The sequence below is a fragment of the Lycium ferocissimum genome, chromosome 6 (genome assembly GCF_029784015.1).
Source record: "Lycium ferocissimum isolate CSIRO_LF1 chromosome 6, AGI_CSIRO_Lferr_CH_V1, whole genome shotgun sequence".
Lineage (NCBI taxonomy): Eukaryota > Viridiplantae > Streptophyta > Magnoliopsida > Solanales > Solanaceae > Lycium > Lycium ferocissimum.
In genome coordinates, this window is record NC_081347.1 from 14,307,374 (window position 1) to 14,358,351 (window position 50,978).

General features: G+C 33.5%; 2 protein-coding genes, 1 long non-coding RNA gene and 1 pseudogene across 9 annotated transcripts; 2 read left to right on the forward strand and 2 right to left on the reverse strand.

Moving 5' to 3' along the window:
• The first annotated feature begins 18,012 nt into the window (after window positions 1-18,012).
• LOC132059386 (TSL-kinase interacting protein 1) lies at window positions 18,013-22,538 on the forward strand. Of its 6 annotated transcripts, none has more exons than XM_059451985.1 (8): window positions 18,013-19,129; window positions 19,223-19,360; window positions 19,529-19,740; window positions 19,830-20,071; window positions 20,150-20,396; window positions 21,020-21,787; window positions 22,000-22,122; window positions 22,219-22,538. In XM_059451985.1, the coding sequence occupies exons 1-8, from the start codon at window positions 19,123-19,125 to the stop codon at window positions 22,309-22,311; spliced, it is 1,830 nt and encodes a 609-aa protein (XP_059307968.1). In that variant the 5' UTR covers window positions 18,013-19,122; the 3' UTR covers window positions 22,312-22,538. The 6 variants fall into 6 exon arrangements, with proteins under 6 accessions (XP_059307968.1, XP_059307970.1, XP_059307971.1 ...); XM_059451987.1 differs by having other exon boundaries at window positions 18,015-19,129; window positions 19,226-19,360; XM_059451988.1 differs by having other exon boundaries at window positions 18,015-19,046; window positions 19,226-19,360.
• Window positions 22,539-24,608: 2,070 nt separating this feature from the next.
• LOC132059388 (uncharacterized) lies at window positions 24,609-30,795 on the reverse strand. 2 transcript variants are annotated; one of them, XR_009415552.1, is made up of 2 exons: window positions 25,951-30,795; window positions 24,609-25,151 (listed from the first exon to the last, which is right to left on the reverse strand). It is a non-coding gene; the product is annotated as an uncharacterized LOC132059388 (long non-coding RNA). The 2 variants fall into 2 exon arrangements; XR_009415553.1 differs by having other exon boundaries at window positions 25,931-30,795.
• Window positions 30,796-30,996: 201 nt separating this feature from the next.
• LOC132059387 (disease resistance protein RPP13-like) lies at window positions 30,997-33,899 on the forward strand (annotated as a pseudogene).
• A 14,677-nt stretch (window positions 33,900-48,576) lies between these two features.
• LOC132061141 (secreted RxLR effector protein 161-like) lies at window positions 48,577-49,047 on the reverse strand. The gene has a single exon (XM_059454006.1). It carries the CDS (start codon window positions 49,045-49,047, stop codon window positions 48,577-48,579), a length of 471 nt encoding a protein of 156 aa, XP_059309989.1.
• Between the last annotated feature and the right edge of the window lie 1,931 nt (window positions 49,048-50,978).

Here is a 50,978-nt window from a genome sequence, read left to right on the forward strand (position 1 = left end):
AAATGGAAGTAAAACACCCCACAACTAGACTAGAGATCACATTTTATCACACCCATAAACTAAAATCCACAAACAAATGCAAGATTTTTTGTTTTCACAAAAACCCATTCCACAAATTTCAACAATGATCCAAGAAAATGAAAGAAAAAGGTAAATTCTACAGGTACACTACTTAGATATCCCATTTTTTTTTCACACCCAGAAATTAAAATTCACAAACAAATGCAGTAGATATTTTGTTTCCACAAAAAAAAAAAAACGCACAGTTCACAGATTCAAGAAAATGTAAGAAAATCAACAATTCCATAGCTAGACTACGTAAAGTTAAACTTTTTTTTATCACACCAAGAAACTAAAAATCCACAAACAAACTCATAGAATTTCGATTTTTAAAAATACCACAACAATAGTACATGTTAAGAGAGAGGGGAAACTTAAATTTCATGGAGCAAACCTGTAGATGCAAAGAGCAAGAAGACTAATTTGCTGAAGAAAAAGATGAATTTTGCTAGAGAAACTTCAACTGAGAATAAATTAGTCTCATTGCTAGAGAAAACCCATATTGTTAAAAGCTTCAACTGAGAAGAAATATTTCATGATATGTTTCCAGTAATATGTTTATTCACATACCGTATAATTTTTTGTCATTATTTTTTATTAAAAAATGGGGGTTTTGGCGGGTCCAATAGAATAAGTGGAGGGAAAATATTGGGGGAAACTAAACTGTCCCAATAGCTAAATTTTCTTATATGACTATTGCAATAGAATCATCTATTGCAACGGTTCCAATACTCGTTATTAAATGTACGTCTATAGCATCGGTTATCAGACTAACGCGACGGTTTAATTTTATAAATGTGTTGTTAGGTCAAAGTGTCTTTGCAACGGTTAAAACCGATGCAACATATACTCTATTGCAACGGTTGAGTAACTGTTGCTAAAAAACCGTTACTATAGGCCTATTTTCTAGTAGTGTACAAAAAAAAAAAAAAAAAGGAACTCCCTTGATAAGTTCTTGTTCTGAACTAGAACCCCCTTTTGGAGAAGTCATTAGAATCCCCTTTTGGAGAAGTCATTTTGGTTAAGAATAAAGAAGCTTTTTCTCTTTCTGTAGTTTGTTATATGACTTTATTCTCACAAAAGAAAAAAACCCATTAAATAGATTGATTTCATAATACTTACAAAAGGTAATATTGCAAATGCATATTTTGAAATTTTTCCACATGTTAAGAAAATGGTAAGAAATTGATTTTTGTTGCTCAATTGCATGAGATTAATTGAAGGCTATGACCTAAGAAGAAAAGATCTAAGCCTTTTTTATATATATAACAAAAATCATGTTATTGGTGTGGGATTTGGCCGACCCCTACTTGTATACGTCACACCCCTTTTTCACTCCTGCGAAGCACACAGGTTTTATTGTTAAAGGATTCCATTTGAAGTGACGATTTTGAATAACGATTAATTATTTTACAGAGTCACCACTTGAAATCGATTTTTGGTGTTCCAAGTCACCTTGTGAATTCCTAATCAAAAGGAAATGACTCTTTTATTATTGGTCCGTTATAACAAAAGGTCAGGCAAGGAATTATGTTGACCAGGGAGAAGGTATTAGCCATTCCTCGAGTCTCGTGGTTCTAGCACGGTCGCTTTATCAACTTGTGTTCGGCTTAAATTGATCTTGGACAAATTGTAATTGTTAGTTATGCGTGCGATTCTCTTAATATGTTATCTTTTATTAGTCTTAACTAAGACACAAGGTTGCTACCTTTGCTTCAACATACACCTATCAAGATGCGTAAACGCGATCTTGACTTGCGTATCACACCTAAAGATATTGAACCTACTGCCGTTGGTGAAACAATTATGATTATTTTATTAAGGTGTTTGGGTCAAGAGGTATGGGCACGACCTTACCGTTCTATTTACATGTCCTTATCCAAGACACGTGGTTGCGACATCAGTAATGACGATATTATGTGTGCCCTCATTAAAGCTTATTATTTGAAGCAAATCATTTTCTAATAATCCGAGACAATTATTGTGTCACTTTTTCACTCTTTTGACAATGGATTTTGAGATGAATTCGTACCCCATCTTGTTCCCTTGCAATGCTTTTTCTGCTCTTTTCTTTTAATTATGCAAAGAGACTTGAAATATTTCCATCTCATCTTGCTCATCTCACACCAAAAATTACTCCCTCTGTCCCATTTTATGTGATATTTTTCACTTCCTGAGATTCAAACTGCACGAACTTTGACCAACAATTTTAGATGTATTTTTTCAATTGATATGACAAAAGTTGCAACTTACAGTACTTATCATGTAGTTTTTAAATATATAAATTTTAATCTTAGGATATTGAGTTAATCTGATCCATACTAGCTTCAAAATTTAATCAAATTGACTCTCGAAAAGCGAAAAGTATTACATAAATAGAAATTAAGGGACTAATTAATTGGGTCTTACTCATTTGTCAGGCCCAAAATGTACTATTATATCCCCGAAGAGTCCAATTAAAAATAAGGAATTTTTACTCATTGTAACTTTTTTTAAGACCTAATTATTAATATTAACTACCCTTTTATTTAATTATATTTAGTAGCTAAATTAACTTTTCTAAATTACAAATGGTATCTATATCAAAAATACATACCCAAACACATATATCTTTCTTTTTTCCCAATCACTACCCATTTCAGATTTTTCATTTCTCAAAACCCTAAAAAACTTTCTCCCCTTCTCTCAACCACCACCACCATGGCCGCGCCGCCCCTCTTCTCTTCTCCCTCTCCCTCTGTGCTCATCTCTCTCTCTCTCCGCCGCCCCTCTCTTTCTTCTCCCTCTCCCTCTCCCTCTGTGCTCACCCCTCTCTCTCTCTCTTTTCACTCTATCCGATGAGGCGATGGCACAGATTTGGCCATGTGTATTGTTGGTGGTGGCAGTGATGACACTGATTTTGAGATGGCAGCGGAGAAGATGACGTGGAGATGGAGAGATTAGGGTTTTGTTGGCGGTGGAAAGGTTAGGGTTTTTTGGTGCGGTGGTGTCTCGCATTTGGGTTTTTGGTGGCGGTGGTGTCTCGTATTAGGATTTTGGTGGTGGTGGAGAGATTAGGCTTTTGTGCATGGTAGTGTCTCGTATCCGGCCGTGTGTATTTGTTAAAAGCCAAATACAAATACATTCAAAAAGTCTACATCTCACAAATACACTATTTTTGAATGTATTTGTCTTTGTATTTTTGAGTGTATTTCTTAGTGTATTTTGTTAATTTTTGTCTTTGTATCTGAATGTATTCGTTGAAATCCATTCAAATACACGAAAATTTGAATATATTTGGCTTCATATGTAGTTGGAATGTACACAATGTATTTGAAATACATCAAAAAAAAAAAGCCATTGAAATACATAAAAAAAAAATCAGTAAAATACATTAAAAAAAAATCACTGAAATACATAAAAAAAAGACACGAAAATACATTATAGAAAAAAAAAATCACTGAGATACATCAAAAAAAAAATCACTGAAATACATCAAAGCAAAAAAAAAAAATCACTAAAATACATCAAAAAAAATATATTAATACCTAATTTAATAGCTCCACCGTTAAAGGCTAAAATCAAGGATCCTGTTTTTTTTATCGTGTTCTCATGTATTTGTTGGCAACAAATACACGCGAAAACATACACTATTTTGCTAAAATGTAGCTACAAATGGTAATATTTAAAAGGGTAGCTACAAATGGTAGGAAGCTATAATAAGGTAGTCATTTGAGTAAGTTTGCCTAAAAATAATAATGCGAATTGCCCTTTTTTTGGGGTGGTCTTTACCTTTTTCCCCTCAAATTGGTGGTCTTTAATTTTTTGTCCTTCGCCTAAAACTCATGGGTTCCGGGTTCGAACCCGCGCTCAGTCAAAATTTTTTAAAAAAATCGCAAGGCAAAGTTTGAGTTTCGCTCACTAAAAGTCTACCGGAGGGGGCAGACTTTGCCTTGAGGCATATATTTTATTTTATTTTTACTTTTCAAGGCAAACGTTCAGTTATGCCTTATGGGGCATACTTTTAGTTATGCCTTAACTAAAAGTGTGCCCCATAAGACATAACTAAAAGTGTGCCCCATAAGGCGGAACTTTTCCTTAAGGCATAACTAAAAGTTTATCTTATGAGGCAAAGACTATGCCTTAAGGAAAAGCTCTACCTTATGGGTCATACTTTTGGTTATGCCTTAACTAAAAGTCTGCCCAATAAGGCATAACTAAACTATGCCTTAAGGAAAATTTTTGTCTTATGGGACAGACTTTTAGTTATGCCGGATCTAAGCCTGTCAATTGGGTCGGGTCGGCCCGGCACCGGCCCACCTAACCAGGCCCATAACCGGCCCAGCCCCCTAATCCCGTAAGAGGGTGGTGGGCTGGGCTAGTGGAAAAAATTAAGGGGCTGGGCCGGACATGCAATTTAGCCTGGTAGCCTAGCCCACCAATAGCCCGGGTTCTGGCCCACCGGGGGCCCGGCCCGGCCCGGCCCACTTCGAATTAATTTTTTTTTTTTTTTTTTTTTTAAATTTAAGTGGTATATTTGTGTATATCTTGTATATGTTAATGGTATATTTGTATATCTTGAATATGTTGTTGGAATGAAGACTCCCAACGGTTATTTAAGTGCTAAAAATTATAAAAAGTTGAGAATGTGATATAAGACTACATAAGTAATTTAAAATAAAACTTCAAACTTAAATTGATAACATTGCAAATTCAAAACATACAAACTTGAACGGTTAACTTATTACAAATGAAAAGTTCAAAACGCTAGCATCGATGGAAAAATTTAAAGGAGAGATAAACTTCAAAGTTCAATTTTGTGCCTTTTGTCCAAGTGCCTACGTAACGACCCGGTACCCCCAAAAACCGGTTCGGACTTATGGAGATATATTTGACCACAATGTTGACATTTAACATGTTCCTCGTCTACTCGCTCAAAATACAACCACAACGGACTTGAAATTGATCTTCGGACTGGAGCTAGGAGGAGGTGGAGGATTATCATTATCCATTAAATTTAAATTTTGAAATTTGAACTTGGAAGTTGGAAGAGAGAGAGAGAGAGAGAGAGAGAGAGAGATTTAGATGAGTAGGAAATTTGGGAAAAGAGGAGAGTAGGGAATTGTGAGACAATATGGAGAAGAACGAATGGTATTTACAGATTGAAAATAGGGCCAAAGTATAATTTAAGAAACTTGATGGTTAAAATAAAGTTGACAACAACTAAATTTTAAAGTATCAAACTTAATAAATTTTAGTATTAGAATTTTTTTTTAAAATAATTAAAATCCGGCCCAGCCCACTATGTACCCCTACCCGGGTAGGGGGTTGGGCCGAACACCCCTTTCCCTCCTCCAACCCGGCCTCCAACCCGGCCCGGCCCCATGCGACCCGCATTTGTATGGCCCGGCCCGGCCCACTTGACAAGCTTAACCGGATCCGGCATAACTTTAGTTTTTCCTTAAGGAGGGTATGCCGGATCCGGCATACACGCCCCCCAGCCCTGCCTTGCGAAATTATGTTTTTATTTTATGCCTGAGCGGGGGTTCGAACCCAGAACCTCAGGTATTCGCCCACCTTTCCAAGCGAAGGGTAAAACTTAAAGACCACAAATATGAGGGGAAAATTTAAAGACCACAAATATGAAGGGCAAAATTTAAAGACCACCCCAAAAGAAGGACAATCCGCGCAACAAAATGAATAATAATTCAACCCATCGTTTGTTTCAACCCTATTCGCATTGAACAATAAACAATCTGATCACTGTAACTTCATGTTTTTGACCAATACCAAATATACCAAAACAGATGCAAAGTTTAAATAAGCACAAGTGTAAATATGACATGAGCTCAATGGAACCCTTGAGCATTCTGATTAACAATTTAGCTTAGAGTGAAAAATGGGCTTTTGATATTCTAATACACCCAACTTAACCAAATCAACGTGCTCACATGCACCAAACAGACATGGCCAAATTAGTTCTTGAATAAAATACAACTTGTTATAAATATTATTTATTTATTATTGTGGATGTATATCTTTAAAGAAAAGTTAAGGTTTATGACTTTGGGACCAAGTTAGTTTTCTCTTATAAATAGTGATGTTCCCTTTATTATATTTACATCCCTTAAGGAGAAATAAAGATATCTCCTCTCTTCTCTCTTTTCTATGCAATATTCTTCTTGTAGCTTTACTATTTTATAACACATTATCAGCACGAGATTCTAACTGAGTTAAAATCTCCAAACATGAAACTTGACACCATGTGTAGAACCTCTTCGCTGCTTAAATTGCTCAGGTTTGATTATTTCAAATTAAATACGACATCAAGGTAAGTGACTTATTCTATTAAGTTGAACTACGTGGACTATTATACACGTAAGCATAGTAACTCACAGTGAACATAATTTGGCAATACATAATTCATGACTATATGACTTACCATGTGATATATTTATAATTCTATTGCAAACGTTGTTCTTTAATTAAGTAATGATGAGATTTGTAGCCATGATAAGACATATTATGTGGCTGGCACACATGCAGGTGTTGGTTTCCTTTGGCAATTTTTGTATATTTTTTTGGTAATTTTTTTGGTAATGTTTCTTTTCAATTCCCAAGTTTAAGATGATACTAACAATTCTTGTTCTTCCTTATGATATGGCCTTTGAGTAGCAGGAAAGGCCGGAAAGACGACAAATAAAAGGAAAATATGGTTGATAGCCGAAAACAAAACAATTCTGTGATGAATTTTGATCAACCTCAGGTCGAGTATAATTGAGTTTGCGGGCAGACTCTCATCAATGGTAATATTTTTATATGGTTGTGATTATAATTAAAGATGTGCTTTCGTGAAGTAGCAATATCTTAAAGGTTCACAAATACAGATCCATTTCCAGAAGTGAATGTGATGATATTTAGTAAAGATTATAAATACAGACATGTTCTTGGTTGTGACAATATCACGCCTCACCCCAAGAAGAGGTAGAATAATTGAGAAGAAATATTCTAAATACTCTATACTTTACTCCCGAAGTAGTAAACATTGAAATTTACTCCTGAAGTAGTAAACTCAGAAATCTGCTCCCGAAGTAGCAAATTTTGAACTTTACTATTGTTTATCTCAAGATACCAGCAGTGTTTAACTAAAATTTCTTTTATGATACCACCAATATTTAAGCAATGCTTGGTAGTACAAAATTAATCAAGGTTCCAGAAGAGCTACTATATCTAGAAGATCATGACACCAATAGTGTCCAAATAATATTTGATTATGGAGAGTAAATTAAAGGCTCTTGAAGAGCTTATATACTATTATGCTAGTCGTTCGAGATTGTATTAGATGAAGTTGTTATGATCAAGATACAAATTGTAGTAAACCTGAAGTTTACTAAAGTAAATAACTATCATATTGTAGCTATAAATGATAGGATGATCAAATATCTTCAAAATCATGGTGGGTAAGAAATATCTATGTGAAAGGTTACACGCCTTTATTTTCTAAATTGTACTACAATATATGCATGATGAAATCACATGTCACGGTAACCAGAAGTTTATCGATGCGAAAGAGAATTCATGACATAGTAAATCAGAAGTTTACTAAAATATATAGCACATGGCATGGTAAACCTGAAGTTTACTAGTGTAGATAATTTTATCAATTGACATGAGCAATTCGTCCATCCCGATTCAAATATGATGTGCAGATTAAGTATTCGACATATATTGAAGATCTTGAAGACTCTTCAAGAATTTATTTGTGTTGCTTGTTCTCATGATAAGTTGATTATACTATCTAATGTTGGGATTGAATTTCCTAAATTCTGAAAATATATAAAAGGTGAATATGGGTCCGTTCACCTGTTATGTGATGTCTTGAATAGATGCATCAATAAGACGGTCTCATGTGCGTTTATTGTCAACCCGCGATTGATATATGCAGTTACTTGCTCAAAATAATTGAGTTGAGAGCACAATTTTCAGATTATGTAATCAAGATAATTCATCTTGTTAATGTTGGTTTATATCCAAGCTGGTTTGGCGTTGAATGTCTCCAATAAATAGCTAAACCATTGCTTATGAGAACAAAGCTTCATGTGTTGATCTGAAATATGATATATTGCATACAACGACACTTGCATGCTTCAGACCAATACATTATGATAAATTCTCCCCTCACAATTGGTTCAGGGTTAGCAACCAGATATTTCCATCTAACAGTTTTTTATGTGTGGTATATGATTAATTAATCTATCATGATGCACAAAAAAGATGGGATATATGTTAGTTTTTCTAACATAAGAGGGAGAGAATAAGCAGCTAATAAATATGCTATGATCCTCATTCAAAAGGTAATGTAAGTTAATGCTCGAAGCATTTGCTGACCCAAACCTAGTTTCATATTTCAGCTGCAAAATGTTCGTATTAACATTAATGTCCCTGAAGGACAAAGTATACAACATGCATGAAGCATGATAGATCAATTAGTTCCAAATGAAATAATCCTTGAAAAGGGAGAGGAGCAAATAATCAAAATGGTCATAATAAGGAGGCAATGTGCTCTTGAAGAGCATACGACATAACAACTCATGAGAGGTTTTGGTATCTAAAATAATGAAAGTGATGAGATCTCAATAAGTTATGTCACATTTCGAACTGATACAAATGATATATCGTCAACGATATCTTTGGTTCAACATGGCGCAATATTGTAAAAGATTGTGTGGATCTGAATTCTATGTCTATAAAGCATGCTAACATAGACATTATTACCAAGTAGAATGACGCTTTTGGTAAGCTTCAAGCTTATTGGACCTGCAGTCCAGACAATCAGAAATTGTCACGCATTTAAATATTAATGGATATTGTCACTTGACAAAATTTATATGAAAATCTTGAAGAATTTTAAATGCCCGAAGCATATACAGGTTCTAAAAATCTGTTCATAATTCTTATATGGATTAAATCAAGCAAGGTGAATGTGATTTTATCATAATGAGTATTCATTGACTAAAGGTACACATGACTCTACTATCCTTATGTCTTTATGAGAGTAAATTGATTATTTGAATATTATTCGAACTCTTGAAGAGTTTCCACAAGCAATAGATTATCTGCTGAAAGAAGTTGAAATGAGAAACTTGCAGAACTCTTTGGTCCTGAAGCGCCATAGCTTTATGCAATTGATGCATTTATATATTTTGCTATGATCATGACTATGAGGGATTACAGTCATATGATGTTGTTCTACATGACAGTCAAATCATATAAAGATAAGGCCAAAGTCATAGACAGCCCCTAAACTTGTCCACAAATTCCTCATGGCCACCTAAACCTAAGCTTGTTCCAATTTGACACCTAAACCAGTACACATTTGAACCACTTGAACACTTTTTTGACAATCAGAGAAAAATATAAAGTGTGTGTAGTCCACTCGCGGATGATGTGGCAAAACGACGAATTAAATGAGGACACGTGGAAATTCGACTAAAAAAATCATTCTAACAATGGAATTGCGAATAAAAAATAAAATACCTATTTTTCTACACCCACACCCATCTACCCAGGCATCCCCCATTCTTTTCTTCCATTCCGTTTGATCCATTCGGTGGAAACGGTGGAGTTTTACCAGAAACAATGGGCTAGCCTCAAACTCATATATAACAAATTTATTCATCCTGCTCACTTCACACAATTCGAACTCAAAAATCCCCATTCATAGCCGCAAAGGAAATTAGAAATCCAACCATGGTACAATTAGGAACAACGAAAATCTCTTTGGATGTTTTTTTTCTTCTTGTGTTGTGGGTTATTTAGGGTTTGGGTTCTTTGACAATTTCAAAGAAAATAACTTTAGAGTCGTACTAATATTGTCGGGAAAAATAGAGTTTCGCCGGAAATTTTTTTAACCCAATTTGATTTTTATTTTTCTGATGAACTTCTCTTCTGCGGCCTTAATGGAAATCTTTGCCAGTCAACTCTTTCGATTTTTTCTATTTTGGCTGGCTAACTTTGTTTACTGGGTGCTCCATCTGCCTTAATCTATTCTGAATAAAAGGGTGAATCTAAGAGCTATGGAACGCTTCCCGTTTACAACAACAAAATATAAATGCATAGCAGTTCATTAGTTAACGTTTTTCGGCTAAGGTAAGGGGTGTGAGTGGGACGGTGGACAAGGGATTTGGCCAGTGAAGATGTGCACAGCAGTTCCGACTAAGAGTTGGGGAAGATAAGGGAATTTTTCCTTCTTTTTTTTTTTTTAATTCAGATTTTGGCTTTTTTTTTAATTGTTGACATGTCATTTTTTGATTGGCCCTGTAAATATATAAATGCCCTTTCACGTGCCTTTTAGATGTGTATTACACTTACCCTGCCATGTCATCAAAAAGTGTGTAAGTGGTTCAAATGTGTACTGTTTCCGGTGTCAAATTGGAACAAGCTTAGGTTTAGTTGGCCATGAGGAATCTGTGGACAAGTTTGGAGGGCTATCTATGACTTTGGCCTAAAGATAACATCTATTTATAAGGCAAGTCAGGAATGCACTTGGAGTGATTTATTTCAACAATATTATATGCCGATGCAACTCTATCCAAAGACTGGAGATTTAGCAACGTACATAGCCCATGAACAAAGCATACTTCACCAAAGTTGTTCTTCACACACGATATCCAGAAGAATGGTGATATCAACGTGTAAGAGATTCGTTCGAGCGATAATATGACTGATTTATTCACCAAGTCTCTACCAACTGCAACTTTCGAGAAGATGGTGGACAAGATTGAGATGTGAAAATTCAAGTTTTTGGATTGAAGTTCTCATCAGGGAGAGTTAATATGTGTTGTACTCTTTTTTCCTTTCAAAGTTTTTGTCCCACTGGGTTTTTCCTTGTAAGGTTTTTAATGAGGCAACCAAATTGCCTATTATTAGAAATGTGTACGTTTTTTCCTTCACTAGAATTTTTCCCACTGGGTTTTTTCTAGTAAGGTTTAATGAGGCACATTATCTACCAAATAGACATCCAAGGGGGAGTGTTATAAATATTATTTATTTATTATTGTGGATGTCTATCTTTGGAGAAAAGTTAGGGTTTATGACTATGGGACCAAGTTAGTTTTCTCTTATAAATAGAGATGTTCCGTTCATTGTATTTACATCCCTCAAGAGCAATAAAGTATTCTCCTCTCTTCTCTCTTTGTCTACAATATTGTTCTTGCTTGCTTTGTTATTTTATAACACAACTATAATATTCCCTTAAAACCAATTACGTTTGAGCGCTATATCTAACCCGTTAGAACGAATCATATATTATACTAGCAGATGAAATGAAAAGCTAAATAAACACAAAACAAAAGTAACAGATTGTCCAATGAACTTTCAGTTTAATCCCGAAAAAATAATCACACAAATATTGAAATGTTTAGTTAAAAATAAGAAAATATTTAAAATCCCGTGCCGTGAGGGTGTAAGTTAGTTATGGGTGGATAAGGGAGAATCTTGCCTAGGTGGCACTATTCTATTGGTTCAATTTTTAAAAGGAAAAATAAAATATTAATATAGAAATAAAATACTAATTGAGTTGTTGATTCTAGGCTAACTAAAAAATAAGACAGCTAAACTTAAATTAAAAGAAAAATCTTTTCTTTTGGCAAATTTTCTCTTTCTTTTGAAAAAAATGAAATAAAACTTATATACCCTAAAAACGCAATTCCTATTTTTGTGATTTTCAAATAAAACTACTAAAATGAAATAAAAGCCTAAATATTAAGATTAGGCCTAAAAGAGAAATTTTGACACTAAAATGGTGGAAAATACTAGGGAGGGTCAAAAATCACGTGTTTACAGTATATATATAAAAAAAAAATAGTACATGGAAGAGAAGTAAACATTTGATTCCAATACAAAATGATCTAGATCATGAAATATTGATATTTAGAAATAAATTTGAAATTTGACTATTACTTTTCAAAATGGGGTAACCAAATATTGTGAATGCCAAATTTGATTTGTTTGCAAAGAGTAATTAGTATTTATAAAAATTTCTTTTAATTCTAAGTATTAAAAGAATAGTTTGAGTGACTTTATTATTTTGACTATAAGTTTTTTTTTTTTTTTTTTCATGTTGTTTCGTTTCATGGTCAATATTACTTGTATTGCTACTACTATTTATGTCTTTGTTGATCATGTTATAAATGTAACTGTTGAGATCATCTAGATTTCTTAATACATATTTGGCTAGCAAGTTGTTGTCTCTAATATATATGAAGACTGAATAATTTACACTATAAGTTTTTCAATGTATAAATGTGCATAATTTTAAATTACTTACAATTTTTTCTTTGGTAAATAACAAAGATATTTATCAAATGTAATATGTACTTGGATGTAAAAGAACTTTTGACACGCTTTCAGGTTATCAAAATGATAAGGCTTAATGCATAAGCGGTCCCCTAAACTTATCCTTTTTTTTTTCCTTTTCATTTTGACACCTCAACTAAGTATTCTTCTTATTAAACTCCTGAACTCATCCTCAACTGTGTCTATCAAACCCCCTAAATCTGATTTTTGTTAGAAGTAGAAAATTAATTGAGGAAATGAAGGTAGAGTAATATTTTAGACATGTGATAAGTTATTCTTTAGGTCATGGATGTATCGATTTCTGCTCTTCCACTGTTGCTTAATTAAAAGCTACTCTTTTTTCCCCTATCAATTACTGCTAATCTTTGCTAAAAGATGACATAATTAAATTAGAATAATAATTAAATTAGAATATATATTAGTATGTTGCTACATTGAAGATGGAATACTATGTAAGTTGGATTGTGTTTGATAGATACACTTGAGGACAAGTTCAGGGGTTCAATAGGAACAACACTTAGTTGAAGTGCCAAAATGAAGAAAAAAAAAACAAGTTTAGGGGGCCTCATATGCATTAAGCCAAATGATAACAACATGTAAACTATTCATAAAAAGTCAGATAAATTAAGACAAGTTATATAAGGAGACTATAATCTTATATTAATGTAAGAATCTACAATAACAATTAACATAGAGAACTTTAGGTTTCTAAATATTTTTTATCAGATGGAAGATCTAAAATTTTAAATCGTCATCAGCATTACTATTATTAATATTAGCCTCAGCGGAAACTTCGTACCTATCCTTACCAAGAAAAAGGAGTTCCAGAGGCATCTTCTATTCATATCGGTTTTGTTTTTCCGCATCATATTTTGATCTACCTCTTCTTCGATTCGGAATTCCCAGCAAATCCTACTCGCTTCACGCCTTTGAATTATTATTCACTAATGAATTGGGAAAGCCAACAGAAAGCCTGAGAAGAGCAAATCTTCAACAATGGGGGGCCTTTGATTTCCTTGGACAACATAAGAATTCGTCATCCGATTGAATTTGGAAGATGATTTTATGTCATGTTAAGAGTCTAATACGCCCCTTAATTTGGACGGGCAGAAATGATGGACAGATTGTGACGTAGAAGATAAAATTAAGATCACAATAGTTTCTTTGTAAAAATATCCACAGGAGTGAGTGGGTGCAATATGCACAATAAGATCTCCTTGAGCAATTTTGTTTTAGTTACAAGACATATAGGTAGAGATAACATTGTCACACAACAATTATGGATATGATTCCCTGATTTTAAGGAAAATGAGAAAACCTCATATCCGAAATATATTAAGGGCAGCCTAGTGCTAATGTCCGAGATATATTCTCCCATTCAAACTTATGGCTCTTTCTCTCTATAACTTGATTTTAGGCACCAAATTTGATAAAATTCAATCTTCCCAATTTTCTATTTCCTCCCATCTTTCTCACGTTCTCCAACCCCCAACCCCCTCCGTGGTAGATGCCATTGTTTCGCCAAAAAAATCACTAGAATTTGTTAGAGAAAGTGAAAAATCACTGGAATTTATTAGAGGAAGTTCGAGGACCAAACGACTAGGTTACTTGACGCTCCAAGTCGTGGCTTAACATTCTGAAGTTGTGATTATTTGATGTGAGATTCGTATGAAAATTATTGTCTAAAGCTTATGGCATGATTTAAAACAATGATTCAATACTTGGGCTAGAAGAATATTGATATGAAAAATTTAAATCATTGAAACATTAAAATATATACAAATCACATACGAAATACATACAAAGATATATTTTATTCCACTTATATGCAAAACGTATGAAATTTGTATTTAAGATGTATGTTGTTTTGTAGTTGTATTAAACTTGTATAAATGTTGTATGGAAGTTGTATATTGTATCATACAATTTTTTTGTTGCTCGATTTGGTTTTTTTGTATGAAAGTTGTATTATAATTGTGTCATGAGTTTTATGAAAAATGCATTTAAGTTGAAGGCTGATCAGAACCTAATTTTGTACGTTGAATCCGAATAATGAATTTTTATTACAACAAATTGTATAAAAAAAATTATCAAATTTTGAAGCTCTAACTTGACCGTCAATGACACTTGGCGTTTGGGAGAGAAACAGAGATGTTACAGGTAGAAAGATCAGTATGGATCTAAGTGAATCACATAGAATCTTTATTAAACTGAAACCCTAAAGATACGCCACTAATCACAATAGTAATTAAGGATATTTTGTTAGCACAATGTCGCTAGTTCTAATAAACTGAAAAATACCGCTACTATTGATAAATATGATCCTAATTTCGTATATATAGGGAATATCCCCTAAAGAAAATCCTAATTATTCCAGAGTTGTTGAATTCTATGCTGAAATCTACTACCCCAGCTCCAATTTATGTGGCACATTTTCCTTTTTAGTTTGTTCGAAAAGAATATCACACTTCTATATTTAGAAACAACTTAACTTTAAAATTTCCTTTTACCCTTAATGAAATGATTTATAGTCATACAAATGTTTAAAGTTTATTTAAGATCACAAATTTCAAAAGTGTTCACTTATTTTTTAAACTTTGTGCCTAATCAAACGATGACCCATAAATTGAGACGGAGGGAGTAGTAATAAGGGAAAAGGACATTGTGTGGCCATCAAAAATTTTAATGGTCCAAGTTTTACCTTAATGTCAAACAATTGACAAGTGGTAGCCTAGCGGCTGAATCACTATAAGAGATCATACATTTTTGTGGCAACTAAAATCGCTGCATAAGGTCAAAAAGTCGCTGGTCACTGCATGTACTGCTGTTGCTAAGGATTTTTTTGTGATGACTCCAGTGGCTCGCCACAAGAACTACGCATTTTGTGGCGACTAAGCGTGCCACAAAAAGGAAACAAATATGTGACGAAAAAAAATTCACAAACGAGACAAGTGAAGAAGAAAGAAGAAGTGGTGGAGGAAATTGAGCTTTCAATAAATATCCCAAAATATGTATAATATGTGTATAATTAGTAAGTATACATTTATTATACAAAAATTATACAACAATAATATACTTTCCAAACACATACTGTAGGAATACATATTCTATACAACAATGATACAGTAGTGATACATATTCTATACAATAATGATACAACTTCTATACATATACTGGAATTAGTTGAAAAAAGGTTATGAAATAAAATTATTTTAAAAAAGGCTAAAAAATGTCTGTTTGGGTTTTTGGGCCATCCGGTTGTCAATATTTTGGGCCGGATGACTACTTGTGTCCTTTCCTTTTGGGTCTTTAAATTATATAAATTTTGCGTTTAAGTTTTGCCCTTAGCTTGGATACCCGAGGTTTTGGGTTCGAACCCCCGCTCGAAGCATAAAATAAAGAAATAATTTTGGGCTCTATGCTTTTCCTCAAGACATAGTTTAGTTATGCCTTACAGCAAAACTTTTCCTTAAGGAACTAACTTTTTAATTAAGGCGGAACAAAAGTGAAAAGTTTTTAAAAAAAAATGTCTCAAGGCAAAGTAAAAAAACAAAAACTAAAGGATTATGGGAGGGCATAATTTAGTTTTGCCTGCACTTTTCCTTATATAAATTTTTAATTAAGGCATAACCAAAAGTATGCCTTAACTAAAAGTGTGCCTTGAAAAGAAAAAAAAAAAAAAAAAAAAAAATGTTTCAAAATCAAAAAAAACTATAGGCGGTGAGTCTTATAATTGTTTTGCTTATGGCAAAATTTTTCATTCCTATGCCCACTATATTTTAATTAAGGCATAACTCCTTAACTAAAAGTGGCAAAAGTTAAAAAAAAAAAAAAAAAAATGTCTCGATTTTCCTAAAGTATCTTTTTTATTTTGTTTTTTTTTTATTGTTAATTTTAATTAAAGCATAACCAAAAGTATGCCTTAACTAATTTAAAAAAAAAAAAAAAATGTCTCAAGGCAAAGTCCTCTCAGATCTGAATTCCTGAAATAAACACTCTCGGTCTTGGAAATTATTTTTTATTTTATGTTTATATATGTCTTAAAGAACACAAAATGAAAATTTGTTTGGGCAAAATTGCCATTATATAAGGTGTGGTTATATGGTTTGGGCTCTATGCAACACCACACATAAGCCCAACTGAACGGAACAAGTGAATTTAAAAATAAAAAACAGGAAAATGTGTACAGGAAAAAGAAAAAAAGAAGTTTCAAAATCAAAAAAATATAGGCGGTGAGTCTTGTTGTGTCTCAAAATCTTTCATTCCCGCCCGCTATATTTTTATCTCCAGGCAAGTCTCGATTTTCCACGTATCTTTTTTATTTTGTTTTATCTTATTGTTAATTATTATGAACTGTAATTTAAAGATCTGAATTTGAAATAAAATTCGGTTGGAAATGATATGTTTATATATGTCTTGTTGATTTTTTTGTCTCTATTGATTGATACTTACACAAGAACAGAAAAGTAGATTTTTATTCGAATTTGAACTTGCCACTTTGGAATTGAAAATTTTCTATTTGAATCGATGCAATTCATTTTTTTTTCCTTAGTTATAAGAAAACCCTAGCTCCGGTTTCTTCTCCTTTAGCTGAAAAGTTAGTTTAATTGTCCTTATGCCTTCGAATCTGAATTTTCTGTTTCGTAATTATGTGGCACACTTTCGTCTGTCCCAAAAAAAATGTCACATTTCTATAATTACAAACAACTTAACTTTAAAATTCCTCTTTTACCCTTAATGAAATGATTTATAGCCACACAAATGGCTATAAATCCGTGTTATTTTCAATTGGCATTTGGTGTGAGAATATCTGTGCTGTTTCAATCCATTGATCTGATTCACGTTTGTTATATCTTGCTTCATTTAAAAAAAAAAAATAAGAAGGGAAACACAGGTTTTTTTTTTTTTCCCCTTCTTTAGCTGGAAGAAGATGGAAAAGACAAGGAAAAAGGAGAAGAAATTTGATGTCTGCTAGTGAGAATAAATACTCAATCTTTGCCATTTATTTTAACTAGTGAGAATTAATACTCTTCCTGAAACTAACTTACATCTAACAGTGGTTGACAAGTTAGTTTGATAGAGAAGAATACCTAGTGAAATCCCACAAAGTAATTGTTAAATCAATAGAGAAGAATATCACATCAAATTTCAAATTTTGAATGGTTAAATCAATTTGGAATCTTGAAATCTGTGAAATATGACGTTCTGAAATAGAAAGATTATCATGTAAATTAGGACGATGAGAGTAATTGTTAATCAATCGTCTCTCTTTCTACTGAATTTGGTATTTTAACTAAGCCGGAAATCTGTGCTAAAGCGGGAAACAAAGACAGACATGGTTCAGGATTCATCTTGAATTAGGGGCTCAGGAAACAGTTTGTGAAGTACGTTAACTTCAATCTGCCCAAGCTTACCCTCTTCCGTCACCCTTGACAATTGATGGGGAAGTTTAAAAAAAAAAACTCGATGCTTTACTGACCTTCAATTTAAGTTTAAACCTCGACTTTATGATGTATAAGATGTGAAATTACAGTATCAAGATTAACTAAAACCTTACCTTATCAAAAAAGATGTGAAATTTGTACTGAGCTGAGTTAAATTTTGCTTCTGCACTGTACAACGTCTTAGATAGTAATGGTGAATGGATTCCAGATGTCAAATAGGGGGCAGAGAATATTTCGAGTTTAACCTAGTTGATGTTAAGGCAGTTATGAAAGGAACTCTTTTTAAGAGCAACATTTAACAGTTTGTGATGCGTAGCTCTAAAAAGGAAACGGGAGAATTGTTGAGGAAACTGAAAGCAAGAATATTTCAATGAGGAGAAGTGCAATAGGCACCCAAGGTGTGTCCTAGTGGTCAACGAAGTAAGTTGAGAACCATGAACGGATGCAAAAACACTAGGTGATTTCGTCCCATCTGTTCAAGCCTTGGTAGATACAGATTTACCCGGTACATGTGATGATGGGATGAATTAGTCAAGGTAGGCGAAAGCTGGCATGGACATCATAAAAAGGGTGTGCTATATGGTGCATTATTAAGAAGTCCTTTTCAATTCGTTAGGATACAAATAAGATAAAAAACGCTTTGCCAAGGCTTGAGTAGAAGAAGAGGTACTTGAACATAGGGCCATGGAAGGCCGAGTTCATGGAAGTTGGCTTTTCAGGAGATTCACTAGATCATTCTCTCTTTGCAATTTGACGATTTAGTTCAATCTTCTAAATTAAGAAGCTTTAGTGAAAATATTAAGGGGCTTGAAAGTGTTCTAGATACAGAGATCAAAATTGATTCATGGCATATTGTTTAATACTCGGCTAGTTTTCTGCATTTTAGTGGCGAAAGTATTTGGGTTATGAGAACTTTGCTGCTGAGATAAAAAATGATAGGAAGAATATGCTTAATTTGCAAGTTTGGGGCTTAAGGTCAATGAAGAATATTTATCTTACCTTATTTATGCTATTGTTTCTTTTGTCGCTCAAGGAACTATTTGTGACTTTTGTTTTACCTATTGCTACAGTTTGTCTTTGGAAAACCAGATGAGAGGAAGCATTGCTAGACTGGCTGGCAGTGACACTTAAGAGGCTGATTACTCATTGCTTACCATTTGACTTTTTCTGTTCCTTATATTTTTGGAGTGATCGACATTACGAGAAGTAGATATTGATTTAACTATTTGATGCTTCTATAATAACTGAACTTTTCAAGTCTGCTGTTGCTAAAGATTTGATAATGACATGTAATATAGAGAAAAGATTTGTTGAATCAAATGAATGAAATTTCTGAAGTAAAAAGTAAATGGAAATAATCAGTCATTAAATTTCTTTTGCAGCAGAGCAAGCTGCCATGAAATCTAGCCGATCGATGAAGAGAAAGATAGGTGGGGTTCATGAAAAATACAGTGACAAGGAGAATGTTGCATCAAAGAAAGCAACACGTAGGATTAGTCGGCAGAATCTGAATGCAGCAGGTTAGGCACCTGACACAAATTTGTAGACAGTTGTTTCTTTCCAAATTTAAGTTTCTACTTGCATGATCCAGGAGATTGGTTAGCTGTACGTTGAGTGTTCTGATTGATTTCTACTTTTGTTTGGCTTTTCTCTCAACTGGGATATGACTTTTCTTGTGAACTTCTCAGGGGAATGTAGAAATCTTTCAGCTGGGCAAAATAATGGGATTTTGCCCTTACAAGCTTCGAAGGTATCTTGTCAAAAGCTTCCAGGAAGGACGACTAATTCCCCTGTAACAAAAGGAGATGCTGCAGCAGGGAGTCAACAGCTTGATTCTTGTAAGAAGATTAAGCTACAGCTTTTTCCAATAAATAAAAGTACCCGACAGAGATTGGAGAAGGTATAACTAGGAAATGATGCATTAAATGAATAGAACTCTGCATAAAATGCACCAGGAATAACTCTTGATGGTTTTGGTATTTCTGGTAGGATGGCTGCAATCCGTTCCAGGAACTCACTTTAAGTGCTCAGAAGAAGATATCGTCGGTGATTAAGCACCTTTATACAAAGTGGAGTTCGTCGAGTTTGGGGTTAGGGGAGCTCCTTCTATTCCCCTATGATACTAATACAGAAAACATAGCATCACAGAAACGATGGAGCTCAAAAGATACCAACATTTCTGCAGGAGAAGTGTATGCAGCAATAGAAAGTCCTGCCATTTTTCGCTTAAGGTTTTAGACTGGTCTGATTTCATTTTTTAGCATATAGCTCTTCAATCAGAAGGTTTTAATTTGTCTCAAATTTTCTAGGTATGGCTGTCTTTCTGATCTTAAGCTCAAGGCTTTTGAGGTACCTGATATCTCCCCAGCCTCTGGTATGCATGCACAATCGAGGGGTATTAAGAGAATCTTTGCTGATGCAATGGACATAGCAAATGACAAAGTGAAGGGAGCTAAGTTGAAAAATGAAGAGCTTAGTAAACCAATCTGCAAAAATGAGCATGAAATTGTAATTGAGAATCAGAAGATGGCTTCAAACATACAGGTTGATCATATGGTAAGTAATTTTGCCTGTCTGGTTCCTTCGCTTAATCTCTTGTTCTGTAAATCTTCTCAGTCATTCTATTTGAAACCATTTATGATTTTGCTGATTTCAGTTTGCTTAAGTTAGGAACTTATGCTGAAAAGTTTTACAGATTGAAAAATAATGCTGCCCCTTATATTCTGTGATTGTGGGGAACTCTGGCAGTAATACTGATACTGCTAGAGTTGCCAGTTGCAAAAGCTTTAATTAATTCATAAATGAGAGCCCAATGCATTAGATGTACCTCATTACATGGTCTCTTTATAGGATTATGGATAAATCAATTGTTAAAATTGCCTGCCAAACTTATTGCCACAAAACCTGGAGGGTATATGAGGTGCTAAGATCAGTTGTTAACGACTACCGTACCTTCCTGGAGGGTGTGTTTCCCTTACTGCATATGAGGTGCTAAGATCAGTTGTTAACGACTACCGTACCTTCTGTGATTATATTTGATGTGTTCTAGGACTGGTCTAACTATTGTTTTAGTCCGTAGAGGTGACTCCTCTCAATGGACGTAGATGTGTTCTTTTACTAGCAGAAATGGCTATACACATCTTAAAATTCAGCCCCTGATAGTTGATACTCCTTTCTAGGTTGATGAAGTAAGAAAGCAAAATGTCCCTTCAAAGACAGACAATCCATGGGATGATATTTTGACCAACTTAAGCATTGGAGGATTGTTTTCTGAGGCATCTTTGCAAGGAAAGATCAGCAAGACAGAAAATAAATTGGATTTGCAGCCAATCCAGTCAGTTTCTGATATTAGTATAGGAGGTTTGCTGTCTGAAGTGTCTTTGCAGGGTAAGACATCTACTGAAATGAACCAAGAGAACAGAGTGGAATTGCAGCCACCTACATTTAGTTCCTATTTTAGCAAAGGAGGCTTCCTTTCTGAAGCATCTTCTCGGGAAAAGATTAGTGATTTCAATTTAGATTCAAAAGGAACAACTGGTTTGAAGGAAACGTCAAAGTGTGGGCCACACATTGAGTCAAAATTTTCATGGGATTTTAATCTCACTAACTTGAGCATTGGAGGATTGCTGTCTGAGGCGTCCCTGCTGGAGAAAGTGAAAAATCATGACCAAAGAAGTGAGGACAAACCAAGCTCACAACCTGACTCACTTGATGCGTTTGTTGCTGCACGCATGAATTCACGCCCTGAAATTTCAAAGTCATCATCTCATGAATTGCACTCATCTATCTTGGATGCTGAAGAGACATGTCATGCATTTCCAGTGCGTAAAATTTCATCAGGAAATGAAAATGCAACAACTTCGTGTGGACCAGCTGGTTCTGGCAACGGTCACGAGTATACAAGCTCAAAATCTTTCAGAATTCCATCGTCCTCTAGTGCTGCGGAGGTTTGTCTGCTCTGTAGTCTTTTCTCGTTTTCAGATTATTATTTTTCAGTTTCAAACCATCATTAGTTTTTGGGTTTTGATAATACTGCTTCCATATAAGGATAAGAGCTCAGTGTGGAGCTTCCTGATCTTGTTTCCTGCTTCACTGTGACATGACTTCGTGTATTCTCATGGGAGGATTGACGGTTCCTTACATTCTGATGTTGTTACAGCGCTCAACTCAAAGTGTGATCGCACAAGATCAATCATCAGAGCAACCAAAGACAACTTTCTTTTCTCGTTCACGGGGTGTTTTTGATGAAGACAGCAGCCTTGGGCTAAAGGGCATCAAATGGGTACTTTCCGCCTTTTCACTTATCTTGTGCCACCTGAAGTTTTTCTTCTTGATCACAGGAGAACTTAACCTATTTCTTTCCCATGTTTTCTTGCAGGAAGACTCTTTGGGACCATTTGATCTTGGACTTCCCATTTTGCGACCTGTTAGCATCGGAGACAGTGTTAGCCTCAGCGAGTTCATTAAATAACATACTGTAGTCTTGAACTGATAGTATGATACCATAGACAGACGAAAATTTTCCTGAGCTCGAGGATCAAATTCTTGATTAGTCGAAAGTAAAAATGATTCTCTGAATTGTCCATAAAGAGTTAAAAAACAATCTTGTGATTATAGAACTTACATTTTTTTAAATGTAATATAGCCTTAGGCTTTTCCTTTTCTTCAACACCTAAGGCAAGGATTTTATAGTACTTCCATGTGGAACTAAAGATACGTCAGTGTGTACGGAAACAGTCGCTGAACATTTTCGTGTATGGATTGACAGGGACATCAAAGAAAAACTTATTGTCATTCAACATTAATCTGTTGCTTTTTGGCCTGTGTGATTCAATAGGGTGTTACATACAAACACCCCTTAGGGGCCCGGTATGGAGGAAAAACAACGATTAACGATGTACGTTCGAGTTATCCTATAATAAACTTATAGTAGAACTAAAACTAGTGATGTCATTTATTGAAAGTTATGTATCCATTTGGAGCCTCTTGTAGAAAGCGTACAAAAGGCCCTTGTGTTTCGGCCCTTTCTCGGATCCCACACATAGTGGGAGCTTAGTGTAACGTTTAAAGATTTTTGCGTACGGTGCAATGCCAATGAATGCTCTTTTGCCGGGCATGACCTTTTCTAAAATCCAAATCATTGGAGAATTGGCAAAAAGATACACGGTGTGATAAAAAAAAAAATTTAAAAAAAAAATCTAGGTAGCAGATTTTTTAGGAAAAAAACTTATTAAATATAAGTGATGTTTTATTTATTTTCTAGGAAAATAAATAATTTTCCACGATGCCTAAGATGATAACACAAGGCTTAACCTAATAAAATGTGTTTTAACAAACCCCCCAAATCATGTGCTATTTCTTCTATTCGCATATGAGATAATATCACCATTAGCAACAAATTAAAGTACTACTTTATATTCTTACATCTTCTTTTTTAACCTTTTCTTTATTATTTATTTATTTTTGGTATTGGTACAATAGCCTCAAGCTTTTTTTGATTGTCTTTTACGCCCACTACAGTTACTCCAAGAATAGAATCCGAAAACCCTTTGTGTACTTCAATTTTGCCCATTTGGCTTACCTATACTTATCGAGTAGATTATATAATTATTTGACTAGGTTCAACCTGTGTCCCTTTGATTGCTTCAGTTTAGCCATTGTGCTTCTTTTTAGATACACTAGATAACGGGGCCCAATAACATAGATCACATCTTTGAGTCTAATGATGTTGGTCTAAGTTATAAGAACAATTGTAGACAATACATGTTATACGGACACCATCACCTCTAGCAGGACACAACACTTTCCACAACTCGTATATTGAACTACATAAGTTCGGTTTACATAGAGGTAGAAGTTAAAGTTGAAAGTAAGTCCGCGTTTACAGCAGGAACGCCATTTTCCTGACGGAAGAGCACCAACACATAGCTTCACTTTTGGAGGCGGTGTCTCTGCGCCCCCAGTATAAAATCCATGTGACTACTCATCAGACGTCATCCTTCACGTTTAGTCCTGGAACAACAATAAGTCTGAGAAAACAGTAAAGTTGAAAGTGTTCCAATATGCAATAAAACTGAAGAGAAAACATATACTATTACATAAATCAGCCTACTAACTTTCAAGCTAAAACATTACTACACTGCTTTCCTTAGGAGAATCCCACTTTTAAAGCTTGATTTAGAGCTGACCAAATTTAAAACATATCACTCATCCGACAGTTAGTCGGATACTAACCAACCTGTTATAATTTAATTTTAACTAAAACATGGGTACATATATCAAAAATTCACATAGTAATAAAGCATCAGTAGTAGCAAGTACCTTCATAAATTTGAATATACCTCGTGTTCAATATTTAAAACAAGCAAGGTAAGAGAAAACCTAAGTAACAAATGCTGATGAAGTTGGAAAATATATTGGGGGCCTCAAGTGCAGGAAAACTAAACTTGTAAGTCTGAAATGGGAACTTAAGTTGGTGCCCACAGTACTATAACTTTCAGCTGGTACAGAAAGTAATTAAATTGAAACGGAACTGCTTTCTTGTAAAACGATGAAAAAATATACTCAAGCTGCAATATAGTACAACACTCTTAAAGCACTAAAATTACAGAATCCCAAAAATAACCCCGAGCTCAGCAAGCTGGCATGTCAACGGAGTGCAGCCTGCTTCAGTAGAGGAAGCCTAGTGACGAAGGTGACTTATATTGTACTTCAACTGATATTTTCATTTTTCGGAGTGTGAAAGGTGCATTACTATAAAAAACAGTGGAAAGCAAAACTTTATGAAATTATCAAAGATCTTCTCGAACTCTTTATTTTTTGAACATCAAAGTACGTTTGTACAATAGAATGTACAATAAGAAGTTATAAATACCCAAAAAAAATCCCAAATCAATGATGCAAGTATTCGAAATTCGTTGTCGTCAACTAGTTCTTTGTGCTGGATAATCATATTTAGGATGAAAACACATTTTCTATGTGTTTTGCTGCCTTCTCCTTTCCAGAAAGACAAGTATGCAGATAAAGAAAAAAAGCGGCCGCCCCAATATAGCTTAATCATGGCCAGCAGAGCTGCGTTGAACATTTATGATGGTAAAAGGCAAGAACCATACCTAATAGAAACGTCGATCAAGTAAATTAGACAAGATATTTTCTAATCTTCACATTTACAAGGATAAATTATTTCAAGAAATACTAAAGGGAAGGATATATGAGGAAATGAGCACAAAAATGTATTTCATCTTACTGATGCTGAGCGAACATATTGCATTGCAGTACTGGCTGCTACTATTTCTCCAGGAAGAAGTGCTCCTACAAAGTCATATAAGCATGTTAAATGTAATTAAATGACAAGAGGAGGCAAATATCTACAGAGAAGATACTACATCCAATAGGAGAATGAAAGCTGGAAAAGAAAAATGAGGAAGTGTATTCATGTACTGTTTTACTTCCTTAAACTGCTTGTTATTTTGTGTATAATTGAGATTAAAATCTTTCTCAAGGCTTTAGCTCGTAAAAGCACTATGAGGGGAACACACAGCAGCATAATTTTTGTTTTACTTGCATGGGGAAGAAATCCTTTTAATGATGCTTTTTCTTACTATAATGATTAACCGTTATTAAGGTAGATGTTGCTGGGGGCAATTAACGCTCACCAAGCAGCCCCAGAAGAAGCATTTCCAAAGCTATGGATATATTAAAAAGAAGGATTTGCGGCACAGTGTGTTCTATGGCAAACATAAAATTGGAAGCAATATTTCAAAACTAATGCACCTGAGGCCATGTACAACAATAAGCCGAGAAAACAGTAAAATTGGAAGTGTTCCAATATGCAATAAAATTGAAGAGAAAACATATACTATTACATAAATCAGCCTACTAACTTCCAAGCTAAAACATTACTACACTCCTTTCCTAAGGAGAATCCCACATTTAAAGCTTGTTTTAGAGCTGACCAAATTAAAAACATATCACTCATCCGACAGTTATTCGAATACTAACCAACCTGTTATAATTTAATTTTAAAACTAAAACATAGGTTCATATATCAAAAATTCACATAGTAATAAAGCATCAGGAGTAGCAAGTACCTTCATAAATTTGAATATACCTCGTGTTCAATATTGAGCAAGTTTGCCTTGACTATGTTGTTTGGCTAGTTACACCAGAGGTTTTATCCTTGAAGAATTGTTTCATCAGCATCAAAGAATGTTTCCGTAGAGCCAGCATTCAAGGTTTACAGATGAAAAATCAGGGCTTACAATGTATGTAGTATTAAATACTAAATTGCCCCTATTTGTTCCACCCACCAACTGCTTCACCATTATTAGTCATGACAACACTATGAAAACTCCTCTCTAGTGCTCTTCAATACAGGAATGCATCTCGTAACATCCTCTGGTAGTCGAACCCCATTCCCAAATTCAGACTCATATTCAGAACACTGTTAGCGAGAACAAACATAAAATGCTTATTAACAGAGATCTTAAGGCTCCAAGTACAATCACTTAGTTGAAGAAACATCCAATCCAACCAAAAATAAATTGTGAAACAAAGGTTTACTAAACCTAAGATTAACAAACAAAAAACTCAATTTTGAAGTTTCAACTCTCAAAAGACTATAGACACTTAATCCACCAACAAAAATAACTTTCTGTTGTTTCAATCACTTTGATCTTTAAACAAAATAATCGCACATAGATAGACAACTCAAGCTAAAGCATACTGATGCTTATAGCCGTTGAGAAAGCTACTGAAATCTAGAGTTTGATCTATGTTATTCGTATTCCAAGATTTACACCAAATAGAGGATATATTTCAGATGTTAACTGGAGTTGTAATGTTAACTGGAGTTGTTCTACCTTCAAAGCACCTTCTATTTCTCTCGTTTATCACATAAATAAATCTGGACTAAACATAAGCTATCGTATGCTGAACTTTGCCTCTTGGCAATATACATATTTTTTGTAATTTTTCCCTCAGTTCAGACCCTTTCAAGAAAAACATGTACTTCTTCCTTGAAAGAAGAAACTCAAATTAGAGAATAGTCATCTAGAGCTCTAATATAGCATATGTAAATACTCAAAACATGCAGTGAAAATATGGCCACTATTCTTTCTAAACCAGCAGTATTCCACATTATCTTTAAACTAAAAAGCCTAGCTTGAAGTAAGAAAAATAGAGGAAATAGTCATCTATTGCTCTAATATAGCATATGTAAATACTCAAACATGCAGTGAAAATATGGCCACTATTCTAATATATACCAGCAGTATTCCACATTATCTTTAAACTAAAGAGCCTAACTTGAAGTATAAAAAAAAAAAAGGAGGAAACAAATGGAATTGGCAGAAAGAAACACTGCATTAAATGAAGAAAGCTATCATATGTATTCTATTGAAAGCCTATATTCAATCTTTGTCAGATTACTCATTTATGTTAACACAGAATTCAGCTTTGCAGAAAGGCAGAAACTATTCATAGAAAACTAATTTATCCACTTCCCTCATCAGGAAAAGTAAAAACATGTCTTCACAAGTTTAATAAGTAGTACTATTTAGTATGGTCATACAGTGATACAAGCTCAATTTATGGGAACATGTCAAAGGTAGAAACAACTCTAATAAACATAATACATACAATTTTTTTTTTACTATATTAGAAGAGCGAGTATAATGTGGAAATCAGCATGCCTGTTTTTGGGACATATCACCGGTAGAAACAACGCCAATAAACATAAAACATACAATTTCTATACAAAAATAAAAAAAATAGAGAGATAAGCATATCCAAGATGATCAAACACATCTTGATGTACTACCAGCAAAAAGAGCACTATATACTTTGGAAACTCAACATTTCAATGCAAAGAAGCTAACTAAAGGCAGCAAAAGAGCGACACTTACCAATAACAACACGGACTGAAAGCTGAAATAAAGCAAGCAGAAAATTCAAAATTCAATATGGTGCTGACAAAATCATTCATACCTACTCGAGCAAAAATGAGAAACCAAACAATCATCCATACAATGCAGCCAGAAGATTCAAAACAAACAAATGAAATTTAATGAAAATTATACAAACCAAAATAAGCAATTCTTGCGAGAGCTAATTTTCTTGGAACATTATGATTCATTGTCTTCGTCCTTCCCATTTATTAACTCAAATGAGTAAAACACTACTCTGGCAAAAAAATCAATTGCATTCAATACTTATTAGTATTTTTGAGGTGTATTGGGAAAACCTAGCAAAGAAGTTCAAGATGTATCTTCACAGGCGAGATCGTGACCAAATTAAATAAAAAACCTCGTCTACTTCCATTTTCTTTCATAGAAAAGTACTTATATTGTTTATGAAGGAGATAGGACAGACGACACAGGGTCATTTATCACTCAAGAATCCCCAAAAAAAAAATAAAAAAATTCAAGATTCCTAACAAAAAGCATGTCGATTTTAATTCCCAGTTTCTAACAAAGTTGTGGGTATAGGGAGCTTATTCTGAACCAAAGAAGTGGAGTAAAACGAAATCTGTCTTCATCCCAGGAAGGGCTTAAACATCTCTAATCATTACAATCTTATCTAATCCTTCATGGAAGACCCACATTCTCAAGTAAAAAAACTCCCTACAAATCAAAAAATAAAATGTCAACAAAATTTAATAAAGAAAGAGCATCATATTTCTAGAAAGAATAATTTGATTTGAAAACTAATAACCATTATAAGCAGATGTAAAAGAATCTAATTTTCTAGACTGCATTCACTGTTGCTCGTTAAAACCCACCATAGATAAAGAAAGATTTGCAAATTTGCTTAGCACTAGTGGTGAATCACCCGTGCTAAGCACATCGGAAAAATACACGTTGGGCCCGTGCTTAGCACTTCATAGCTGAATCAGCAAAACAAGTTGCTAAGTGCTAACCACAAGCTGAATCAGCAATACAAGCCTTGGATCTCTCTGCTAAAACTTAGGACTCAGAGACTCTTTAAGTATCCTATTAGCGATTGTGTTTTTGTACCTCCAAGCATATAAACCAGTTTGAAAGAAATAACCAACTACTATTAGTGATTGTGTTTTTGTAGCTCCAACCATATAAGAATGTTTGCTTATTTCCTGCAATTAATACATAATCCAATTGATACTAGTCTTTAAGTATCCTATTAGTGATTGTGTTTTTGTAGCTCCAAGCATATAAACCAGTTTGAAAGAAATAACCAACTACTATTAGTGATTGTGTTTTTGTAGCTCCAAGCATATAAGAATGTCTGCTCATTTCCTGCAACTAATACATAATCTAATTGATATTTTTAGGTATGATCGTAGAACTGTGACCTTGTGGGGTGAGCTAGCCGAAAAAGATGGGGAAATACTACAAAAACTGATAGATACAAAACCTGTCGTAGCATTTTGTGATGTGAAAGGGTCGACGTATCAAGGTAATATATCGAAACTTTTTTTTACATTCACAATTAATTCTTTATCAATTACATCTATACTATATTCTGTGTGTTGTGAGGATACTAAAGTAACTTGAAAGTGAAAATCAGAAGAACTTAAAGGTATATAAAACTTAGATTTCCAGTCCTCAACAGTGCGAACAAGGTCTGAATTTTTTACAGTGACATTTTTTCCAAACACCTGGCACTTTGTATAAGGATATTCACAAAAAAAAGGACAGCCATAACACCATGCACATCCATGAATCAAGATAGGCCAAGAAGAAGGTCAAAAGAAAAAAGAAGTTCAAACTCATCAGCAAGAGTTGCAGAGCGAAGGCAAGAACCAAAAACCAAAACTAATAGCGTTTATATGCATTGATAGTCTAAAGAAGGAAAACAAAAAAAACAAACAAAAAAAAAAAATCGGAGGCAGCATATGGGCGTTCGTAAAGGCAGAGGATGAATAAAAATGACAGAAAACACAAAAGGCAAATGACACTGAGAACAGCAAATGGAGAAAAAAATTAGAAGAACACATTGTGTTTGTTATGTGAGGCACAATGTAAAATGTCTGATCATTATTCTGATGGAATAATACAAAGTCAAATGATTATATAGAAAGATGCTTCCAAACCAATTTTACTACTCCTATTTAATACTCAACGGGGCCATAAAATAGGGAGTTCCTTGGCCATCCAAATGAATTTTAAATTTTCTGGGGAATGTGTACGAACAATGAATAATGCTGTAGTTGCTAATGTCAATCGGCATTTGATGTTATAGTTTTACTTAATCCAAAAAGAAGAAACTAAACTAAAATATACTTTATTCTGTAGTAAACACTACTACAAATACTCAACAATAGGGAAGATGATTGTATTTAACAAACTGAAATAGGAAATTACAATTGGAAAACTAAGAAATGAAACAGTAAACAAAGAATGGGGATGACAAGCTTAGATTTCTTGAGATGAGAGGTTCGCATAACCCCAATTGCTCCCACAAGGCACTATTTATCACCCTGGATCCCATTCCACCAGCCCATTTACAAATACTGGTTCAGGCCCATTCATAACAAACTCTGCTCAAACTTATTTCTGGCAGCAATTAGCAGCCAATTTTGATTTGACTTTCTCCTATAAAATCAAATGATTGTACAGAAAGATGCTTTTCAGGTCTCCCACTCCAAACAAACCAATTATACTACCGCTACCACTATTTAATACTCTATATATAGTGACGGACAATGACATGAAGTTAATTTAGTTTCTAGGGGATGTGTACAAACAATGAATACAAATCCAGTTAATATTAATTCAAATTGGAAATTATTGTTTTGTGTAGAATGATTACGATCAAAAGTAATATTCATATCCTGTTTTTTTTTTCTTTTCTTTTTTTTTGTGGGGGATGGAGGAACAAACATCAATTATTGAGCGTGGATGCAAGTGGCTGGTCAAACTTGAAACAATTAAAATATAAGAGTAGTTAATTAACAGCTAAAAACATATTAAAATATACTTACTCTGCATCAAACTTCTTTTTGGCAGCAATTAGCAGCCAACTTTGATTTAACTTTCTTCCATATGACTTTTTTAAACAAGAGGAAACAGCAAAGGGGACAGCCACCTTATAAGCCTGGTATATATTGCTTTAACACCACACTCAAGAAGGGCATAACTTCGTCTCTTGATAACAGTAAAAACCCAAACTCCAAAATATGGTTGATGCTTTTGTGTCATTTGCGGTTCAAAAACTTGGGGATTTCCTCATACAGGAAGTTAACCTACGTTTAAGTCTGAGAGAGGATGTGCGATGGCTGCGAAATGAGCTGCTCTTCATGCAGAGTTTCCTCAAAGATGCAGAAGAAAAGCAAGTTGGAGATCAAAGAGTTCAACAATGGGTGTTTGAAATTAACGATTTTGCTAATGACGCTGTCGCTATACTGGAGACTTACAGTTTCGAGGCTGGTAAAGGTGATGAGGGAGGATTTGCTAGTCGTCTTAAGGCTTGCGCTTGCGTATGTAGGAAGGAGGTCAAATTCTACAACGTCGGTAAGGAGATTCAATCACTCAAGCAGCGAATCATGGATATCTCTAGAAAACGAGAGACTTATGGTATCAGAAATATCGATAATATTGCAGGAGAAGGGCCAAATAATTATAGGCCAAACAATCAGAGATCTGGCTTGAGGAGAACTACCTCCTATATGGATAAGCAGGATCAGATTTTTGTTGGCTTTAAGGATGTTGTAGAAAGATTGCTTGCTGAACTTGTCAAAGCGGAGCCACGCCGAACCATCATCTCCATTTATGGTATGGGCGGGTTAGGCAAGACTACTCTTGCAAAAAATCTCTACCACTCCCCTAGTCTAACCAATATCTTCAATGCACGTGCTTGGGTATGTGTTTCTCAACAGTATAATTACCACGGATCTCCTTAAGAATATCATCAAATCCATCCAAGGACGTGATAAGGAAACTCTAGATTTGTTGGAAAAGATGACGGACGTGATAGATCTAGAAAGACACCTTCGGAATCTACTAGAAGAGAAAAAATACCTTGTGGTGGTTGATGATGTATGGCAGAGAGAAGCATGGGAAAGCCTGGAAAGAGCATTCCCCAACAGCAATAATGGAAGCAGAGTTATTATTACCACACGCAATGAGGATGTGGCCAAAAGAGCATATGACAACTGTTTTCCCCATAGCCTTCGTTTCCTAACAGAAGAAGAAAGTTGGGACCTCTTTCGCAGGAAATTACTCGACGTTGAGGCAATGATCCCAGCAATGGAAACGCTAGCTTGGGAAATGGTGCTCAAGTGTAGAGGCTTACCTCTTGCAATTGCTACACTAAGCGGGCTTCTTTCACATAAAAGGGGGCTAGAAGAATGGGAAAGAGTGAAGGAACACCTTTGGAACCATGTGAAAAATGACTCCATTGCAATCTCGGACATACTATCACTGAGCTACAATGATTTGCCAACTGTGCTCAAACACTGTTTTCTTTACTTTGGTATTTTTCTGATTAATGCTAAAAACCTAATGTGGTTGTGGATGGCCGATGGATTGATACCAAGAGGAGAAGAAAGAATGGAGCATGTAGCTCAAGACTTCCTGAATGAGCTGATAAGGCGAAGCTTGGTTCAAGTGGTAGATACATTTTGGGAAGAAGTTGTTAGATGTAGGATTCATGATCTACTTCGGGATCTTGCCATACAAAAGGCATTGGAGGTAAACTTCTGTGACATTTATGGTCCGAAAAAGCATTCCATATCCTCCTCATGTCATAGACATACCATCAATGGTCAAGCAGAAAGGTACCTCACTCTTAATTTTTCCAGATTGAACTTAAGGTCAGTTACATTCTTTGATCAAAAAGGTCTTGAGCTGGATAGGATAAAGTTCTGCAATATGTTCCAACATTTATATGTGCTATACTTGGAGAATGATTGTGGCATATTTACACTACCAGATGCCATAGGAAGTTTGTACAGCCTCAGATACTTAAGCTTTAGAGGTAGTTGTGATATTCCCTCCTCCATAGGAAACCTCAAGAATTTACTGACACTCCAGCACTTGGATGAAGACCTTGATAATGGATCTCGACTACCTCCTGAGTTAGCTAACCTTGAAAATCTAAGACATTTAGTCGTTCTATACAAAGAACCTCTGCAACATATAAACAAACTCACAAGTCTTCAAGTTCTTGAATACATCTGTTGTAATCAGTGGAAAGATGTTGACCCTGTTGATTTAGTCAATGTTCGAGAATTAAGCATGTATGATATTGAGAAATCTTACTCCCTTTACAACATTAGCAGCTTGAAAAGCCTTAGCACTCTCAAATTGTTGTGTGAATTTCGTGAATCATTCCCAGCCCTTGAATTTCTTACTTCTTGTCAAAAGCTCCAGAAATTGCTGTTACAGGGGAGAATAGAAAAACTGCCCCTGTCGGACCCATTTCCAAATTCAATCACAATGATGATCCTTTGGTACTCAAAACTCATGGAAGATCCAATGCCTATTCTGGGAATGTTGCCAAACCTAAGGAATCTCGAATTAATAGAAGCTTATGAAGGAAAAGAGATTACCTGCAATGATAACAACTTCTGTCAACTGGAGTTCCTTCATCTTCTAAGTCTTCACAACCTAGAAATATGGCATTTAGCCACAAGTGCAATGCCTCTGATTAAAGGTCTCGGTATCCATTACTGTCCAAAGCTAAACGAGATTCCAGAGAGAATGAAACACGTGGAGAGGTTGAAGATATCTGATTTACTAGCAGCTTATGGATACACAGGTGTCTAGTAAGTATTGCTAAGTCCTCCCCTATCAAAAGGAAAAAGAGGTATTGAACAGTTGTGTATAAATATTTGCAAATAATTTTTTTTTATAAATATATTTATAAATAAAATTTGAGAAAAATAAACTGGACATTCATGAAGATAAATACATTTCTTGGAGGAAGAGACAAAATGAACCACATATGATGCGATAAAATTAGTTCAACATGTAATTACTATTGACCACTTTAAGTAGCAAAATGCAGAACCATCTTCAAAGCCAACTAAAGCATACTCTATTCAGTACAAAAAATGACATAATATCGATACTGGGGTGCTCAAACTATAACACAGAAACATCAAATGGATCGGCAGTTCCTTTCCTAATATTTCAGCTTATAAATTTTTAGAACCTTCCAAAGGAAAATGCTTAAAAACTCACTTTCCTATACAACAATTAAGATACTTTACTCTAAAAGAGAGTTAATTTCACATCTTATATAGAAGTAAAATTTCAATTCCTCACCTTGCCAAGTCTTAGAACTAAATGCAATTGAATATAATGAATTTTAAAATTTACCCATGGGCACACGCAATCGAAATGATCTACCTCGATCGGAGGAACTAACATACATCTCCAAGTTTAACGGGATCGTGGTATCTTCAAGTATAAGGCATCATAGTCCAAACACAACTTTTGCATTTAATGATTGGTAAGCAAAGCTGACAATAGTTCTAACCGTACTGAAATATAAAGGTAAAATAATGAAACCACATTGAATAAAAACACAGGGTTGAGCATGAAAATCCACCCGCAAGGGTGGCTCAGATGGTTGAGCATGAGGCTTTCATAATAGAGGTCTCAGGTTCGAAACCTCCTGCCTACGACAACAGGGGATTTGCCTTCTGGGTCGAGCTCGTCGCACAGGGTTTGCCTAGTGCGGGTTATCTCTCCTGTGTGGTTTGCGAGCTATTGCACAGGAGCTGGCTTTACCCTGTGCCAATGGCGGAGCTAGAAATTTTAGTAAGGTTGTTCAAATGTTGACGAGTATATAATTTTTTTCCAATGAATGAGTGCAACAATTTTTTTTAACATCATCACTGCACACTCGCCTAAAAATTTATGGTCCATTTGATTTCGCAAGTTATTCTTGATAAATTTCATTGCTAGAAAACTCTTATGATGATTACAGTTTCAAATGACAACCACATACCCAGTGTACGTAATCCCACAAGTGGAGAACAACAAGGGGCATTCCGAGAATGTTACAAAGCGAGAGATAACGACTAATTAATATTCTTTGAAAAAAAAAAAAAAAGAGAACAAAGTTGGATAATTAAAATGTTCACAGAAGTAATTAAAAAAGAAAAGAGAACAGAATAAGTGGTTGGTAACTTGCTATTAGATCTCGTAGTCTTCTTTTTAACAATACGTAATCTTCTTTTCTAGGAAATAGCAAGCTAGGAAAGAAGAAAGACTAAAGAAGCTTTAACAAATGAGTCCAACGTAACTCTAAACCAACATAGGAATAAACCAAATGCAAATTAATCATAACTCAAATACAAATAAGTTTAGTCAGAACATGGAAGAAAATAAGTACAAATACAAATCAACCAAGTAGCTTAAGACATTGTTTGTATATTTTCTTTTAAAGAAAGAAGATGACCAACGTTTGACGCAAGCTTTAAACTGTGACTTTTAGGTAAAATTGAACACCCTTTACCTCTAAGCTCTCTATCTCAATTATTTTAAGGGTGTTCAAAATTTAATTTATATCCAATTAACGATAATATCTATCTCAATTATTTTAAGGGTGTTCAAAATTTAATTTATATCCAATTAATGATAATATCTAATTCATATACTAGTACCATTTTCCAGCCAAGGGTGTGCAAGTGACCACCCTTGGCCATGAGTGGCTCCGCCACTGCAGCTGTGCACACCCGAAGGGTAGCGGCTGCGGGTTCCCATGTCATAAAAAAAAAAAAAACACATGAAAATCGTAGTTTGTTTAGGATAATACCAACTATTAAAAACAGTTTTTCTTGGTTTTGGTAAATTAAGCTCGATGTACCTGCAGTACAACAGCATAGCAATGTCTCCGGGAAATGGGTAGAATTTTTAATATGAGCTTCCTACGCTCCATCCCTGCAATTCTCCTCCAAGTAGAAACTAAAAAACTGGAAAAACACCCACATCAAGAACAAAGCAGGAGAAATTGAAATACAAACCAAAGACGGAAGGAGAGGAGAAGGAGCAAAAGCAGCAGCAACATCCAATAACTCGAAATTCACTGCATGCAACGTTAGTACAACTCAAATACCAAATAAATCAGCAAAATTGAAGTAAAAAATCTAACCGATCGAATAAAAAATAGGCAAACAAAACAGCGGAAACAAACTTAAACATGAACGATTGGAAGAGGGTGTAGTTAAAAAGTAGAAACTGAAAGCAAATAAAAGAGGTAAAGAAAGGGGGAATGGAAGACGCACAGAAGGGGAGTGCGCGTGGTTTGCTTAAAAATAAAGAGCAATCCACGTGTTATAATATTATATAACATAAATAGGTCAAAGATCCTCCATATCAAGGTAAGATAAAAAAATTAAAAAAATAAAAAAATATATAAGTTTTACCCTTAGCATTTATTACTCATTTCAAATTATTTTTTCAACTTCTATACAATTATACACCATTTAATAGGGATATTGTGTTAAAATATTTATCTTAATCATTATTTCTTAAACAGCATAAAAAGTCAAAACGTGATAAATAAAAGTGAACGGAGAGAGTATGTTTTATAGTACTAAATAGATGGGCCAAACATCAAGATCTATTCATATTACTTTTGGTACCATAAGTTAGTGCAGTGTTCGTCCCACCCCAACTCCCATTTTCTCGCTCTCTCTCTCTCTCTCTCTCTCTATATATATATATATATATGCACATATTTATTCACTTTGATTTGCCAGTCTTTAAGGTTTGTATTTTGAAAATAACTATTAAAAATATTCTAACTATTATTATATATAGCAACATATACAAAATGTATTTTATGTACTATCACTTTAGTTATAGTTAGAAAATGGAGTTTAAAAATTAAAACATATATGAAATTAAGTCTTTGAGATGAAAAGAGTCGGACTTCTTTTTCATTGTCATGACAATGAAAGTTGTTCATCGATGTGAAAAAAAAAATTAGTAAGAATACGAGGGAAAATTAATATTTTGATTCTAGATTTTTTCTTTTAAATTCATTAATATCTTATATGTATATCGACATGTTGATATCTATCTCAATTAACTAATTGTTCAGATCCAAACATAAGAACCATTATTGTTTATATTGGATTTTTTAAAAGCAAAATTAATAAAATATTTTTATTAAATTATTTCAAAAATATATTATAATTTTTTTATTAACAATTATAGATAAAAAGATTTGTTACAAAGAAATCAAAATTAGAAAAATATATGTTATATAGTAAATCACCAAATTTTAATTCCGAAATGAAAATATAAAGTAATACATTTTATAAATGTAAGGAAACAATAATTAGAGAATGCAAAGGAGAGTAAAATAAGTAAAGTATTAACAAAGTAGGAAAACTGGATAAAAGTCACTCCCTCCCTTCACTTTTACTTGTCCATGTTGACATATCAGGAGAAAGAATATTTTTTTTCTTCTTATTTTACCCTTCATATTAATTACTCATTTTCAAATCATTTTATAAGGATATTGAGACTATACACCAATAAATATGGATATTATGATAAAATATATACTTCATTTATTAATTATTAAAGAACGTGAAAAGTCAAAGTGGACAAGCAAAAGTGCACGGAGGGAATAGATATGTGTAGGAGAATTAAAATTGAAGTGCATATGTGTATACATGAGAAGAGAATAAATACTCAGTATTGTGACATATTCCAAGTGAGATAAAAAAAAGTAGTTGGTTAAATTGTACAATGTATATAACTTTTCGTACAAATTTGCATTGCTATTGTTCGTCCTCTCTTCACGTTTAAGGTATTGACAAAGAAGGAAAACAGGGATAAAAGTCACTCCCTCCGTTCACTTTTACTTGTCCATGTTAACATATCGAGAGAAAGGAATTTTTGTTCTTATTGTCAATTTTACCCTTCACATTAATTACTCATTTTCAAATCATTTTACAAAGCTATTGATACTTACACCAATAAATATGAATATTATGGCAAAATATATACTCCCTCCGTCCCATATTACTTGCCACTTTCCCTTTTGCACACTCCTTAAGAAATCATAAATAAAATATATATTTTACTATCTTACTCCTATCTCTCTCTAATAAATACATTCTAATCAAAATTGACTATTTTCAAGAATATTTATTACTAAAGGTAAGATGGGAAAGATTTAATTAATTTTATCTTGATTTTGTAAATGAACAAGTAATTTGGACATATATTTTTAGTAACGTGGCCAAGTAATATGGGACGAAGAGGGTAAGATGGGAAAGATTTAATTAATTTTATCTTGATTTTGTAAATGAACAGGTAATTTGGATATATATTTTTTGTAATGTGGCCAAGTAATATGGGACGGAGGGAGTACTTTATTTATTAATTCTTAAATAATGTGAAAAGTCAAAAGTGAACAAATAAAAGTGTACGGAGGAAATAAATATGTGTCGGAGAATTAAAATTGAAGTGCATACATGTATACATGAGAAGAGAATAAATATTCAGTACTATGACATATGTCAACGTGGGATAAAAAAGTAGTTTAGTAATGTGGCCAAGTAATATGAGACGGAGGGAGTACTTCATTTATTAATTCTTAAAAAACTTGAAAAGTCAAAAGTGAATAAGTAAAAAGTGCACGAAGAAAATAAATGTGTCGGAGAATTAAAATTGAAGTGCATACATGTATAGATGAAAAGAGAATAAATATTCAGCACTATGACATATGTTCACGTGAGATAAAAAAGTAGTTGATTAAAGTGTACAATTTATATAGCTTTTGGTACAAGCATTCATTGTTGTGTACTTGTCACTTTCCCTTTTACACACCCCTTAAGAAATCATAAATAAAAGATATATTTTACTATTTTACCCCTATCTCTCTCCAATAAATATATTCTAATCAAAATTGACTATTTTCAAGAACATAAAGATTTAATTAATTTTATCTTGATTTTGTAAATGAACAAGTAATTTGGACATATATTTTTAGTAATATGGCCAAGTAATATGGTACAGAGAGGGTAAGATGGGAAAGATTTAATTAATTTTATCTTGATTTTGTAAATGAACAAGTAATTTGGACATATATTTTTAGTAATGTGACTAAGTAATATGGGACAAAGGGAGTACTTCATTTATTAATTCTTAAATAATGTGAAAAGTTAAAAGTAAATAAGTAAAAGTGCACGGAGAAAATAAATATGTGTCGAAAAATTAAAATTGAAGTGCATACGTGTATACATGAGAAGAGAATAAATATTCACTAATATGACATATGTCCATGTGGGATAAAAAAGTAGTTTAGTAATGTGACCAAGTAATATGGGACGAAGGGAGTATTTCATTTATTAATTCTTAAAGAACTTGAAAAGTCAAAAGTGAACAAGTAAAAGTGCACGGAAGAATAAATGTGTCGGAGAATTAAAATTGAAGTACATACGTGTATACAAGAGAAGAGAATACATATTCAGTACTATGACATATGTTCACGTGAGATAAAAAAGTAGTTGGTTATAGTGTACAATTTATATAGCTTTTGGTACAAGCATTCATTACTATGTTAGTCCCTTTTGGACACTTATATATAATAGAAAAATATATAACAAAAACAGGTCAAAGATATGTACAGTGCTAAACAGATAGGCCAAACATAAAGTACTATTCATATTACTTTTGGTACCATAAGTTAGTGCAGTGTTCGTCCCACCCCAATTCTCATTTCTATATATATAATATATAGATATAAAAGTTAGTGCAGTGTTCGTCCCACCCCAACTCTCATTTCTATATAAATAAAAACTAGCAAACTATGCTTTATACGATGCACGGGGCTCAACGTGATTAATTTAGTTGCTCATTTTAGTTAGTGTTTATGGTTTGTATATTTTGCAAAGGATTTCGCGATACTCCTTAGTGAGTCTCCATATTTTGTTTCTGTTCCTCTTAATTTCTCAATTGTTGTTAAAATTTGTCTTGTTTTGGTTATGTCCGTTTTTTTTTTTTTAATATATTTAGTAAGCTGACAATTCAAATATCTTACATGTCAAGTTTATAATCATAAGATTCAAAGAATTAACAAATAAATTTGTAGAATAAACTCACCAAAATTAGTAGCAAAAGTCTAATTTAAATAGGAAAAATTAAAAGAAAATCTCAAATTTAGAGTACCAACTATATGAACCACCAAGCAGCCCAGAGAAAAATCAGATCGAGCTAGTGAAGACAGAAGAAGTAGAAGAAAGGCTGAGAGACCACCGGAATAGTGAAGAAGAAACGCATTACTCACCTTAGTTAGTCTTATGGTTTGTATATTTTGCAAAGGATACCGCAATTCTCCTTAGTGAGTCTCTGCGCACACGTGGAGACTTAAAAAGTAAACACACAAGAGGTAGAATTAATGTTAAGCTTTTGAAATGTACACATGTTAGTCCCTGCTTAGAGTACAATTTCATGTGGTTTCTATAATAGAGTAATAAAATGAAATGCCGAAGTAAAGAAATATGATAACGTAAAAGTGGAATACACGTGTACAGAGAATAGGTGGCAAACCAAGTAGTAGTACTTGTTAAAGGAAGTGGACCCACAACTGGAAAAAAAAAAATCAAGTACACTGGGAATAAGTCCAAATTTAGTACACTTGGAATAAGTCCAAATTTAGTGGACAATTCAGGCAACTTTTTATACAATTTGTTAATGTTGTGTTCGTCCTCCTTTGCCACTTATATATAAATAGAAATATCAAAACGACGAAATTTTGAGTCAAATATGCATACAATTTGAGAAGCTAATAAAACACTAATATCCATGATGAATTGTAATCTGGAAGGAAATAAATTTTTCCGGAGGTACTTTAACATAAATAAGTTCCTTTTCCGTGGAGCTTTATTTGGCCATCTTTGTTATTTCAATACCCATAGTAAGATTGATTCAGCCTTTCAAGTCAAGTGCAGAGCAAATTTGAGCTGTCATTAAAATTTGAGAGTGAAACATTCAATCGGAAAAATAACTAAAGTATATAATTTTTCTTTTGTAATATTATTATACATAAATCTAATAAAATTCCTTATAATTTGTATGCAATTTATTATGCGTTGCAGTTATTCTGCAAAAACTTAGTTGAAAGAAAATTTCAGTGGTCGTTTGGTACGCGGGCAAAATTATCCCGGTATTATAATTTTAGGATTATAATCCTGGAACTAATTTATACCATCTCAAAGGTGGGATAAAATAATCCCAAGGTTAATGGGATAAGGTGAGATATCCATCTTTAATTATGGACTTCATTTTATACTTTATTTGGTAAAAGCTATAAATTTATCATGAAATAATTTTATACCTTCTATCAAATATGGTACAAAATTAATCCTAAAATGAGTGATAAAAAAACAGTAGAGTAATGCATATTACTCGTGTGAATTTATTATGCTTGAATACAAATGGTAAGGAATGCTTGGATGGATATGGAAAAGTGGGATGCACGTTAGGGAGTACCTTGTAAATATAGAGGACATGTAGCACAAAAAGTCATATGGGACCCACGTTTTGAAAAGCTTTTGGATTATGTTCGTCCCATGATTGTCCTCCAACTCTCATTTCTAATATAGTAGAGAAAAAAATTTGGTACCATAACTTAGTGCAATGTTCGTCTAGTTGGGGTGGGACGAACATTACACTAACTTATGGTACCAAATTTTTTTCTCTACTCTCTCTCTCTCTCTATATATATATATATAAACTAGCAAATTATCTCAATACATGCACGCTTGTGATTAATTTGGTTCTTATTTTTTAGTTAGTCTTTATGATTTGTATATTTTGCGAAAGGATACTGATTCTCCCTCAAACAGTCTCCATATTTTGTTCTTTTCCTTTTATTTTTCCCTTAATTTCTCAATTGTTGTTAAAATTTGTCTTATTTTGGTTATGTCCGCCTCTTTTTATATTTAGTAAGTTAAAATTCAAATATCCTACATGTCAAGTTTATAATCACAAGATTCAAAGAATATTTTATTATATTATACATATTTTTAATTTAGAACCACAAGATTCAAAAATCTATCTTTATTTCTTAAACTCTGTCACTTTAATTAGTCAGTGTTTAAGGTTTGTATTTTGTAAATAACTTTTAAAAATATTCTAATTGTTATTACATATAGAAACATATACAAAATGTATTTTATGTACCATCACTTTAGTTATATAATTAAAAAATGATGGAATTAAGTCTTTGAGATGGAAAGAGTCGGACTTTTTTCTCATTGTCATGACAATGAAAGTTGTTCATCGATGTGAAAAAGAAAATTAGTAAGAATATGAGGGGAAATTAATATTTTGATTCTAGATTTTTTTTTTTAAATTCTTTATTATCTTATATGTATACCAACAGGTTGATATCCATCTCAATTAACTAACGGTTCAGATCCAAACATAAGAACCATTGTTGTATATATTGGATTTTTTAAAAGCAAAACCTAATAAAATATTTTTATTAAATTAATTAAAAAATATGTTAAAAAGGGGTAAATTAGTTACATTATAATTTTTTATATTAACAATCATAGATAAAAAGAATTGTTACAAAGAAATTAAAATTAAGATTTAATTAATTTTATCTTGATTTTGTAAATGAACAAGTAATTTGAACATATATTTTTAGTAATGTGGCCAAGTAATATGGGACGGAGGGAGTACTTCATTTATTAATTCTTAAAGAACGTGAAAAGTCAAAAGTGAACAAGTGCGAAGGAAATAAATATGCATCAGAGAATTAAAATTGAAGTGCATACGTGTATACATGAGAAGAGAATAAATATTCAGTACTATGACATATGTCCATGTGAGATAAAAAAGCAGTTTAATAATGTGGCCAAGTAATATAGGACGGAGGGAGTACCTCATTTATTAATTCTTAAAGAACGTGAAAAGTCAGTGAACAAGTAAAAGTGCAAGGAGGAAATAAATGTGTCGGAGAATTAAAATTGAAGTGCATACATGTATACATGAGAAGAGAATAAATATTCAGTAACCAAGTAATATGGGACGGAGAGGGTAAGATGAGAAAGATTTAATTAATTTTATCTTGGTTCTGTAAATGAACAAGTAATTTGGACATATATTTTTAGTAATGTGACCAAGTAATATGGTACGGAGAGAGTACTTCATTTATTAATTCTTAAAGAACGTGAAAAGTAAAAAGTGAACAAGTAAAAGTGCCCGGAGGAAATAAATGTGTCTGAGAATTAAAATTGAAGTGCATATGTATACATGAGAAGAGAATAAATATTTAGTATGACATATCTCCACGTGGGATAAAGAAGTAGTTGGTTAAAGTGTACAATTTATATAGCTTTTGGTACAAGTATTCATTGTTGTGTTAAAGTGTACAATTTATATGACTTTTGGTACAAATATTCATTGCTTCGTTAGTCCCTCTTGGACACTTATATATAATAGAAACTAGCAAACTATGCCCGTGCGATGCACGGGGCCCAACATGATTAATCACCATATTTAATCAATTTAATTATTTGAAGAGACTTAGTCAGAATTTAAAAAAAAAATGATTTAGGGTATATCCTAACTAATCATTGACTAAATGGTAGAAGTTTAAATTAAAAAAATGAACGTAATATGATAAATCACATAATTTTAATCCCTATGTAAAATTCTCAAATTGCTAAATGAAAATATAAAATAATAATTTTTAAAAAGATGAAGAAACAATAACCAGACAATTGGAAAGAAGAATAAAATAAGCAACAAAATGGAAAACTAAATATCAAAGAAAAGAGGAGCAATGAAAAAATTAAGAGGACAAACGATTAAGTGAAGAAGCAATCCACAAATGAAACTCGTTAGTGAGTTTCCATATTTGGTTTCTTTTTCTCTTATTTTCCCCCTTAATTTCTTAATTGTTGTTAAAATTTATTTTATTTTGGTTATATCCATCTCTTTTTATATTTAGTAAGTTGACAATTCAAATATCCTACATGTCAAGTTTATAATCACAAGATTCAAAAGATATTTTATTATATTATACATATTTTTAATTTAGAACCACAAGATTCAAAAACCTATTTTTATTGTCTAGTCAAACTTAGACACTTAAATTGAGACAGAAGGAGTATATGCCAAATGAAGGAAATGAAAGGACAATTGAGACACCGTGGACACGTGGGAACCTAAAAAATAACACACAAGAGGTAGAATTAATGTTAAACTTCTGAATGATAGAAGTTTAAATTAAAAAAATGGATGTAATATGGTAAATCACATAATTTTAATCCCTAAGTAAAATTCTCAAATTGCTAAATGAAAAAATAAAATAATAAATTTTGAAAAGGTAAAGAAACAATAACCAGAGAATTGCAAAGAAGAATAAAATAAGCAACAGAATGTAAAACTAAATATCAAAGAAAAGAGAAGCAATGAAAAAATTAAGAGGAGAAGCAATTAAGCGAAGAAGCAATCCACAAATGAAACTCCTTAGTGAGTCTCCATATTTTATTTCTTTTCCTATTATTTTTCCCCTTAATTTCTCAATTGTTGTTAAAATTTGTCTTATTTTAGGTATGTCCGCCTCTTTTTATATTTAGTAAGTTAACAATTCAAATGTCCTACATGTCAAGTTTATAATCACAAGATTCAAAGGATATTTTATTATATTATACATATTTTTAATTTAAGACCACAAGATTCAAAAGTCTATTTTTATTGTCTAGTCAAATTTAGACACTTAAATTGAGACAGAGGGAGTATATGCCAAATGAAGGAAATGAAAGGACAATTGAGATACTGCGGACACGTGGGGACTTAAAAAGTAACCACATAAGAGGTAAAATTAATGTTAAACTTCTGAAATGTACACATATTAGTCCCTGCTTAGAGTACAATTTCATGTGCTTTCTATAATAGAGTAATAAAATGAAGTGTAAAAGTAAAGAAATATGATAATGTAAAAGTGGAATATACATGTAGAGGTGGCAAACCAAGTAGTAGTATTTGTTAAATGAAGTGGACCCACAACTGAAAAAAAAGAGGAAAAAAATCAAGTACAATTGAAATAAGTCCAAATTTAATGTACAACTCAGACAGCTTTTGGTACAATATGTGTAGCTGTGTTCGGCCCATCTTCACGCTAGGGGTGTTCATGGTTCGGTTTGGGTCGGTTATTGGTTAAAACCATAACCAAACAAATTTAGTCGGTTTTTAAATGTCTAAAACCATAACCAAACCAAGTAAAATAATAACCACCGGTTTGGTTATTGTCGGTTTGGTTTGGTTTGGTTCGGTTTTTCAATTTATAACTAGCCGTGACAATTCAAATATTCTCTCTCTACATTGTTCAAATTTCTTATGAAGCTCTTTTTTCCTCACGGCCCACAAGGGCGAACTTTGCTGCATATTGAGGGAAAGACATGCTGATGGCAATGTAAAATGAAAAGAGATAGTAGGGTTTTTACTTTTTACCTTATGCTTACGACTTATTAGAGTTGGGCTTGGATTGTTGGACTTGGACATATTCTTTTAAGACATGGGCCTTAAAAATACGTAGACCAAAATTAAATTAATAATTAAAAGGTATAAAATATCTTTAATTATTTATGAAAAGTTAATATTATACATATAAATAATTATAAATTTTATGTATATAATTATCGGTTTGGTTCGGTTATTTATTCGGTTATTTTTTACTGTAACCATAACCAAACCAAATATTATCGGTTTTTCAAATTTAAAACCAAACTAAACCAAATGTCGGTTTTTTTATTCGATTTGGTTAAATTTTCGGTTTGGTTTTGGTTTTAACCAAAACTGTGAACAGCCCTACTTCACGCTTATATATAATATAAATATAAATTAAAAAAAATATATGCACTAGCAAACTATGCCCGTGCAATGCACGAGGCCCAACATAATTAATTTGGTTACTCAATTTAGTTAGTCTTTATGGTTTGTATATTTTGTAAAGGATACTGCGATTCTCCGTAGTGAGTCTCCATATTCTTTTCTTTTCCTCTTATTTTCCCCTTAATTTCTCAATTGCTGTTAAAATTTATCTTATTTTGGTTATGTCCGCATCTTTTTATATTTAGTAAGTTGACAATTCAAATGTCAAGTTTATAATCACAAGATTCAAAGGAAATTTTATTATATTATACACATTTTTAATTTAGAACCACAAGATTTGAAAGTTTATCTTTATTTCTTAAACTCTATATCTAGTCAAACGTAGACACTTAAATTGAGACAGAGGGAGTGTTACGGTCCGCTTTTACGCTCGCGCATAAAAGCTTCTTATAACTTTGACTTTTTGTCGTGAACAAATAGAGTCGTCACCTAATTTATTGAATGGAAATTAGAAACCAATTTAAAAGGTTAATTTTTGAAAAACCTTTTAAAAAAAAATTCAGAGAACAGGTAAGGGTTCTGATGATCCTCTGAGGAAGGATTTAAGCACCTCGTTATTAAAGATCCGCCCAATGCGGTTTACCTACGGATCTAACATTTTATCACTAAAAATTTGTATAACTTGTTTGTAAAATGTGTTTAATGTCATATATATATATAAAGTTTGAAAGAGGCATATTCATAGCTAATTATTTTAGAAAGTATATTTTATTTGAAAAATGAACTTTTTGAGGCGTTTTACTTTTTGAAAATCATTTTTAGCTTTTCAGTTATATCTTCAATATAATTAATGAATTAATTTTGTAATTTGGCTAATTATGAAGACATAATTCTCTTCAAAATATGTATGATTTATTAAGACTTTAAATTATAAGTACAACTCAACTTCTTAATCCGTTAATGAACTCATTTGCTTTTAACTCAAGATATGAGTGATCTTTAAGTTATTAGGCAACAAGTGTTTTAACTTTATAATAGTTTTAGGCCTTAGCCAAATGGGAACAACATTGACACTTTAAATGAAAAGAATCTGAAGTTCGTTGATGCCTTTTGATTTTTCCCAAACCAATTCTGAAAATTATTTACAGTGATTCCGTAGCAGGCTCGTGGTCTAAAAATGTTTTCTTAAAATCATTCTTGCTCAATTTTCCTTTTGGGCCTTGAGCCTCACTTTCTGAAAGTGTAACAAGATTGAAAACGTACATTTCACGTCTAATCCATTTTTTTTTTCTTTCAAATTCCCACTTTACATTTTTCAAAAAAATAAATAAAATGATTTCATTTGATGTTGAATATAGCAGATGGCAAAGACTTATCATGAGAATAGCACTCAATGTCAGCAACTAAGATTCACATTCTGCCTGGGATTCATCAGGTTAAGAAAAGTAGAAACAAAGTAAAAATGTTAGTCAATTTTTACAACACAACAAATACACAAAGAGGAAATAATGTGAAGAAAGAATTTTAGCTAAGTGGGCTCTCGGCCCATATCATGATGCTCCAATTTGCTGTTGCCTGATCCTAATGGGCTGCTGGCCCAAAATTCTTTTCATTCTGCTGGATAGGAGGTTGACTCGAAGAGAACATAATCACATTTACCTTGTGCAAATAAATGTTCAAAACTACCGTCCATTCCTTAGCAGCTATGTAGAAAAGAGTGAGACTTCAAGAACATGATTCAAATAGACATTCTTATGGCAAATCTGCTGATCCTCAAAGAGCCAATAAGTTGAAACTCAAACCAAGCATACAGTAAAGTGCATGGGCAATCCCGAAAATTAATACTAATGAACAAAATAGAAGTACATGGACATAATCTCGTTTAGCTACTCATCTGCTAATGTACACAGGTTGAAGCGAACTATTGAAGACTCTAACTTGCAAATGAAGGACCTTGAACTATTGTACTCCAAGCAGACTAACATGTAAGATTAACTTAATTGACACAGGATCTTGAACACAATAATCTTACATGGAGATAATACGGAAAACATACCGATGCGGAAGACATTATCACGAAAGCGGAAGCATTAATTGTAGAAACTGGTTTCTACCTCCTTGCCTCTAGCCTTACGTTACCACAAAATTGAATGATGAAAAAGTATATAGAAGAAGTGGTAACCCTAATGGGTGAAGGGAGGACTAATTTATAGGAGTTGAGACTTAATCCGGTACGTCCATTAAGTAACCGATCTAACGGACGAGATTTATTCTTCATTAAATATTAGTTATGGGCTTTACATTAATTGGGCCACACATAAGAATAATAAAAATTCTTACATTCTCCCACTTGGCCCAATGACCACATAACACTAATATTAAATGACATAAAACATTAGTAGCGCATATAATAAATCTCTTCTATAATGTCCATCATACATACCTTAATATGACAAACCACTAATGTGAGTTATGGTAGTTATACATAATTTTGTGCTACATACTCCCTTCCATATACTACAACATTAGTAACTTATCTTACTAGGTTCATAAGCTATAAAACATTTAACATTATGGGCCACAATAATGTCTCATTGAGACTCATCCTGTAATATCTCAGAACAATAATGTGTACACCATTATGAGAAATAGGAAATTCATTAATGTATATCAGAAACACATAATTGAGCTTAGAGTGTCAAACATTATAAAGAAAAACATTAATCATAAGTACAACCAAGACCCATTCTATGTACATGTTCTTTAAATGTCTTTGGTTGTAAACCTTTCGTTAACGGATCTGCAATCACGAGATCGGTTCTAATATGCTCAAGTGACACCCTTTGTTTACGAACTTCATCCTTGACGGTAAAGTACTTTAATTCTATATGTTTGGCACCTTTGGAGTACTTATCGTTCTTGAGAAGAATATTGTGCTAAAGATTATCACAATAAATTTTCGGCGGCTTGGTAATGGTGTCGAACCCCAAGTCTGAAATAAAGTTCCGCAGCCATAATGCATGAATTGTGGCTTCAAAACATGCCACAAATTCTGCTTCCATTGTGGATGTAGAAATGACGGATTGCTTTGCACTCTTCCACGATATTGCTCCTTCAGCTAATGGGAACAAGTAACCAAAAGTGGACTTTCTAGTGTCAACACATCCACCATGATCTGTATCCGAGTATTCAATGACTTCCAAACTGTTGGATCTCTTATATGTGAGCATGTAATCCTTCGTTCCTTTTAGGTACCTCAAAACTTTCTTTGCAGCTTTCCTGTGATCAATTTCCGGGTTACTCTGATATCTTCCCAGCATTCCGACCGCAAAACTAATATCCGGTCTTGTGCAAATTTGAGCATACATCAAACTTCCAACAATAGAAGAGTAAGGAATTGACTCCATTTCTTTTCGTTCTACATCATTCTTTGACACTACGAGACTAAATTTGTCCCCTTTTTGAATTGGAACAATTCTGCTCAATCACCGCTTGTTCATGCTAAATCTCTCAAGAACTCTTTCGATATAGCCTTCGAGAACGGCCCCAACGGTCGCCCCCTGTGATCTATCACGGAATATTTCTATCCCTATCACATAGGATGCCTCACCCATATCTTTCATTTCAAAATTCTTAGAGAGGAAATCTTTCATCTCACATAATATGCCCAAATCACTAGCAGCAAGCAAAATATCGTCAACATATAGGACTAAGAATATAAACTTGCTCCCACTGATCATTTGGTATATACACCGATCAACGGTGTTTTCCTTAAATCCAAAAGATGTTATGCTATCATTAAACTTTATATACCATTGTCGTGAGGCTTGTTTGAGTCCATATATTGACTTCTTTAATTTACACACCATTTGACCTTTTCCTTTAATTTCAAAACCTACGGTTGGTCCATATAAACTTCCTCCTCGAGGTCTCTATTAAGAAAGGCAAGCCACATCCATTTGGTGTAACTCTAAATCATAATGAGCCACCAAAGCCATAATAATTCTTAACGAGTCTTTCTTTGAGACCGGAAAAGGTCTCTTTATAATCAATGCCTTCTTTCTGAGTATAACCCTTGGCAACAAGTCTGGCTTTATATCGTTCAATATTACCCTTTGAATCGCGCTTGGTCTTGAAGACCCATCTACACCCGATTCTTTTAGAATTTTCTAGCAATTCAACTAGATCCCAGACTTTGTTGTATTCCATTGATTTTAACTCTTCTTTCATGGCATCAATCCATTTGTCGGTACTCGGTACTTTCTATGGCTTCGTGAAAATGAAACCGGATCTTTATTAAGTCCAATGTCAAAATCTGACTCTTGTAAATAAACCACATAATCGACCGGAATAGCCGATTTTCTTTCTCTTGAGATTTTCTCAATAACCATTTTGTGGTTCATTTGCGTCGATATTTGTGAGTTAGTTCCTTCCCCGGAGTGTTTCGTTCAAATGTTGTTCAGTGTTGTCAAAGTGTTCTTCGACAATGGGAACAATATTTGTTATTGGTGTGGAAGTAAGCACATTCATGAGCAATGGAACATTAACCCTTACCTCATTTATTTCCACACTTTGTCGTTCGACCCTCCCACTAACTTCACCATTTTCAATGAATCTTGCGTTATAACAACAATTCTTGAGCTATGGTTTGGACAAAGAAAACCTATCCCCTTTAGATTTCTCTCGGGTAACCAATAAAGTAACCCTTCGTTCGATAATCTAATTTATTTTCATGTGGATTATAAATTCTAGCCTCCGCAAGTACGTAAACACGCGGGCGTCTTAAACTAGTTTCTTTCCACCACAGTTCAAAAGGAGTCTTTGGAACCGCCCTTACCGCAAAGAATCTTTGTTTAATAAATACACGGCGGTACAAGAGCATACATCCACAAAGTTTTGGTAATGAGGAATTACTTATCATACTCCTAACCATATCCATAAGTGTCCGATACGCCTTTCGCAACCCCATTTTATCGAGGTGTTCCCCGGCATAGTATATTGTGCACATATGCCATGTTCCTCGAGGAACTTTGCAAATGGACCTGGACATTGTCCCGATTCGCTATATTTTCCATAAAATTCACCACCTCTATCTGACCTAATTGTTATACCCCATTTAAAACGGGTTAAATTAGGTACAACATATTGGAGATTCCTTTATGTTGCATTTGTTTTAAGGAGTCGCCACCTAATTAGTTCTAAGGTGAATTAGGGCACCTAATTATTAACTAAGGTAAAGCTAACTAAACCCGTTAATGGTACCGCTTAAGTTCAATTCTAGGTAAGGGTTCTAATTATCCTAAAGGGGGGGGTTAGATCCTTAGGGTCCGTTAACCTA

Bases quoted from the DNA above. Each gene is read 5' to 3' on its own strand.
- LOC132061141 (XM_059454006.1), bottom strand. From the start codon at position 49,047: ATGGAGTCAATTCCTTACTCTTCTATTGTTGGAAGTTTGATGTATGCT.
- LOC132059386 (XM_059451985.1), top strand. The intron at 19,741-19,829 runs GTATAACTAGGA...TATTTCTGGTAG, and splicing joins CCCGACAGAGATTGGAGAAG to GATGGCTGCAATCCGTTCCA. The intron at 21,788-21,999 runs GTTTGTCTGCTC...ATGTTGTTACAG, and splicing joins CGTCCTCTAGTGCTGCGGAG to CGCTCAACTCAAAGTGTGAT.